Genomic DNA, 72089 nt, shown 5'->3' on the forward strand with positions numbered 1-72089 from the left:
TATGCCACTTTGAATGAACCAGGCTGCATACTTTGTTCTGGTACTTTGTGCCTAATTTTACCAAAAACATTAGAAGGCCTTTATAACGTACATTTGGAGTTTTCACTTGAAGGAAATGCATCCTAGCAAGAGGTCTGTATCTCCAGCCTCACCTGTGTTAGTGGAATTCAGCCTGTGCTAATTTGCACCAGACGAAGCAAATATTTTCTTTCAGTCCAGCCAGTTGTAGTGCTCATTTTAAGAAGTGCTGATGAAGATAGAACTGTCAATAAAGATTGTGGAACTTAATGAATCCTAGACAGGCTCCACTGATGAGGAGTTCCTGGACCTCGACATGCTTCGGAATTGCTATTGCAAACATTAGACGGTATCTACTTTCTCATGGCAAGTCCTGTATCTGGAGACAGGCAATGACACCACTTCTATCTCTACATCTCTGCTTCCACCTCTAATGGGGGAATAATGACAGCACGAACCAACATACACAGCCTTGAGGAAGACATGGGAGCAGGCCTAGATGAGAGCCTGGAGGAGAACTCTGATTAATGGGAAAAATTAAGACTGGACAGTACTGAGAACATCAGAGGCAACTTGGAAGAGATAAGTGGACCTAGTGACAAGTCAGAGAAAAATCAATTCAATTTTGTATAGGGATATTTTATTATGTTGATATTGCAGACAAAATATGTGTGGCAGAGGTCAGAATAGAGATTAAAACTTCTGACAACAGATGGCAAGAGAAAGAAAAGATAGAGCATGCAACTGTTATCTCATACCTGGAAGGGCAAAAGCAAAGCAAGTGGGGTGGAGATTACTTCTGCTGGTCTAGAATACCAGAAACCTTTAAAAATCTACAAAACAGGTCAGATGTAAATGGTGGCATGAGTTTTTTTATTACATAGGCACTTTACCTAGAATTAGTTATGTTCTTTCTGCTGTGATTCATTTTGCTTCGTGTTCGTGATACCCTCAAGCTCCCTGCTTCAATAAGTTTTGCTGTGATGTCTGCTTGATATCCTGAGAGGTAAGCAGGTCTCTTCTCATGCATTTTCTGTATGGTGGCTGCAAGAAAAAGTAATTACTAATTATTACTAGATGTTTCTTTTTAGAATATTTGTTATATTCAACTAATGATTTATAAACTGCAAATAATGACATGACTATAATATCAGTTGGTCATAAATACTAACTTTGATGTGAAAAGAAAGGAAAGACCCTAGCCAATCAGGGATGCATACTTTTCCAATACAGAAAATGAAGCAGAGAAGCCAGCTGTTCAGAATTTGGTGGATAACCTCAAACTAATACATATAGTAGTTTACTTTTATATCTTGTCTTTTATATTTGTATCATGCATATTGCACATGGTGCAACATTCAAACTAATTACCATGGCATCTCTCTAAATTGTCAGTAGGTCAGACATATAAAGACAATTTGCACATTTAGCTGCTTCTGTACATGGAGTGTGCTGAATGCCCCAGCTGCTTCTTGAGCTTCTGAGTTGCACAGCATGTTCTCTCTGAGTGAGTCCTTCACGCCTAGTTGTTACACTTTGCTGAGACAATGGACTGAGGTGAGACTACAAAATCATTACAGAAAATGCCTGATCTATAAACAAGGGGTTCTTAGCCCTTTTTCAGTGGGGTATCTATGGCACTAGGTGCTAAGATGACTGAAGTTATGGCTTTACCAAATAGAGGTAACAGGTCTCTGCTTCTTCTTTCCCAGTATTCCTCCTAGTTTCTCATGAATGTATGTCAGTTATTTTTCTGATGTGTTAAATCAATTATTAGCAAAGTAGTATGAATTTTCAGGAAGGAGAATAAGTATGTCCCAGAGAAAACAAATTGGCAGGGTCCAAACTTTATTCAGAGTTGCACTGACTCAAATTGAACTACAAGCTCCCAGCAGTAATCAGTATCAACAGGTTGAAAACCAAAGGCACAGCATCTGGTCTGATAAGTATGTTTCTTGTACCTCTTTTTTTCCCTCTAAAATTGACTTTTGAGAAATGTCTTTCACTTGGGACAAAGGAAAGTAAAGGTCTGAAAACACAATACAGATACACTTGAATTTTAAGAGTGAGTCATAACAGTTACAGCATTTCCCCCCCCCCTTTTTGAAGAGAGAATGAGAGAATAAAAGAAAGAGAGAGCATGACAGAAGGAAAAGAAAAAAGAGAAAGAAAGAAAGAGAGAAAGAAAAACAAGAAAGATGGTTGAGAACAGAAATGCAGCTAAATATGGAAAAGAAAGTCAAGGCAAAAGAGACTTCAGGAATAATTTATAGTAGTTTAAATCCCTATTTCTTTTGCCAGGTAAAGAAATCCTGATCCTGTTACATGATCCTAATGTAGTTCAAAATGCTTCAGTGAATCATTGCCATTACCAATATGGGCAGAAGTTTACTATATCAGCTTCCCAGACACTGAACACAGTGTTGGCAGAACTGATAGAATATGAGCCCAGTGAGTCAGATAGGCTGTTCTTTTTTTATCTGCAAGACGCACAGCAGCAGTTCCAGCCGTGTTGCCTTTGGAGCCGCTGCCGAAGGCTGGGCAGCTGGTGGGGAAGAATCTGATTGCTGATCAATGGCACAGTAAGCTTATATGGTAAGTGGAAGAAGTCCCAGCAGGTAATAAGACTTAGTGGATGTCCTCTAGGTCATGTAGATTGAGTTCAGAAATCTAGCGAAAAAATCCAAACAGCTAAAACGGCAGCTGTCATTATAGCACTATATAGTTGCAGATATAATTATCTCAGTTAATGAACTTTGTTTTGAAACTATCTTTCTCAGTTTCACAGTGATTCCCAGAGTTTCCTCACTAGAGTGTTCTACCTGTGACATTTTCTTTTACTGAGAGAATTTCAGATTTGATTCTTTTTGCTTGCTTGCCTCTAGCATACCCTACTTTCAGAGACAACTGTTTAAACAAAGCATTGTTTGTTCCATGGAAGCAAATACCATATGCCTGTTCTTTACATGATGGAAGTATGTTTTGTTCTGCAGCAGGAAAGATTTTTTTGATTTTTTTTTTTCTGTATCTCTGCTAATGAAATAGGTAGTATTGAAGATGTCTGTGACAGGAAGAAGCAGGGAATACTCTCTGTGCTCAGGAGAAACATGCCACTGTGAAAGTGATGTAGAGATGCTCTGAAGCTGCCATGTGTGCTGTGGAGTTGTTATATGATTGCCTTCTGCCAAATGGCATGGTTGGATGAAATAACAGCCAGAGGCTCATGTTGCCCTTCAAGAGGCAACAGACTTTGTTTTCCCTGAATTTTCTGTTCTTCTCTGCTTTCAGTGTTCAATCCTTTGAATCATTTGTAAACTCCAAATATCAAAACCAAATACTCACTGAGAAAGTCTGGCTATGCTGCATCCATATCTATCTAGCAAATTACAACTGTTTCTTCCATATGGACACATCACTGTGTGCTTGCCTTGTCCTTAGGAATCTGCTGCTGGCCACAGTTAACAAGAGGATGCTAGGGAGCTGGGGCTTTGCTCTGACCTAGCGTATCTACCTTTTTTAATGAGCAAACCTATTTACCAGAATCCTCCCCTTCTCTGCTACTACACTGCAAAATGCAACAATCTTCTTTGGGCCACCTTCTAGTCATCTAGTCACCACCCCATCTAGTATGGGGTACTGAGGCTCTAGATGCTAGCAAAAAACACTCAAAACCACTGGTCCCTAGTTTCAGTTTCTGTTTTCATCTGTGATGTGTTAACATCAAACCTATGGGACTTGTCTGTCTGAGAGTTTGCCACAGGGATTTTTTTTTAAACTGTACTTTTGTTCACCCCGTTGACCTGGATCACCTTGATTAAGTTGCCCTTCAGGGGTCTTCAGGCCCAACGGCTGGATTCTGTGGAAGATTTAGGCAGTCTCTGACATAACTGTCGATATAGCTCAGCCAAGGCAGTTTAATATACCCACACAGTAATTGCTTTTTCAACACAGCCACAACGATATTGGCCCATCACATTTCTGATGAACAACCAGATTTGTATCAACCCATTGCAGCGAGATCTGGGTCCCATAGTGTCTTAATACCCAGTGCTGAAATTGTAACTGAACAACAAATAACTGAAGTAACTGAATAACTGAATTGTAACTGAATTACAAGTAACTGAAGTAAATGAAATTGTTTTTCACCTTGTCCAGTGCGACTTTGAGCATTTATCTTCACAGAAATGTGGATAAAAGGAAGACTAGATAGCCAATTAACACAGATAGATAGCGCTTCTGTTTACCTACCAGAACTATTTGTACAAAGCCATGGGAATCTGACCTGTTGCATCTTTGCTTCTGAAGGTGAAATACTGAAGAATGCTAACAAGTTGTTAATAAACATCTTGTTAATTTTTGTTTATGACCACCTGCTCAGGCTGGTCGTATTTGCAGGTAGGATCTACTATGACAGAAACAGATTAAAAATATGGCATAAGACTTGAGAGTGTTATACTGCAAGGATAACCAGCAGATAGGCCAGCAACAGACTAATGGGAAATACATTGCAAACTCCAGCAGGAGTTTCTTGCCTAGTGTGAATAAGTTACTGAAAGAACAGCTTAACCTTGACAGAATGATTTAACTTTTAAAGAGTGGTTGCTTGACTCTTATCTAATGGTAGATGTTAGGGCTCTGAGTGCACTAATTGCCCTGGCCAGTCTGTAACCAGGCAGTGACTCCTGGTAACCCTCCTTTTCCCTCTAGGGCATCCCTCAGGTGCTCTCAGGGTCCTGACAGTAGATTGAACCACATTTGAAGGACAAGGCCTGTCTAAGTGATCATTTATGAATGATATTAAGTATTTGTTAACCATCAAGCTTTTTCAGGAACCTTCCTAAGCGTAAACAGGCATCTTTCTCTCCATCTTTCTCTCTCTCTGTTTTTGTCTATAAATATGTACACACACAGACACACACGAAACATCCCAGATTAATTTCAGAAATGCCCACATGTCACTGATTGTTCTGGAGGGCAGTATCAATGCAAAGTTGATACCATGGATGTTATTACATTTGCACCCTTAGATCACCGGAAAAGTGCTCTAACCTGCTAATTCAAGAATGGGAACTAAGACATTTTAGACAGCTTGTTATCAAGACACCATATATTCATAGCAGATTAGTTAATCAGCATTTTATCAAAAACAAGGACTGAAGATTTGCCTTATGGATTAATTGCACCTGGGAGTCTGTGGAAATGCTTCTGAGCCACACTGAGCAGTTCTGTCAAAAGGCCTCAGGAGTGGAAAGATGAGTGCAGAGAGGGTAGGAAAGACAGAAGACACAGAACCTGTCTCTTAGATATGCCAGGGGCTCTTTCTCCTTTCTGTACATAAAGAAAGCAGCTGATGTGATATGTTCTGCAAATAGACACAAATACATGCACATACAGCTAGGAACATGTTGTACACGGATGTGAGTCAGTACTTGGCAGGTGTCTAGTTGTAGTCATATTTCCCAGACAAAAATTACATTTTCAAAAGAGGAATTAGAGAGACAAAAGAAGGACTACTTTCCACAGGCCCAGAGTATTAACAGTTACGTTAATCTCCCTCTTCTTCCCACATAATTAACCTTACATCACTTCAGGTGCTGTCTGCATAAAACATCCAGGAAAGTTATGGTGAATTGTATGGTGTATTGGATGGGTGCAGATAGAGCTGCATAACTGTTTTTGTCCTCCAAGCTGGCCAGCCAGTTCTGGACTGAAAGCTGTACAAACATAATCATGTAGCATGCTGTTCAAACTAGCATATCCTGTGAAATGGTTGCAAGAAGATCCCATTATCAGTTTAGTTTGCCAGAGAGAATGGCATGTGCACCATTTGTTTTATTATTGGTCGTTGGCCAGAGAAGCATTTCCATGGCAAGATATCACCTTGAGAACTATGAACACCAGCAAGTCTGCTACTCCTATGGCAAACAGCATTCAGCTTCCTCCTACTGCCACGGACCACGTTTCAGGCTCACAGCGCAATTTCTAATTTCAACACCAACAGCCAGATGTGGCCAGAACCACAGAGCTATAGGCACTATATGTTTCTGTACACTCTGATTCAATATAATGGCTTCAGATTTCAAATTTTACTTATTCTATGATAATTGGTCTTCGTACAGATATCTGCAAACTGTCTTTTCAAAAACAGCAATACATAAGAAAATGTCTGCCTTTGGTAGAAATCTATCTATCTATCAATCTATCGATCTATTGATCTTTTTATCTAGCTATCTAGATAGCTATGTTAGCTATTGAAAGGCAGAATGCCAAGAATCAAAGTAAACTGATTTTAAGCATAGAAGCATAGTTGAATCTTTGTGTTCAAATCTTCTCACTCAAGGGCACACTCTTGTGTTGCCCTCTGGCCCCAGTAATACACGAGATTTCCTCTCCAAGTAAGGAGGGTGCGGTGTTACCTGAAAGATGGGGTTTAACCAGACAGTTAATCCTACAGAGGGAAATAGGAACATAAAGCCCACCCACTATAACTTGCTTATGGTATCACAATAACATTTCTGTTTCCATTGCAGGTCAAAATATTTTAATATTTTAATATTTTTTGCTAATATGTTACCAGATTTTCTGTGGGAAGTCTTTGCTTACTTTCTTTCTCTCCAACCCCAACTGTGTCTTAAAACTTTTGTCTGTTTGCACTTGTTTAATGCAGTATAAGGGCAGGCAGTGCAAAAGCATCAAGTAGTCCTGTACAGAGTTGAATCTTGGCAGAAACACGGATGTATATCTGGGGCAGTGTGAGATATAGGAACAGTGTTAGGCTGTGACTCTTCACAGAACTTTTTTTAAGCTCCTAGCTGCAGTTTGACCAGGATGTCATAATTTTTTCTGGTAACAATATGCTTTAGCATGCACACAGCAGTTTTGAAGGAAGTCAGATACCACCATGGAAACAGTGGGACGCAACACTTTCCAAGTCACAGAAGTGCCCTAATTTGAGGTGGCATGATAAGCCAGAACAGGAGAATGTTTTAATTCATTTTAATAGGAAGAAGAGGAGTCTCCTAAGGGACAAAGTGCAGCAGCTAAAAGATTATATATGAAAAAAACTCAGAAATTATTTTGTTGGGAAAAGCGAGAGATAAGTAATCTGTTTTCATACTTGAAGACCAAAACAAATGAAATTTTGATATCCTCAGCTTCCTTTTCCTGAGAAATTACCGGAAATACTTAAGGCACATGGCATTATGGTTCTTGGTTGTCTCCCAAGACTGAAAGCTTCCAGGTTACCCAGCAGCTGTTAAAGCTAATGCTACTCTTGGCAGCGAACATAACTGTCAAAATTTGGTCTCGACTGTGGTGAATGGGAGTCTTCTGGTTGATCAAAATGCATTGCTCAGTGGAAGAAGTCCAGTGTGGTAGGCAGGCAGGCAGTGTCTGGCCCCTCTTGTTGCTTGCTTGCTTTTGGTCTTTTTGAGGACATGGAAGCTACTCAAAGCAGATATTCTGAGGACATGCAAGCTGCTCTGAGTGGATATGTACTGCACTGTCTGAAATAGTTTCCTTGTTACTGGGCCCCAGATGAAAAAAGACATGATATAAAAAGCGCATTATAAAAAGAAAAAAATATTGTTCTGTTCCTGTGGTGAATGGGCATGAAGGGGCTCAAAGTGCTGTGCTGTTGCTTTTGTGGACCTCTGAGTAGAGATCACTGTTTATAAAAACAAACAAATAAACAAAGAGATAATTAAAGCCTTTCAAGTCAGGCATTTCTGAACTTCAGGATTTTGGATTCCAGCTTCTTCTGAATGATGGGTGTAGTGTCCAGTTCTGATTTTTAGCAACATCTTATACTTTTCTGGGCACTTAGGGTGGGTTTCATCCTGCCTTACTTAGTCATCAAGAAGTTAGTTAATCTAATAGTACAGTTGCCCATTTTGTTGGACATCTGGTTTCAGATGCCCTTGAAGAACTTCCTAATCATCTGGCTTTTGGAAAACTTGTTTTCCACATTTTCTGCTAAAGAGGGAACATTATACAATAAGGAATTCAACACTCACTGGTCCAGGAAGATGGAGAGAGGGAGCATGAGATGATGGGCTAGCTGGCTGCAGGACTGTTTCCGTGTTTTATCCAATGTTTGTGTAAAGTGCATGCACCCTTCTTTGAGCATTGATCAGAAGCTGGAGGAAAGCAGGTACCAAGGTTCAATCTGTCCATTTGACCAGCTCTAGGCAGCTGCAAGTGTTGGAGTGCAGCTGGATCAGTATTTGAGTCTTAGGTGCTCAGCTCTGTTCTGGTGTGGTACAAAGGGATCTGGAGATCTAAGCTTTTGGACACAGGTCTAAAAATTAAATATTGCAGTGCACATCCTTCGAGAACTTAACTCTGCTCTTGGATCTAGGGTCTAATTTGACCCATACACTCTGTGTGTGTCCTGTGTTTTAGTCTGGCCCTACATCTATTCTTCTTAATCCCAGCCCTGCCACTCCTGCTCCATTAATGGATTATTTTTACTTTGACCTGTGACCTTTAGCAAGCAAGTATTTTTGGCTGGGTTGAGTTCTGTATCAAAACACATGTTTTCTTTTGGAAAAAAAATAAAACAACAGGAGGGAATCTGTAATTCTTTCTAATGTCTCTTCCCCTTAAACAATCACTTGAAGGGTTAAATGTCTACAGTACCAAGCTGAAAGAGTTCTGTTAATGGGACTTTGACACAGAATAAACACTTCTGCACAGTGTTCCTGTACTGGAAACTGTTCCTCATTAATAATGTTTATTCTAAATTGAGCATAAAGTTATAAACAGAGAGCATACCACTAAGTGTCTATTAATACAGGATCAGACTCTACAACACTTGCTAAGTCCAAAAAGTGCTTACTTGCACCAGCAAGTTCTGTTTAAGGTGATGGTGCTTTAATACCTTCTTGGCTGCATAATCTGGCCAACATTTTGTAACATTTTTTATAGCATTGGTAAGATGATAAAAACACTTTATGGAAAAAATTTTAAGCTCTTCAAGAAGGTGATAGCTGATGTCATAAATAGCATTCTTTCCATGTCCTTATAGTGGTGTTGGGTGGGCTCTTCTCTTAGACATTCATTCATGTACTAAAACTGCCCTTAGCAGTGATTAGCAAAATCTTCATTTACTCTAAAAAGTGGTTAGTGTGGACTGCATGGATAACGTACGGATGGTGTTCTTTTTTCAGTCTTTTAACCATTGTAAGAAATCTGGTTACAGCAGTGATACGTGTTGTGTTAATATCAAATAGGGTCTTGAGTATTATGTGTAAAATTATGTAAATATATGGGCCCTGAGTACTTCTTACAGAAGACCTCGCACCCTTTATTTCAACTCACTCTCTGTTGAACTGAAGGCTCTCAGTGTCTCTGCTAGGATCAGGCATGAAGCTCAGTCACACCCCTACAAAGCCGTGCTGCTGTCCGGCTCCCACAGCAATGTTCTGACAACCATCCCAAGTGTGTTTGTCATCTGTTTTGCTCCCATATATTCTTCAGTCAGTGCTGCTCTTTAAATCTTCCTTGGTGCATTGTGTTAGTAGACAACAGAAAAATACTCTGCACGTCGTCTTGACAAACTAAACAAACCATGCTAATTTACCTTCCAGGTAGATTTTTTGATGCTCCTGATCTTTTCAGAAGTCCTTCTGTATTTCATCTTCACTGAACATATGTGAGTGTAACTAATTAAGTGACTGTGCTTGTGCACAATAAACCAGATGGACTCTTACCTGTGCACACTGCAAAAAAGGCTTTAAGGAAATTTCTGCTGCTCTTATCCTCATTACATTAGCCCTAGAGATTTTTTTAAAATGCTTTGATAAGAACCTCTGGTTCCACTTCTTGTCTGCCTGCTTGAAGCCATCATCGTAGGGTTATTGTTTTCCATTGCCTGTATGCTTGGGGACCCCAGCTCCTCTCACTACAATTGGGATTCATCTCATTTAACTGTTGCTATCTGAAAGTTGGCTTCTAGTTCAAGCTATCTGTCTAGGGTAACTCCCTAATCAGTGGACGGCAATTCAGCTCATTGATCTTAATATGGGAAGATTTATATCTTGACATAATGGTTTCTCTCTTTTAACTACAGAAGAAATTAGGGTAATTGAATTGACTGGTTACCTTAACTTTGGGATGGTCATGTGAGATGAGTACTGCTCCAGATCTGAACAATACTTGAGTATGACAGATGAAATGGGGCAAAAAAGGTTTGAAGAAGGATACAATATTGCCTGTAGCCTGTTCCACTGATAGCCCAAAGCATACCTAATGCTGTCTGTACTGCACAATATATTAGCAATAAAGTGCTCTCAGTGCTAAAAGAAGAGGGGAGGAGGCAAAGAGAGTCATGAAAATTTAAGTGAAGAATTAAACAGAGATATATGGGACTTACTATTAGTGGTTCAAATTTGTTTATCAAGACTTTTCAAATGAAATCATCCAGAGATTTATAGTGGAGACTGCAATTCTGTCCTAAAGAAGGAAAAAATGTTAGCCGCCTTTGAATGTTAAACACTGTTCAAAGTTCATGATCTACCATGATTTCCTAATCTTATCAGGAGAACCTGAAAGAAAATATCTGAGACTGGGTGGCATCAGACAAAAAGATAAACAGGGGCTAACATAATTATGAAATTCAGCATGTGAAAAGATACTAGGCAGACAGTCACAATTGCAAGAACAAATACACAAGAGGGCAGAACTCTTACTGCCAACAATTACAGCAGTATTACATATCACTTTTGTTCTCACTTATGCTAACATTATCCTGGTATAATTCAGTTAATCTTTCTGGAATTAGTCCTGATTTTCAGTGATGTGAAAGCAGAATCATCCAACATGTGTCTCTTGCTTTACTCCTCTTCAGAACTAAGAGCTGAGGAAAGCGGAAACTGTTTGTGACTGGTGATACTATATGCTATAGAATATTGACTTGAGAGACAGGAGTTGAATACTTTTGTACATATTCTTTTGTTACGTAAGAAATTATTTTGGAATGTAATCAAAACATTGGTCCTGGATCTTATTGCACTTAACAGTGGTGTTAGAGTTGTCTGCAAGCCAGCTGAGCAGAAATAGTAAAACACTAGTCAAAGTTCAAAACCAGGTCTTTTACTTCTGACAGGAAAATCCAGCAAATATATTCTCCAAATCTTGACTTTCTCTAGTGCTGACTTTGGGGAGTTAACATGTTATTCAAGATACATTAAAATATTTTAACTGAGTAAATAATGCATTTTCATGCACTTATTAGTTCAAATTTCTTGTTTAAAATAATTTTTATAATGTAAGAATGAAAGTTTATAAGTGTAAAGCCTGTTTTTACTTTTTCATTTGTTTGTTTTAGGGCTGATGAATAGGTCAGCTCTAAGACTACTACAGTCATTACTATTGCTACTACAACTGCAGCTATGCAATGAAGAAACATCTTGAGAACAGGCAACTGTATCCCTCTCAACAGTAAGAAGAAATCTTAAGACTTGAAAGCCTTCCGATCTCAAATTCCAGAGGTATCGTCCTGCCAGTATTAGCAGCCTTCCTCAGTGGTATGTGAGGCTGATATAGGAAAACAATGTCAGGAGTCCAGGGATATTGTTTTTCTTCCTTCTGAGAACTAGGGCAAAAGCACAACTGGGCTATTTGCTGGTATGCTGAGCCATTATTGTTCTCCGAGTCTCATTAAAACAAAATAAAACAAAACAAATAACCCTGCCTTTGTCTCAGGTCATTCTAGAACATTTGCCCTCCTCTGTTATGTATCCAGGCAGGAAATGTTTTTCTTCTTTTAAAATGAGCAATGCAAGGATATTGTGGAGAATACATGTAGTGCAATATGCTATCAGCACCCTCCAGTTTTTTATAATGGCCATTTTCAGTCCAAACTGGGACACTAAGTTATCTTCGATTCTCACTGTGCTGGCAAAGTCTTCTGTGTACAACAACCCCCCCCCCCCCCCCCCCCCCCCCCCAGCTCCTGATAAGTTTCAGAGGATTACTTTTCTCAGCCTTATCTCACAGTTTCATTCAGCTACTGAAAAGAAATGCAGAGTTTTACAGCAGACTTGTCTCTGTTCTGCATATTTGTCTGTGATAACTCTAAGATTTTGCCTTCCCACATACTTCACTTCTCTCTTGAGATGATAAGAAAGAGGACTTTCTCTCTTTTGCCTTGTGAATGGATGTGGCCTATGTCCAAGGTCACTTCAAAACAACAACCCACAATTGCAGTCATGCTTAAGGGCCTCTTCTATAAAAATGCATTGCTTAGCTGGAGGCAGCAAACTGGGCAGGGATTATGGCATGTCAGAGATGCACAGGAATGTGAGGCTACTTCATAAGCACGATTTCCAATCTCAGCATACCCCTCCAAAACAATTTTGTGTTATGAAATTAACACAGATTTTTTTATGCAGAATATTTTAAGTTCTGAAGCCAGCCATGGTGCCACTTACGTGAGGAGGGTTTCTGTTTTAGTTCGGTCATGTGACTGAAAGCACTGCAACGGGAAACTTCCTCTTTGGACACGAAAGAGTAGAGAGACAGCAGCAGTGGAAGAGTCTTCACACTTCCTCCATCTTTCTTCTGGAGAAAGTAATCTTCAGGGTATTCAAGGCTCAATAGTCTTGGTTAGTTGGTTATTTTATTCCCCAGCTTGTGATAGTTCTCCTCTGTGCGTACTTTGCATAATTCCACAACAAATAGTATTTTTAACTGCACCCTGAATGGGAAGCAAATCTCATTTTCGAACTGTTGGTGCCAGCTGGAGAGCACAGGGCTTGTTTTCTTTCTAAAACTTAGACTTTCTTTTTAGCCTAGCAGCTACCTCCCACTTCCTCTCCAAAATTATATTTGATGCTTGGTAGTGACACAGAATATACTACCTTCTGGTGATATTACTGAGGAGAATAAAAAAGTCAGGAGGATGGTCGGAATGATAGTCACAAAGTTAGGAAACCTAAATTAAAATCTCTTTGACAGCCTCCCTGCATTATCTTGCCATTAGCTGGAGAGCCACAGAAGGCTGCATTCTCCTTGATTTCTGTGCTGCAGTTTTATATCTGTCAAACGTGAATAACAGACTTTCTATCATCACCTAAGTTTATATAATTCCAAATTGTAAAGTGCTAGCTATTTGTAGTAATGGGGACCACATTGCTATTTAAGCTGAAGAATTCTGAAAGGAAGTGTTAAGACAGGTGGCAAAAAGACTTGCTTTCACTTACTTGTTTATTCTCATCATGAGGAAGCTTATTTTAAGTGCAAGAACAAGTGCTATGGAGCTGCAGAAAAAGATTCCTTTGTTAGAAACAGATTCTTGGAGTCTCGGTGGGAGAAACTACTCCTAGCATTTCTAAGTTTTGCAGAAGAGGAAGTAAAAAAGAACATTTGAAATAATGATTCTCCTGAAAAATTAGGGTTTCCTGTTCCATAATCCAAGACTTGTATTGTTTCTAAGGAAGCAGAGGCCTACAGTCTCATAAAAAGAATTAAAAAACACTAGATAGCACAGACAAATACAGTAACTATTTGCACTTTATATTCACTTCTTGACATGCCTCCAGAAGTGTATTTTTGCCTCAAAGAATTCCAGAGGGATGATTTTCTGATTTTTTAATTTGTTTTGTGAGATGTAGCATCCACAGGCACAAGGTACAATTTAGAAATACAGGAGGTAAAGAAAGAGTTAATTTGATTTAAATAATTCTTGTAGTTTGTTCTTGTTATGAAATCAGTCAAGTACAATCAGCAAACCAATAAATATAACTCCTGATCCTGTGCCCACACTGGTAGAAATGGAAATTATTACCTCTAGCTTGAGTTAAAACAGTGGGCTTTTGCAAACAGCTAAACATAACCCAAGCACTGTGATCACAGGACTTTTCTGAGAGAAGTAGTATAAGGACTGATTTGCAATTACATAATGCAAGTGTCCTGCTACTATACAAAATGATTCCCTGTGCACTAGGAACTGCAGATAAGTGGTAGAGAGATCAGCAGGACCTAGTGTCAATAGCGGAACAGAACTGACCTAGAGTTTCCCACAGCTTGACCCAAACTAGGCGACACCTACTAGCAGCAGATGTAATATTTCAACTGGAGAAGTTATTCTTCAGTTTCTCACATTAGGAAATTAATGCTCAGTTTTGCTCGTGCAAAGTGACCTTAAATTCTTCTGCAGAGGTGACTACGTTTTAGTGACAGACAGCTCTTTCCTACCCACTGATGTCACCTGCAAAGTTTCTGCCGAGCAGCTACAGTGATAAAACTTATGAGAACAGAGTTATTTTAATTAATGCTTTTCTTCTCAAACCTTAATGTTGCTAACTTTAAGAAGTTGTTAGAATGCTGGCATTAAGAGGAGACGATGCTTAGGGGTTTTAATGAATTCCTCCCCATAGAAATGTTGGGAGGAACATATTTTTAGCTTCCAAGAAACAGAGGGCATTAATCTAAGATGACATACTTAATTACCCCAATAAGGCTTTCCTCAGTGAGAGGCAATAAAAATAAGAGCATGTGATTATTTCTGTATTTCTGAATAAAAATGTTGATGCTATTAGCTAAGAAATATTTCAGTGATAGTTTGAAACAAATGTCTCCAATACCCATTTAATGTAGATTTTAAAGGTTCATTATTCTTGGCTAATTGCATGCCAGTTGATCATTAAAAACAGATTTGCTGAGGCTTAGGAAGTATGCATCCTTTACATGAATGTTAATCCTCAATAAACATGCTTTTAAAAAATCAGTTGGCTGACTTTATATGTAAAGCAGCAAATTCAAGTCACAGAACCTTTGTAAGATGCTTACTTTAAAGTACCACCATTGTTTCCCTATTTATCCTACATTGTCTTTACTAATTAAAAGAAAAAAAAAAGATTATTACATGCACATAAGACACTTCTTATAATTTGGCTCTCACCAGACCTCCTCTTTTTTATCTCTGCAGAAGTTCATTTCTAATAGATCACCTCAGTTTAATACTGAAAGTGCTTAAATAGGATGTTGTCAGAAAAGCAGTTTGTCAGAACAAGGAAGCGCACCTCTTAAGAATCATTTCTGTCCCTGAGCCTAGTGACAATAGGTTCAGGCCTAAAGGGTTAAGAACGATCTCTCCAAAGACTGGAAGTAAGTTAAAATCTGTGCAGTGTCATATTACTGGGTAAACTTTGTGGTCCGGACTCATTCAAAGAGTTATAAAGAGATCTTGTACCTTCATTACAAAGACATGAAGCCATTCAAATTTGGTGTGCCAAAACAGGAAGTCTTGCTTCAAATTCTCCTAAACTTTGAAGCCAAAAGGAGGTTAAAAATCTAGGTATAAATTTTGTAGCTCAGTTGATTTCTTCCATTATGTAAGTCATGAGTGAAAACTGTTTTTAGGTAAAAACCCTGCAAAAACAGGTGACTTTACCTTAAAATTTGGCAAAATTCTCTATTCTATCTTGATTTAATTTAGAGTTCTTGCCTTTATTTGAACATGAAATTCAAATCAATCAAGATTTTATTTCAATAAAAAAACAGCCCAGGAAAAGACACCAGGACGAAGAACAAATCTCACCCAGTTCTAATTCCGGTCACTTTTTGAGACAGATCATATCAAGTTTTTCCTTCTATTACTGGACCAATGTATTACTCATGCAGTGCAGGTCATTTTTATCTCAATTCTTTATGCTTTTTCTGAAATAGTGATATATTTAGGTTGAGCTATGCATTCCTCTATATACTTATTATTTTATGCATATTTATATACTGACGCCTTCCAACGTCATTTAAAAAATAAGACATATGGTTATTCTTTCTGGGAAGACTAAAGCTTTAAATCTGTTCTCTAATCAGCTCACTTGAATAGGAGTTTTAATGAGGTTCAAGGGAGAGGAGATTGTTGCTATATGGTATGGTAGAGACCATTGCTTGTCTTCTCTTGGCTTTTCTGTGTCACCTGCACAATTATTCAAGAAGGAAGTAGTTACTTTATAGATGCACACACATCTAAGATGTACCCCCCTTTATCCCTGTAGGAGGAGAATGCCCCATACTTCTGCACACCATCTGAGAGTACCTCAACTCTGCTCTGTAGACCTGTGTGCCAGAGGAAGGGGTGCCACTTGCCTGGCCTCTCTGCAAATTGGCCAAGCATGACTGGGTAAAATTCAGTTAAGTATACTACTTGTAAAGCCTCTTAGCATATTGTGGAAAAATGCCTAAAGGGTAACTCTAGAGCAAAGCTTTCTGAGAGTCCCAGATTTTACTACAGAGGAATTACAGAACCTGGAGCTGGTGCAGGGCCAGGGGATGAAATCCTGGCTTTGTGAAGGACAGCAGAAATTTTGTGGGTGATGTTGCCAGGTCAGGTCAGGTCAGGTCTGGTCCAGGGGCTCCAGATAAATAGGCCTCATTTCCAAAAAATCTCTGGGTATCAATGGCTCTTAAATGAAAAACATTTTATCTTTTCTGGGGAAAGGAAAGACCTCTTCCCAGCTGAATGATCTGCAGAAAATGGGGCTAGAGAATAATTCACCTTTCCCCTAGGCAATCTGCTTTGATCTGTTCCTCTGTGGTTACAATGCAGGACATGCAAATGAAGTTACAGTGTTTGCGAACAGGTACAGAATTTGCCTATCAATCAGCTTTACTAAAAGGGATCACAGGCTTACCCAGCAGTAAACTGTCTTGCTTTGTTTTACTTTTTTTCTCTTTCTTTTCCTCCCAGAATAACTCAGACCTGAGATTCTCCAAACCATGGTTACTTCACAGAACTTTTTTCTATTCAGGCCTATGAGCAAACCAACAGGTGGAGAGCAAGCCTCTGGGTGAAATGCTAACGGTCAGGCTGCTGACCCAGTTTACACAGCTGGCAGATGCATGTTTCCTCTTAGGATGTACTTGCTATAGAGAAGATTTGGATTCCCTGGCTGGTGCATGTGTGCAGCTGCTCCCAAGAAACGCAGAAATAGACCTTTCCCATAGCAAGTTGTCCTATTAGTCCCAAGTCCAAGAATGACCCTTTCTTCCCATTGCAGCAGGTAAGACTGGGTGGCCCTTGGCATCTTGGAAAGGGACATTTGGTTATGAACAGGGCTCATGTGATGATAGTAATGATTGGGTGATTAGTACAAGGAAATACCAGGCACATGGCCTGTTCTATAGGGGGTTGTCAAGCTAGACATGGTAGTTGGAGCTCAACAAAATGCATAATAACTTGGAGGCTTTCTAATAGCATTAGAAGTTTTAGGTTCTGGAGTAAGGTAATCAAATCTTATGCTTCAGGGCATACAGTGGTCACCACAGGAATCAGGAAGGCATTTTCCCCCAGAAGAGCTTTACGCTCTTGCCTGGGTGGTTTCCTTCCTTCCGCAGAGCAACGATTAATGGAGGCTGTCGGAGGCAGGACGCTGAGCTGCGTGGGCCTGTGGAGCGACCCACACATCTCTGTGTCCCCATGTAGCTGTTTAAGGAGCTAAGAACTTTGAATCCAATAGCAATGAATGCATTATGACAGGAAAGCTACGGCAAAATGCCTTCAAAGTGAAACCCTGGATGAGCTTTCAGTCTTTATTAGGTAGGTGCAGTGCTCATTGAATTCAGGAGGAATTCACCCCTGGAACAGAGAACAACACTTGGCAAACTGCTTTTATTGAGGGAAAATGATTAATGCCTTGCATCAAATGCTCATAACCTGGTGTGGTACTTGTGCACAGTGTTTTTCCTCTTCTTAGGTAGGATGCTAGTGACTGCATCACAGCAAAGGAGAGTTCACAGCACTGAGTTTTTGCTCTTCAGCTCCTAACACATGGTTATGACAGCCAACTCCTCCGTATGCGCAGCTGATAAAATTTGCACCCTGTTTTAGCTGCTTTCTGCTTTTCTTCTACTTTTTTTGTTTCTGTGGCTTTTTCTCTTCCTCTTTCTGTTTTCCCTTTCCTTCTCTTCTGCCCAGCTGAGGGAAATAGTTTGTCAATTGTTATTGAGATATTTTCTTTGATCTGGCTACTTTAAAATATTTTAATCCAATGCAGAATATGTTGCTGCCATTTCTTCATTACCAGAATGAGATTTTTTTCCTCACAGGGACGTTTCTATGCACATATATATGTACTTAACAGAAATATGAGCAAAGGCAAATTGCTCCAGCAGGGGAGCTTTCACCATCAGCTCAGGCCAAGGCTCCTTGCTTTTTTCTGCCTGAAACACAATGTTTAAGTTTATTTTTCTCATGACATCACAGTCAATGTCTTTTTGACTCCTCACTCAGTATTTTTCATCAAAGATACCCCGGATTTGTTTTCATTCATTTTCACAACCTTATAAAAAGTGTGATGGTGTGACAGAGGAGGAATTTTGAAGAGCTACATTTTGAACACTAGACTATGAAAAAGTAATTGTCTCTTTAGTCATGTTGTGTGTTTAATCGCCAAAGCGAATTGAATTTATGCAAAATGAAAGCTAGTCCTCTATATGAGAGAAGTAGTAAAATGAATCTGTCATTTCTTTTTTATTAATTAGTTAAAGGGGAAAAAAAATCTGTCCTCTGTCCAGTGGGGAAAAGCAGAAGTAGTAAATAAGTAGGTCCAAATGTGTTGTACGCCATGCACACATATATCTTAAAGCCCATAACAGTGTTATCTTTGTCATACCACACGGAAATATCAGAACATGGCCATATAGTTCACAGAAAATACTACCATCAGAGAAAAGTCTCCAGCTTTCATTCTTTTGGGGATTATCCTTTCTCCTTGAACACAGAGTATCACTGCTTGTTAGGATCTATCCAGACACGTAGGAGCACATAAATTCTCAAACCTGTGTGGTTTTGAGGATAAGCAGCAAATAAGGGGTGAGGCAGAGGAACATGGAATGTCAGTCTGTTTTGCATGATGGTCCCTATTACCTATTTCCCCAAAGTGGACTGAGAATGATTTGTTTCAGTGTCCCACACGCATTGGGCTCTGCTAGTTGTGGATGATAAAGGAGCTACATTTTTAGTGCAAATTCCAATTGAGAAGCTGTTTCAGTTTTTAAATATCATGATCTTGTTCTTTCCTGGGGCTTGATGCAATTTGCAAACTCAGAAGAAGTCTGAAGGAGATGAGGACTATAGATTTAAAGAAATAGTGAGCGTAGAGAGAGAGAAGAATATGATCAGAACTTTTTGTTAGTGGTTTTGCTTTTTGTGGACCAAAATGTTGTAACATTGGAAAGCTGTGGAGGCAGAGGTTGTGATGAGTGCAGTAATAGATATGCAGAACACAATTGCAAAAGCCTACGAAAGGGTGTTTCATCTGCTCCTCTGCTTCAGCAGAAGACCACCATACTTTCAGTGAGAGAGAGTAAAGGCAGTCTTGACTATCAGCCACTCAGTCAGTCAGACGCAGCTCACCCAGGCAGAGAAACAGGGGTTGCACAACCTGGAGACTTGTCAATCGGTTGAAAGGTAAGAAGAAGAACAGAACAGCTGGGCAGGGAGGGGTGGACAGGAGAGAGATGTGAAAAGGTGAGTCTGTTCCACGTAGAGAAATTAACAAGCCAGCTTTGTTTCCATTGCAACATCACTTACAAAACATGAGCCCAATCCCTAATGAGCTTAACTTTAAAAATAAGAGAGAGCCTTTCTTTCCTTGGAGTACTTGTTATGTGCTCAGAATGTGCTGTTCTCTTTCCAAAAGCTTTTCATCTTAAAGTGCATTTTTGCCAATCAGTCTGAGACAAGAGCTCTGTGAAACAGCATGGCAAAGGAACAAGACTGCATGCCATTCAACTTTAATAAGTCATGGGAGAAGATATTGTTTAGCCTTGCAGAGTTTATATTCTCAGATTTATAACTGTAAGCAATTAAAAGGAAGCAAGCCATTATGGGCCTGCCTATGTCCAGCTCTTCTGGGGCCTAGTGCCTTATATCTGGCATGGCTCAAGGGTCTGTGCTCTGACAAAATTTTTCATTTTAGCATAGTCAAGATAGGGTGAGGTGTAGCCACAGAATGCAGATACAGATATATCTAGGATGCAGATATATCTTTGCTTTAGTCTCACAGCCATTTTTGAAAGGGAAGTGGCTAACTGTGTTGGCTGCTCCTTGCTAGCAACATAGGAGGCTCTGCAGGCAGTGGGGAGAGTTCACAGAGTCTCCAGGCTACTTAGGGGAAAAGGAGAGCACTGTTAATCTTCCTTCCCCTCCTGGCACAGCATGGTTTCGGGTCTATTGCCTCACAATGACTCCAATATTTTGCAGGCTTGTGTAAAGCTTTGGAATTCATGAGAATTCAAAAAGACCGTGAAGATCTGGGGTGGGGAGTGGTTGCATGAGCAGAGCTGCTGGCAGAGCTGAGGCCCACTCTGCCTTTGGGGTACAGGTGTGACTGGTGGCTGGGAGTTGGCTGGGGAGAACTGCGAAGATTACAGACCTCCCTAGGAATCTGGATTGGCTTCTAAAATGCACCAGGCATGATTCTGGAACCCTAATCCACACATGTACCCATGGCACAAGGAGAGATAGGATGGAGGTTTGGGGCCCTAAGTTTTGGTATCTTAAATTACAGAGAAAGGCTTCTATGGCAACGTTCTCTGAAAGGTTTCCAATACCCTGTGCAGAGCTGGAGACAGAAGCCAAGAGCTAAAAAGCAGAGTATAATGTCTATCAGAGAGGGTGGATGAGCAGGGATTCAGGGTCATGGGAACGGGAGATTCTTCTGTTGGGGGGGGGCATATACATAAAGATTTTGTGTGAATGTTAAAGAAACCGAACTTCTGGCACTGAAAACAAGAAGGCTGTGGATGAGGTTTTTAAACTGAAGAGTGTTAAAGCAGGCTCGTGGGTGTGGAAGAGCTCATGGTTCAAGAGAATGCTGCTGTTATTGATGAGGTGCATGAATCCTGTATCTAAGTGCAAGGTAGATCATAATATTGATAGTCACATAAGAAGTGAAAAACTGTCAGTTAGACTGCCAATAACCAAATGAGTGATATGCATGCTTCCAAAGAAGTGCAAGGAGTCTAGTAAATAAGATGGGAAAACCATAGTTTGTAGCCCTTCAATATTGACACTAGGTATAGCAGGGTCTTGGTAGAAGAAAGATCAGCACAGTGCACAATAATACAGAATATGTCTGAAAATAAAGTAATTTGTTCTCTCACTGGAGTAATACTGTAGGTTAATGAGAACCTAGCATCAAGCCAAACTGACAAATTAGCTGCCTCAATGAGTAACACCAACTTTGTGCAGGCTAAAATTCCAGGCCTCAACAAGAAGAAACATATATCATCAGGTCTCTATCTCCATCTGCCTGACAAAGTTAATAACAAGGACTTCCATATTCTAGGGAGACAGAAATGCAGTGGAAGTAAGAAGGTGAGGAAGTTCAAGTAAAACAGGGACCAGTATGACATGGTGTTTTGCCCACACATTGAATGCTGCATGCCATTCTCATCCTGTAACCTAAAAATGGACATACCAGAACTGCAAAGGATTCGGAGAAGGGCAACAGGGGTGACTAAAGATACAGAATGCCTTCTGCCTGAGGAAAATTAAAGTAAACTAAGATTTTTCAGCCTGGGAAAGAGAAGACTCAGGCTGAAGCAGTCTGTACTACCTCCATGTGGAAGTCTATAAACTCATGAGTAGCCCAGAGAAAGTGGGTAGTGGATTTAAATGTCTTTTCCAACAGAAAAAATACAGGACAAGTATGTCCCAGGTTATTAAAAAAGACAATGAAACTCCATGCACGCATGCATGCATGATGACAGCAGGAGTAACCAGGGTGAGGTTGGGTTTTGCTACCTGATAAATTGTAACATTGACCCATACTCCAGGAAATGAAGCAGTCATTGGTTTTGGGTATGGAATTTTTAGAAGTTTTTTTGTACTTAGCCACCAAAGGCAGTGGTTGTGTGCATGGGTCTGGCTCTAAGAGATGATCCTTACAAGGGGTTTTTAAGAAGCTTAACCAAAACATAAGAAATAAGGCAAAAAAACAGGAAGCAATGGGAATGTATATGAATGTCTTTGTTATGTAGCCTAAATTCTAATTATGGTCTCCAGAAAAAAGCAAACTGATCAACAAACAGAACAGAATCAACAGAACAGCTGGACATACTGATGAGAGGAAATATCACATATGACTCGATTGTTATATCTGCTGCATAGTGATTTAGGCCTTCACAAAGGTTTGTGCTATCTTTGTCTGTTACTGAGCTCTCCATATGGTTATACATGTAACTATAGGCACAAGAGCTGTGCACTCAAGTGCATATGAATATTCATCGTCATATTCTTTGCTTTATCTTAAAGAGATAAAAGTTAAAGTGAAAATATGTCATCTAAGAAGGGTTGTTTTGGTTTATTCTGACCAGAAAAGCCAGGGACTCATAGGCTTTCCTTCTCATAATGAGCACTCAATAAGTAGACAGTTACACAGACAACTTCTTTTCCCCAGTATTTTAAATAGTAATGTGATAGAAGGACAACACATTCTATATGTTATACACAGATTTTACTAGAATTCAGGTACAAATGGATCCAGTATAAACTCTGAAAATTCAAGAGCTGTTCTGCAGCTGAACATATGTTCTGGCACAGTGGAAAAAGTGCCGACAAAAATGCCAGGTGTCTAGAACTGTTTAAATAGAGCAGACCACAAATTTTCCAGTTGCTGATACACAGTCCAGCCAGCCAATTAGTGGGGTTCAGGTACTAGCGAATTATTTAGGCTCAGAACCACAGACCTTAAACTGTCAGTATCAGAGCAGAGGATGTTCACTCCCTGGATGGGGACTATTTGTGCAGTCATTTAAAGAGGGTAGTTATTACTCCTGTGGAGGCATGTTCATTTCCTTTGATAAATTTGGAATGATAACTAGGAACTGTGAAAAAACTACTTAAAATTCAAGGGTGACTGCTTAGAAGAAATACAGGCCTAAATTAAAAATGGAGAATACAGTGTTAAAAGAAAGAAAAGCTGACGGTGATTCACGAGGAGAAACAAGTTGCACCAAAAAGGAAAAGCAGGTAGTGTCATCATGAGAGAAAAAAGGATAATATCTGTTGAATGTCAGCTACTCTTCTTCAGGAAAGAGATAAAATAAATGACAGAATGAAGGGAAGAATTATCAGATAAAATGAAGACTCTGTTAGTTGGGGTGGTGGAGACTTTTAAAACAGCATATCCATCCTTGACCAACTAGGCTGCTGCACTACCTTTGGCCAAGACCAGCAGACATTGATAGTTATTACTTTTGTTAATCAGACCAGAAAAAGGGCTAGGCCTTTGTAACAGAGAATCCCCCACAGAGCTTATACTTTTGGCTGCCAGAACCTTCTTGGGGAATATCCTTCCTCCAGCACCACTTCAAGCTCTGTCTCCCTGCTGCCTCCTATTAAGCAGTCCATGGTCTGGGGGACAGAGGAATATTCAGGGCTATGAGCAAGTCTTATGCAGCAACAAAAAGGATGCAGAGAATACTTCAGCCTACTTCAGGTCTCTTAAAAGCTGTTCACGGTCTTTCTTCTTGCTCAGAGTGTTTCAGAAGGTCTCTCTTTAATGTCTTCTAATGGTAAGGATGCCAATATCTCAATCACAATAGCACATTATGTTGTAAATAGTTTTACTGAAGGTAATGGAACCTTTAATACTCTACATAAATAATTAAAACTGGCTAACTGGCAGGAATAGTCTATGTCTGTTCTAATAAGCTCTTTTGGCCTGCAAAACAGAGTAGTTACATGCAAAGTCCCTTCTGGGAATGATCCTGGGAATGTTTGAACCCCAAACCATGCCCCGGAATTGTTTGGGAGTGCTGGCTGGCATGGACCAAAAGCCTGCCCAGGAGCACTCTAACGGGAAACTGTATAGACAATTGCATTCCAGTGCTGGAAGAGTCCCTGGGCACCGTCCAATTTACTAGCATAGACATAGCCTCATTGTCTAAAGTGGTGGACCCCAGAGGGCTTCCTAACTCCTAGATCTGGATATATGCTCCGTTGCATCCCAACCTCACTCTGAAGTGAGATAAAAAGCAATCTCATGCCTTGACTGCTGTGAGAAGGAGATTTGCATACCCAAGGGAGAAGGGTGACAATACAGATGACTGAAGAACCAGAACTCTGTGACACACATCTCTTGGTCCACATCCAACCTAACAGGATAAGGCATTTCCTGACTTGATGAGAGCATTAGAATATGGCCTAAATAATAAAGCCTGTGACAGTGGGGCTCATTATGCATCTATTTTGCTTCTGACCCTTCTCTATGGAAAATGGCTATGTTTGAACTTGAATTCCTTCCAGAGCACTATCTAGGCATGAACTGTTCTGTAATTAAACCAAACTATTTGAGCCCACAGGAATAACTGAATGCAATTTATCTGAGAGGAATCATGTGCATGACCCCTATGTAAGCCTGGAAAGACTTTATCAGCATGTCAGAATAATTTCACAGCTAAAGTAGAGAGGCCTGGAATAAACTCCACAATCTACATGAAGTGCTGTGTGTTGCTAAGAGTGTTGCTATATTACTTGCATTATACTTGCTTAAAAATACTCTGCACTGAGACAAAGAAAATCGTATTGCTAATTTCACATTGGGCAAATATATCAGAATTATGTCTTGAGACCACCAACATGACTCCTGCTCAGACTGACAGTTGCACAGTTCATCAGAACTGCCGGAATGGTGGTAAGTGGGTCCCAGTGTTCTCCTATTGCATCCATGATGTGTTTCACATTGCTAGAAACTTTAATGGTGTTAAAAGAGGTCAGAAGGGGTTTTGAAGCTTAGAACATCTGTTCTTGAAGACCCACTTCAGGGGTCATGACCCCACTTCCAATTATACTGCCAAGCTTGTGAATGAAAGTGAGGTTGTGACCCTCGTTTAGAAACTAGTAGCTTAAAATAAGCTTTGGGAAGAAGGAATAAAATACATTTACAAAGCAGTGTATACTTGGAATGCATGTCAAGTGTAGGGTACTTTCCAAAGAGACAAGACTAGGGTGAGGTCATGCAAACATGCAATGCAATGCATTTCTATTTAGGTCATTCTTTTTCTCCATAAAAGGAGAAGAGCTAAACAATCTCAAGATAGAGCGACTCATAAAAGCTGGAAAGGTTCTGTGCTATTAGATGATTTAGATCCCTGTGCTGCATTTGATTTGTCAAAGTGCCCAAGTTACACACTTAGAATAACAATTTTCCATTGAAAACTGGGATTTCAACTGTCGGAAATCAGAATGGAGTGTGCGCTATAGAAACTGAAGATATTAGTCAGTCATAGGTTAACTATGTAACACTGACAAGACAAGTCTTGAAAAAGGCACACATTGTCCTAAGATTTATCAGACATGATGTTTCTAACAGAGACTGGAGACTAGTCCAAAGCATCACTGGTGATTTTATCCCTGGCACCAACTACAATTTCTTCAGTAAACTGAATTCAAACCATAATAGGTGCAGAGAGGATGACTGAAAAGTCTTGGGGATGAGAATCCCTGCTTTACCAAAAAGGAGACTGAATAGGATTGGCTTGTATAGCTGAGCACAATGAAAGTCTATAGGTAAAGAATTGCACTCCTTGATACATTGATGGGTGAAGGGAAGCAGGGGGAGAAATGGTTTGAGCTGAAATACAGCGTTGCACAGGAAAAATAAATAGGTTTTTAATTTGACTGTGATTCCCTCTGAGTTAGAAACTGAAAGAACTGGCAGTACAGGGAAATTCTAGCAGAGGTATTTTGAGTTCGAGGCGAGAAACTTACCTGGTTTTAAGACATAGCTTGCTGAAAGGGATAATATAGGAATGTGTATGAGTATCAGGGGACAGGGATCAATAATATAGAAGTTAATTAGGTAGGTGAAGTTCCTACCTTACAGACAGTTGTTTTTAGGGAGGAAGAGTATCTGATTGCACTTCTGTCAGTAGGATACACTGGGTGTGGTATATCCCCCAAAGCTGTCCCTAGTCTGACACTGAAACACTTCCAGAGAGCTAAGCTGGAATTAGGTTTGCTGCTATACAACAGATTTGTCCCAAATAGTGTTGTTTTCCAGGTATGAAGCCAAAATTTTGCATTGCTCAGTGTCATATTATCACTCATAGTTATATGCAATTCATCTCTCTCTGTGTTGTTTACAACTCTTAAATGTGGGTAGACAGTTATAATAGCATTCTTATATCATTAAGCAGTGTCTTCCAGTCCTGTTTGCCCAATTCATTTTATGTGAAACAAATGTGAATTTTGTCATTTCTTAACTATTTTAATTTGTGTATTGTGTTTTTTTCATGATGAATTAAGCTGTTTTTTACTGAAAAGTTTACCTAGATTTCCAAGTAAATATTTATTCCCTTGCCTCCCACTAGAGTCAAGATGGGAGCTTTATCAGACTTGCAACAGGGTATAAACAGTGACAAACCCTGCATCCCACTTAATGCAATTTACTGACTTTTCAAACCAGATCTACTCTACAGAAAGGAAACTCTGTGCATATTAAATTCTTTGTAGGGAACACAGACCTGTTATTCATGCAATCCAATTGTGAATAGAGATGCAATAGAAAGCAGACAACACTCTTAACTCCAGGACAACCAAGAATAGTAATGTAGTTTAGATCCTGACTGGAGTCTGAACACTGGGCCTCAAGTCCATCATCTTTTTTTTCTAACGATTAAGGGAGGCTCTTCAAAAAATATGAATAGATCTCTGAGGTGCACCCTGTCATCTGTCTTACTTCCTATGCTCTCATAGTTCCCTTCTTTGTCTGGGCTTTGCTCCATGCTGTTGTTTTCCACAAGTTATCCACCATGTCTCAGTCCTTTAGATTCACTGTATTTCATAGTTCTCTCCAGTTGTCTTAACCTTCATATTTTATGGAAGGTAATCATTACAGTTACATTTCAGTCTCTATCTTTCTAACATTTCTCTATCACTTTACACTTTTCTGGGCTTTTATTGGCATCCTTTACTCTTTGAGGCTGATTCCATATTAAATAGTGCCAATATTATTCCATGCATTTCACTGTGCAATTGCACTGTACAAAAATGGAACTTTCACCTCGCTGTGCTTTTTACCATTTTCCTCTGTTTCTTTTATCCAGCACAAAGCAATGGACCATGGAGAGTGATGAGACTATCACAAAGACTTCCAAAGCTGAATTCTCCCCTTTCCTACTGCCAGAAAGGTGCCAGCTACACACCTTCTCATCATACCTGGAGGAACTGAGAAGGTTTAACCAAAGAAGGGGACAGAAGACATCAGACAGGTCAAATTTCAGGTCTTGAAGAAGATTTGAGCTTATTCCTAAACAGCTTATTCATTATGCTAGAGAAGGGGGAATCTGTCCATCAGACTGGCTAGTCAGGTTGCTTAGTGCACTGTCACATACATCCTGTCATGAGGACAGCATAAGAATTATATAAAGTAGGAAATCAGGTGTTTGATTCTCATATATGCTCATGGATTTACTAAGCAAAATGAGGCAGGCTTGCAGCACCACATGGCAACTGAAGCGAGAATAAGAAAGCAAAGCTTTTAGAACATGTTAATAACCAAATACTCTCTGTTTGCTGATGTATATTAACATCTGCATGCCATTTCTCTCTGTCCTGACAGGTGAGGTATACTGGGCATAAACAGCAGGGTTTCGGTAGCCAGAGGCTGCAGGGTGCCCTGTGGGGGGGGAGGCCAGGAGCTGTCCTGTGCTGGTCACACTGCTTCCAGCCAGCTCCAACACTGACGTAAACACCCTGTCACCTGCCAAAATCGCAGCCCGTCGGGGGAGTCCCCAGCACCCTGGCTCGGGCATATTTAAGAAAGAATAGCAGCTGCTGGGGACAGGAAACACTCGGACAGAAACTTGGAAGGAAGTGCTCCACGCCAGAGGAGATGCATCTCTGAGGGACTGGGGCCATGGGTGACCCACTCTGGGATAGGAACTTCCATGAAGGGACTGTCACCCATGGGCAATACATGCCGGGCAGAGACACTCCTGAAGGGTTGTGGCCTGTGGGCCACCCATGCCACACTAAGACACCTAAAGTGGCAGAAGAATCACAGAAGGCACCTCTGGAAATTGTCTGGTCTAACCCCCCCTGTTCACAGGATCCAAACAAGAAAGTTTAATGCTGGCTCATGTCCAACTTACTGTCCACTGGGACTCCCAGCTCTTTTTGTGCAAAGTTGTTCTCCAGCTGGTTGGTCCACTGCCTGTACTGGTGCATAGGATTGCTCCTGCCCCAGTGCAGGACTTCACACTTCCCTTTGTTGAACTACATGAGGTTCCTCTCTGCTCATTTCTCCAGCCTGTCGAGGTCCCTCTGACTCGCAGCACAACTATCTGGGCTACCAAACACTTGTCCAAGTTTTGCATCATCTGCAAACTTGTGTACTCTGTCCTATCATCCAGATCATTAATGATGATGTTAAACAGTACTGGCCACAGTATTGACACCTGAGAGACACCACTAGTGACTGGCCTCCACCTGGACTTCATTCCACTGGTAACAACCCTCTGAGCCTGGCAGTTCAGCCAGTTTTCTGTCCACCTCACTGTACATTTATCTAGCCCATGCTTCATCAGTTTGTCTATGAGGATGTTACTGGAAACATCATTGAAAGCCTTACTAAAGTCAAGGTGAACAACAGCCACTCCTCTCTCCTCATCTACCAAGACAATTGGCTCATTGCGTAAGGCTATCAGATTGGTTAAACATGATTTCCCCTTCATAAATCAATACTCTCTGCTCCCAATTACCTTCTTGCCCTTCACATGTTTGGGAATGGTTTCTGGGATTATTTGCTCTATCAACTTCCCATGGGTCAAGGCGAGGCTGACCAGTCTGTAGTTCCCCAGACCCTCCTTCTCGCCCTTCTTGAAGATAGAAATTACATTTGTTTTCTTCCAGTTCTCAGGAACCTCCTCTCATCACTATGACCTTTCAAAGATAATTAAGGGTGGCCTTGCAATGACACTGGCCAGCTCCCTGAACCCTCATGGGTGTATCCCATCAAGTCCCATGGACTTGTGTATGTCCAGTTTATCTGAATGTTCGCTCACCTCATCCTCCCCTGCAGAGGGTAAGTTTTCATTGTTCCAGACTTTTCCACTGGTTTCAGGGACTTGAGATTGCTGAAGTCTTACCAGTAAAGACCAAAGCAAGGAAGGCATTGAGTACCTCGGCCTTTTTGATATGCTTTGTCACCAGGTCCCATGCCCTATTCAGCAGCAGACCCATATTTTCCGTAGTCTTCCTTTTGCTGCTGATATATTTGTAGAAGCCTTCCTTGCTGCTTTTCATATCCCTCAACAGTTTCAGCTCCAGGTGGACTTTGGCTTTCCTAACCCCATCCCTGCAGGCTTGAACCATGTCTCTGTATTCCTTCTGGGTCACCTGTCCCTACTTCCACGTCTTGTACGCTTCCTTTTTATGTTTGAGTTTAATCAGGCACTCCTCACACCCATGCAGGTCTCCTGTTGCCTTTGCTTGGTTTCCTGTTTGTTGGGATGGACCATTCTTGTGCTTCGAGGAGGCGATCCTTGAAAATCAGTATAAAGCAGAAGCAGGAGAAGAAAACCAGTAAGGAGCACAATTCACCAGAAAGAAACCAATGCACACAGAGTGGCAGACAGAAGCAGTTATGCACAGAACCCAACTCCTAGGCTGCTCATTACCTCACTGGACAAATTGGGATGGACTGAGTGTAACCTGTGGCAAAAATAAGGGAAGTGTTTGACTTAAGGTGAGCCTGGGGAAATGGGAGCAAAGGTATTTATATAAGTGTTTGTTTAATTATATTCTCTTTTTTTTTTCTCAATGCCTGAATCAACGATCAGAATTTTCTGTTAATTGTCATTAAATTAAAGTAAATTAAAATTCCCCACATCTAGACTGTTTTGCTTGCAACACTAACAGGTACTGAAGTCATACTTTCATTTCGCCGTACCATGGACACCCTTTGGCTTATTTTACTTTGACATGTGAAGACCTTAAAATACCTTAAAATTCTTGGAAATTACAGGTAAAGTTGCATTAAGACTATATTATTTGAGTGTTCTACATACATGGGGAAAACCAGTTGAGTTGTCAAGCCTACAGCTTTGTTTATACTAATATACTGCTGAGTCAAAGTTAATTGACTTTGCTAGTTTGGGTTCAGTGTTGCACTTATATAATCACACAGCTTCCAAACTACATCTGCTTTGTATCTGTTTTGTAGCCTTGGAGCAGACACACAACTGACTGAAACCATCTCTGTAAATACTTTCTACTGGGTATGTCTCTACCATGTTTTGAGCATGAACTGCTTCACGTTCTCCTCGTCAGGAAGTAAAATTATGAGAAGTCTCTCATCCTGACTTCGGAGGAGCCTCAGAACACGCTGCAAAGGATGTTTAGCCACACACTGTTCATGGAGGCCCAGACACACAGCTACAGACAGTATGAAGGTGCTGCCTCCACATTTTTGTTTGTTCTTGTAGACTCATTACATGGTTGACATCATTGTGCAGACATAGCCATGGAGGATCCTTTCAGGAAAGTCTCCATTATTATGTGCTAGGGGTTAAATAGATGAGATTTGAAAGTAATCTGAATTGTTCTTGTAAAAGCACAGACTCCTAGCTCTGAAAAGCAAGTGTCCTACGTTGAAGTCAGGTGTGGGAGCTTTGGAACAAAGAAATTCTAGCATAGGCCTAGAATCCTTGTTTCATTAACCAGTATTTTAAAAAATGCAAATTATTAGCTACAGAGCAAAGACTTAGTAACATGAGATATGAGTCTTTCTTCTAATATTATTTCCAAATATTTTCAAAGAGATGCACAGCAAGCAGAAGAACTCAGAAAGGGCATGGCTGATCAAAGAATCCCTTCATTATGTGGCCAAGGACAGATGTGTGCATAGACACCCCTTTTTTTGGATATATTTAAAAAATATTCTGTCAGACCTTCTGAATAAAGAACAAGCTATCGTGCACATCAGCATGTTATACTGTCACGGAGGATTACCTACTTATCATCTTAAACGTTAAAATGTCAGTGGGAACTGGAGTGATGACACTGAATAGGAGTGTCACTATTGGATAGAGGAATGTAGTAGTAATTTGGTTTTTAATAGCAGAGAACTCAAAACCTTAGATCAGTTTGGGTAAGTCTAGGTGCTTATCCAAAGCTAGGTTTGTAACATGGGCTGCATGTCTTGCTGGAAAAGGTTATGTTCAGATGTGCACCCAATGCAAGCCTCCTGTAGCTCTTATTCAGCCTGAGGACCCTGCTCCCTTAGCATCTGCATGTGAGTCACTCTTAAGAGGGCAGTGATTACTATGAAAGAAGATTTCAGTAAAGAGGATGCTGCAGATGCTACTTCTTGGCAGGGCTATTCTATGCAGTTTTTCCTTGAATGTCAACTTTTTCTTTTTCCTCCTGGAGCAAAGTAAGTCAGTAACTCAGGAACACCCCTTCTCCTTTCAGCTGTGTCTCTTGACTTTTTGGCCTGTTTTCTCCTCAGGTGCAGGGGAGGATGAGAACTTGCTGATGTTGGTCTTGAGAATTTAAAAATGTGAAGAAAGGGAAATTAGACCCTGTTTTGGTTTAAATTGAAATGGAGATCAAAGTCCAGCACTTTAAAGTATAAAGGGTGTGTATGCATTTTGAAAGCAGCTCTCTAAGTTTGATGTAAATCAGTCTGCTTATGTTCTACCATACCCAGCCCAAATTCCTGTCTGAAGTTACATTTATTTGACTAAAAAAGTCTCTGTTGGTATTAAAAAAAATCAAATTTTCACATTCTAGCACAGTTATTAGTAAAATCAACGATAACTCTGCTTCTGAAAAGCAAAGGTCTGCTAGCTGTCACACTAACACAAAGATACTTTATCCTTTGTTACTGTCTGAACTTTTAAGTGGCCCCTGTTTTCTTTTACTTACTGACACAGGGCAGCAGTGAAAAGAGATTTGCTGTGGAAGGTCATGTGCCTTGGAGAGGTACTACATGCTCTCTGAGAACAAGAGGTGGGAATGAAGTGTTAATGGGCTTTCTTCATGCTGAGGCTACTGCACTGTCCCATTGCTCCTACCAGAGTAGGATCTTCTGAATGAAACTTCAGATGTAGAGGGAAGAAAATTTCTTGCGTCTTTCTCACTTGTACATGGGGCAATTATCTCTGGTCAAAGGATCCCCTTTCATTTGGTATCCTTTTCCTCTGAAATCTCACTGAATCTGAAATCAGAGCAGTCTTTTGCAGTCACTATTGATTTCCAGAAAGATTTCTGGAGTGTTCATGGAGGAAAAGAGATCTCCAATACTACTTTTTTCTATTGTCTCAAGGGAATGGTTGGTTATAGCAAGGGCTTCAGGGAGCACTGAAAGCCAAAGAGTAATCTAGAAAATACTGTACCAAGGGCCTGTTTTATAAACGCTGGGAAACCGTGAGTATTACTTCATCCTGGATGCTCCAGCTATAAAGAATAAGCTGTTGCAGTAACTTTTCTTCTGGAAAGCTTTCTCTTGTGAGGAAATATCTGCCAAACTCCTGTAAAGACATGGACTGACCTGTGTATTCTCAAAGTTTATAATCTTGGGGGGTGCAAGTCTTTCAAATACTTTGGCATTTACCTTTCCAAAACAAGCTGAAAAATATCACTCTAAAAATAGCTGTCTTTTGGCTCTATGCACGTTTTAGGTAAGACATTCCTAAAGCTTAAAATAATGAATATAAAAGAATATTTCCTCCTGCAGAACCAAGCTTCAAAGCTGAAAAGCATGATCATTAGCTATTCATTTTTGATTAATCTTTACTCTCCTGAAGATTAAACCCTGACCACATTTTTATTTATATATAATGGCTTTATTTTTGTTTTCTTTCTTTTAATTTTCTATATGATAAAGATTCTATGAATAAAACTTTTATCTGGAAAGCCTAAATAAAGCAGGATGAATTTGAGTTAGATGCTTATTATAGGGAGAAATGAAAGGCCAGGGGAAACCCAGAGAGAAAATATTCAGATTCATTTATCTACCTCTCCTCAAAAGTAAAAGTTCCTGGGGTGTCCATCTCTTACAGCTGCAGCTGAACTGGTGAGAGAAGTCTGATGCTTTGCTTTATTGGAAGTACCCACTGAAATATTTCCTACTGCACAAGTGTTCAGTTTGAATGTTCAGCTTGGCCAAAATATTTTCGCGTGGGGACATTCTGTCATATTTGTTTTCATGGCATCAGTCTGTGAAGATGTGCTTGTGATGCTCCAGTGTGCTGTGCATGTTTTACATATTATGAACTAAGGTACAAAGAAGTAAAATGATTTGTTAATTGAACAAGCCTGGGAATAAAACTGAGGGCCAAAATCTACAAAAGCACTTAAGACTCCCTCTACTTTTACTCTTTTACTCTGTTTTTACTCCTAAGTAACTACTTTTTAGACACCAGAACTCACCCTGAAATTGATGGGAGGATAGGAACCTAAATATCTATGTGGATTTTGGCCTGTATCTTGTTGATCCCAATCCAGTGCCTTCCTCTGCCTTGTCTTAATAGCTTCTCTTTCACTAATCATCTCCATGTTTCCTGAAATCCTGATTTCAAGCCATTTCAAGATTCATTTTATGATACAAGAAGGAAGGAAGGTGATTATTTCTGGGCTCAGGTTACTGACATCATGTGTTAGTAATCTGGTGTCCAACATGTCTTGCAGTTTCTGTGCTAGGTCGATCAGTATGCTGGCTTTAAAGGTGCCCTTGGACTGGTCCTTATGTGAACTTGACTCTTTCTCAGAGCATGTAGCATGACTGCACAGTTTTGGTAAGCTTGGAAAGTTCCTTTAAAGGCTTGCAAAAGGGAAAGGCCTCATTTCAGCACGTTTTTACCAGTGACATAATCTCCTCTTAATATTTTTATATATAAAGCGTCATGTCATTTACCAGGTCAAGGAACTCATTCCCAAAGAATGTATGCCTCTGAGTCTAGAAGAGAGGCTTTAAAAAAAAATCGTTGTTGCAGTTCAGGCAGCTTTCCTGGGTGTTTCATTCTTTAGCTGGTCGACATTCTTTCCCAGTGAGTGAGAACACGATAAGGCGCTAGTGTCTATTTATAACTGGTAGCGAGAGATACTTACTTACTGATGCAGTACTTAGCGAAGGAAAAAAGGAAAGAAGAAAGCCCAGCCCTTAACCGCTTACCCTGAATTCTGGAGTTTGTTACTCCTCTGTGCTGGCATCCTTACTGCTTTTTGGAGGGCATCACGTGTGACTTGGCCTTGGACAGCAAAATAAAGCAACATGTTCAGGACCATGCAAAATGAGTCACTGTGAAACCATGTGTGTTTTCCATCTCCTCGTAGTTTTCATGTTTGATTTTTGTTTCTCTGGGAATGACTATTTATATGACGGTAGTACTTAGAGGTCCTAATCCAAGCTAAAGCCTACAATGTTTGGCTGTGTGCAAATATGGGGTGAGAGACAGGCTCTGCCCTTGAAAGTTACTGATCAAAGTGAACCTGACAACTATATGACAGCAGGACACAGGTGTGATGTGACTTTCCCCAAATCAGGCAGCACGTCAACCACTTGCGAGATTGTAGAGTCATTTTCTTTTAATCTTCTGCCACCAAAAAGTTAAGAATGATGTAGGAGGTAAAACAAACCTCAGCAGGGGAGAATTCAGCTTCAGAGTACTCAGCGATAGCTCGCTACTATCCTTGGTTCATCACCTTGTACTGGATTAGAAAAGGAGGGGTCTTGAACCTGTTTGGTACATTCATTTTCAATATCCTAACCACAGCAGTATGAAGATGGCAACTTTCTAGCCTTGCTGACTTTCTGACTCTACTCTTTAAACATTACATCAAATATATATGGCATCAAAATTCAATCTTTATCAGCTGAGCAGTCTCTGTACTAGCCTTTATCTAGGACAGCTTTCCCTTTAGCGTCCTGTTCAACTGTGACCGTGCTTGAGATCTGACAATGAATGTACTTTTTGCCAGCCTAGTAATCAAAGATGCCTGTTTTCTAACCTGATAAAGAATGTCTGGGGAATTTTATTCTTTTTCTGAGAGATGGGAAAAGCTGATTATTAGGAGTAGGAATATTAGGAACAGAGAGCACAGATTTACCATATTCCCAAGGACCTTTGATACTTTTGTTTCCATGAGGTCTGTATCCATACTGTTTAACTAGTGAGCGTAGATAAAAGCAAGGCACCACCTCTTCTTGGATGTCATTTCATGATATGTCTGGTGTGCTGATATCTCCTATGTAAAAGTTCTGAAGAGCATAATCTGGATAAAATCAATCCTGTTCTAAAGGCATTAGTGTACACTTCAGAGAATCATTAGAGAATCACTTTAAAATGTATAGCCTATATCAGTGACCGAAGCCTTTATTAAAGAATTTAGTAAGATAATCTTATAATTCCCCACAAAGTTAGTCAACCTCTACTTGTTTCTATAACTAGTTTTCATCTTGGGTTTTATTTTGTAAAAGCCAATCCTGGCATGCCTCTGCCTACTGTGTAGGCTGTCAAGTGGAATTGAACCGAAATTAGAGCTTGTAAAGGGGCTACTCTTCCTTACATGGTAACATTTTTCTCATTTCTGACAAAATGTTCTTCATTAAAGAATAAAAACTACAGAAAAAAAATCTTAAGTTGGATTTGGGATATGAATGTTTTGGTAAAGATTTGGAAATTTTAATCTTTCTGGTTGAAAAAAAATCAGATGGGAAAAAAAGTTGGCAAAGATGCATTCTAAATATAGTTAGAATACTCAGTCTGAATAGAAAAAGACCCAGAGCAACATAAATACATGTTTGATTAGTTTAGAAAAGGTCCACTATAAACTCTGTCAAGAGGCATGGTGCAAAGTAAAATATACTTAAATAGATTGGTTTAAAAAAATGTAGCCCCATCTTAGGTTAAGCTTTCTGCTTGTCAGCTCTACAGGGCTGTCTCTTTATGGAGGGACCAATAAGCCCAGCAGTCTCCTAATAGGTAAAGTGAAATCCCTGAATCTTGAAAAATACATAGCTAGACTGTATAAAACAGAAGCAAATGTCTAGGAAGAAAATGTCCTGTTGGGAATAATTCTGCTTTTGCTGGACACATCCTGAATTATCCAATTAGTCTTTCCCAACACTAGCTTTGAATCTGCATACAGAAATTTCAGTGTTCTATAATCTTTTACAGTTAATTGCACATCAATAAATTTTATTAGCATTTCATATTCACTGAACCAAGTTCATCCAATGGCAGAAAATAAAGATAATTCAATCAATCTTGAAAAGAGGACACAGTATAGGTTGCCTTTCCAGAAAGCTGATAGTTAAGCTTTCAAAGTTAAGGTGGAAGATGGTGAGGGAATCAACTGAATGAAATAGGTGAATATTTAAAGCTATTTATTTATATTTAAATATTATTTTGAAACAAAAGTTGAGCTACGGATTATTGCATTGGGATATTTGCATCTGAATAAAACTAGGAAAATCTTTCTGAATATAAAAATGTGGGAACATTATTGTCATATGTAACATTTATTTATTATCATTCTGAAATCTAGGCTGAGTTATGAACAACACTGTTCTCGAGATTCAAACATGTGACTGACAAAAAGTAAAATTTCTTGAATGCCTGAACCAATTGTAATGGAAAACAGAGCTACAAAAACCCTGCGTAGTACTTCTATTAATAATAAATTTTTGAGGTAATAGCTTAATCGTGCCTAGGAATCATAGTCAACACACTGTGGGGAATGCTATTTGGACAGATCAAAAGAGGTCATGCTTCCACAAATTTATACTTTTTTTGAAACAAGCTGACAAAGGCTGGATACCAGCATAAGACTAGTTACAGGTACATTCGACATTCCTGGCAGTCTCAACCCTCCAGTAGCCTAATTTTTGTCAAGATTTTCTCAGGCATCTTGTCAAAAGAGAGATTTCAATAGGGATTTAAAGGAAACCAGTGGAATGGCTTTGCATATGAGAGCACATTTGAGAATTCAAAATGTGGAATAATGTGACTGTAAAACCAGCTGATCAAAGATGGAACACAGCTATCCATATAGGTGAAATATTAGAGGAGATGGAAACTAGTTAGTGAGGAGTTTGAAGATAGAGATGTGTCGGAGAAAAAGGAAACAATTTAAAGGTGAAAGGGAAAAGGTGACAGTAGTCAACGTGATGGATTAGAAAAATGATTATTGCAGTAACTTTCAGAATGACTGGGAGAAGAGTAACTGTATTAATAAAAGAAATAGAGATATAAGGTGATGTAAGGCATGGCTGAGCAAGGCATCCTTCTGCTAGAGCAGCTTTTCATATCCTTCTTCTGTGGAAGTGAGACTTGCTGCTGAGGTACTGCCATGTGGAACATGTGGCCCACAGAATCTGGCCCTCAGATGGAGGCTTTTCTGACTGATAGGAACACCCCTCTAACTTGCTAAATGTAATACAAACTTGGTTCTTTTGTTGTACCTCTGTGGATGGAGAACACTGGAAAATTACTCATCTGTGCTCCATTTTCCCTCAGGGCAGGGGATCAGTGGCCAGGAAAGCAGGTGGTGACACTGGCGTGGGGGACAGACGAGCTCTCTCTGCAGCGTCTGAAGTGGCCAGAGACTCCCTGACTTGTGGGAGTTCTTCAGCAGTGAATCTCTGGCTGGCGTACATTCACTTTGAGTAACGCAAAATGAACTGAACAAACCAGAGGAATTTTCCCCAAGATGCTATAATTGTGAACGAACTGTCCAGAACAAAAATGTTTAGAAGACACAAACCTCACAATGCTCCCTGACCTTTGATTTTCTTTTTCCCATACTGAATCCATTAATTTAGATATTTTGAACCATGACTTAAGGAAGGCCTTTAACTCTGTGGGTACTGACCGCTACCAGTTCGTACAGTCATGGGTGGGGTTTTCAAAAATATTCTAAGGTGGCCTGTGGGAGAATCCCATTGTCTAACTCAGCTGGTACAGAATGGAATTTTTCTTTTCCACACTTACATTAATGAAGCAAGCTAGGCTGCAACAGATAGTAATGGATGTCACCACAGTTTGAAAAGCACATGTTTAAATAAAAATATAATGTGGCCTTTTTATGAATTGTGAAACTAGACAGCCTGCAACCATCTGGCACTCCACCTTCTGAAAGAACATCTGTAATGACGATGTTGTTCTTTCTGTAAGAGTACCACCCTCTAACTGTGAGTGTCATAGAAAGTCTCTTTTCAAGCTTAGATTTATTCAACTTTCAAAGTGTATGTGAAAAAAACAAAAGCTATTTCCAGTGCAAACCAAAATATTCACAGCTACTGCATCCTTAAATCACACCCTATGCCTGCCTGTATCAGCATGGGCAATAAATGCTGTATGTTTCAGCCCCAGCCCCAGATATAGCCCCAGCCCCAGCTCCAGCAAGCTTAAATACATTGTGGGCACTAGGCAAGAAATTATCTGGAGACTGAAATCAATTTACAGTGAAGCTGCATGCCAATTAGACCTTCTCTGAGCTGGTTTCAGTGGTCTGGTAGAGGATCAATACTTTAGGTATCAGAACTACATCTTTTGAGTGACAACTTGAGATTCAGAATCTGGCTGCCTTGGATAACATGTGATTTGAGCATCTCCCCAAGCTCCTGAAATTAATTGCAGTGTCTTAGATGGACTCTGGTAATAGGCAGTGCCAACCTTAAAAATATTGATGGCAACTGTTAGTTTTTCTGTACAGGGCAACCAAAACCAACAATTTCATTGAAGCTGAACCATAGTAGAAAACAATCAGAAACTCTTTCATGAAAACAGTCTTCATACAGGGACAGAATATCACCTCTTATCAGCCTTTCCCTGTAATAATAAATAACAGGAATATGGAAGGTGCTGAACCAGTATGTTTGGTTGTGTAAGAAGCATTTAATTTTCCATTTGCAATTGTAGCACTTGTTACTATGGGGCAGAACTACCTGTAGTCCGTGGAGAGAGTCATACATGAGGCTCTGCAAGTCCAGCTCAAATTCTGACCTCAGATCAACTTAGCAAAATCTGACAGTATGCCCTTAACTCTCATTTTTGCTATTCTGCAGACTGACAGAGCTGGCGATAGGTAGTTTCTGCCTCAAAGATATTCATTTCCAGCTTCTAAGGGTATTTCAGTTCAGTGCTGGAATGTGACAGAGCTGGCTGGGAAACCTTACACAAGGACAGCATTTTTACTCAGTAAGAAGTTAAGCATGTACCTATTCTAAAGTGTATATTCTAACCATTGATAGAAATGGGACAAAGGCACGTATTTAGTATTCTGAATAAAGACACTTTGAAAGGGTAGTCAAGGTCACTGCATAGACCAGCATCCTTGATTTAAAACTGGCTAATATTTTTCTCAATCCATTAAGCTAAGTGCTAATATCTGTCATGATCAGAGTTAGGCAGAGAAACAGTCAATAAAAAATCTGTTCTACTGAAGTCTGGCAGGCTATGAGGATGGAAAAGCCCCATGGGACATTGGCTACTTGGAAAACATTGTGGCAGAAACCAAACAGGCTCCTTACGACTCATCCTACTCTCCTGCCTGCTTGGTTTCTTGTGCATCAGTGCCTTTCCTGCTGGTAATTCAATTTCACAGAGAATTTTTAACCAGCTTCCTCCAGTGTAGACACGGATTTTGAAATGGCAAAGCCCTCTGTGGAACAGAACTACTGTTCCTCATCCAACCATACTTTTTGATTACTTACATTTCTGTAACTTACATGAGTGAGGTTACACAGAAATTTAAGTAATTTTCTAATGTGGACTCCTAACTAGAGGTGAGGTGAGCTAGAAAGTTGGTGTGAAATTGATTCCTTTAGAATTAAATGAGCACATATACATTTTAAATGATTGTTCAACTTAGAAATACCTTGTGGATTATTGAAATGTACTCAAAAAAGACTATAGACGTTGGATATAAACTAGATTGAATTTTATTTGAGTGAGTTTACTTGACTGATAAATTATCTTTGGGCATGTATAACATATATTTCTTCTTCCGGGGTTTTTCCAAAGAAAGGCTATGTTTCAGCTGCACAGTGAAATCTGCTCTCAGAAAGTATTCAACTGTGCTACTCTATGGGGCTCAGATAAAGCACTCACTTTTTTGGTCCTTTTCCAGACTGCATTAAATCTTCAGGGGACCATTCTTAACCTTAATTTCTGCAGATTTTTGAAAGATTTGTTCTAAGTGCCCAACAGAATAGCTAGCAGTAGTTATTGTTTACAATTTAAATATATTTTTCAAAACTCCTGAAACTTTTCCTTCATAGTATGTCATGATCAGAGTTTTTTGCTAAGTGTAAAAGTGAATCCAGCATTTCTGCCCATATTTTAATTGATCCAAAGAAAGTTATTTTCTTCTTAAAAAATAACTTCCTTTCTTTCTCTCTGACAATACCTTTCCCACTTCTCCCTAAAGGAAATTGCAGTGTTACCAGAAGTGTCACCAGAAATGAAGTGTGAGGAAACAGTAGTGCACTAGTCAAAGAATTCTGCACTTTCACTCTCAGGATATAAAACATCTCTGTTTAGTACAGCTTTGTGTTTGATTGTAGGCCATTTTCTCACTGAGAAGTTGACCCAGACATATTTTCACATCTTCATCATTATTTTCCTGAGGCTTTTGTCCTACTGTACCTATTTTCTTGATGAAGATGGTTAGATTTTCCTTTTGTGTTCCTCTATGAAATCCTGTATGAAATAATACATATCTCTAAAAACTTGTAGCTGTCATGGGCAGATCACATGCTATGCCTTTATGGTTGTTGGTCTGTCAGTGGAAGGCAAAGCTCTAGGCTGGTATTGCCACAGACATTTTATATTGTCAAACCAAAGCTTCAGTTTGGCACAGGAAGACAGGCCAAAGAGGTGGTGGCTGTCAAACAACCAAAGGTAATACAACTGTACTCCATTTTGAAATATTAGCACGGAGAAAAATATTTTCCTCTCCTGAATGGATATTCTATATTTAAGCACTTTTATTCCCATTTTTCCTGCTTAGAAGACCTTGCCTGAATAGCAACTCAACAGCACAAACCTATATGAAGAGACTGTATTTCATTCTGGCTTTAAATCAGACTTTTTCTGCAAAAGTTTATTTTCATGTCTGAAAAGGGTTTCCTATTGTTTTTGACAAGGCTGGGAACTAGATCTAGCTAGCTTGGCCCATCAGGCTTATATTATGGCTTGATTATTTTATTTTGGGTGTTTTTAACATTTATTCATTTTATAAAAGTAAAGATATCAGGATAGTGCAAGGAAACAGGAGACTCTACACATCTAGAGAGTGGTAGTTAACTACAGAATTTATACTCTCTGTCATTCCTCTGTTATATCTTTTGATTTGGGGATCTGGTGGCCAGATCCTCCTACTTATGCAATAGCATTTAGAATTTCCTTTGCACTTCCAATCGTACAGTGTTTTCCTGTGTCTAAGACAGCCATTTCTGGAAAGACATAAAACAGGCCCCTGTTTATCTCCAGGATCTCAGCTTTCATTTAAAACAAACAAACTGAAGGACAGATAAAAAAGCAAAAGTGATTTGGATTGCAGTGCCTGATTTTTAAACATCCAGGTTCCCTGTGGACTGCATGGCAGGAGTTGTCACCCAGGGTTGAGGACAAGGAGCATCCATCCTGTGCAGGGACCTCCCTGCCCAGCATCATCAATAAGCAGCCAGCAGGTTGCCAGAAGTGACCTACTGTGTGCTGTGTCATTTTTTCAAAAGAAGAGGGTTGTTCCCAATGCATTTGGTGTCAATCCAGTACTGCATGAGGTGTGTTCTTAGCGAGGCCCTTGAGTCAGGGCTCCTGGGAGACTAAGGCAGGCCTGCTCGCTGCATCCTCATCGCACCTGTGTGTGAGTTGGGCACCATTTTCACAGGACCGGAGGGTAATTCAGGCTGGAAGTGACTTTTGTTATGCAAGGAAGCAAATTTCAACACACAGAAAATGTTAATGTCATGAAACAATGCATATACAGAATTCAGTTTATGCCAGGGTTGATTGATATTCAGATGGAGCTTTTCAGGACTGCGGATCTAGGCTTTGGTACCAAAAGCAGGCAAAGGCCTTACTTTGGCCCAAGTGAATTTCTTACATTGAGGATACCGGGGTCCATCAGCAGCAGAACTTTAGAAACCTCGCTGAAGTCTCTCTCTGTCAGTCTGTCACACTGGTGACATGCAACGGCAGCAGAAGTAGCTACAAACTTTGGACAAACTTCTAACACGTTTTCTAACGTATAACAACCAAATATTATCATCTCATTGGTATTATCTTAATGATATATAACCTATACTGTTCTTAGTTTGTATGACATAGTTTTCTTAAAGCTCTCTTTCGTTAGGTGGGTGCACATTGTACACACACACACACACACACACACGCACTACAGATAGAGAATGAAACATCGGTTCTGTAACATGAATTGTCTCACTAACTTGTACAATGATAGCTCTAGTTCTTTCTTCTAATACTTCACATGACAATTTGTTAAAAATTTTAATGCTCAGAAGACTACATAGGTGGCAACTGCTTTCAAAAATCTGGAAAATCTTGAAATAGGAGACAGGTATTTCTCCTAAGCAGCAGACATGAAGAGCTCTAAAAGCACAGATCACAGGTAGGAAAGGCGTGTTTCAGAAGACTGGTCATATTTGGGATGTATTTTGCCTGACTTACTTAAGCAAAGAAAGTTAATGATTCCCATCAATAACCATCAAAACCAGACCACTCTCACAAAAAGTCAGAAGCAAACTTAGAGCTTTGGTATGTGGCTCTCTCCTTTGAAATTCTGTGTGTTTGATCTGACTGATACTATCATTACAGGCATGGTCTTTATTCCAAATAATGCATCATTTAATCAAAATGAAATGTTTATGTATCCACCATATTTTACACAGTAAACGCAATACACAGAGGGATATTCTGCAAAAACATCACTGCATTGTAATTGGCCAGTCTTTTCCAGGGCAACTGGAAAATGCATGACAGCACACAGCTAAACATAATGCCACCTTCTGAGCAAAGGGCAGCATTCCCTGGAAAGTGTTCTTGTGTTTTTATTCTATGGAAGTAAAATTTTCCCCAAAGAGATCCTAAGCGTGTTTTCCAGTCTCTGTATATTCACAACATCTCACAGAGGATTTGAGATTTGGGTGCATTAAAACCCATCTACTATAAGCACGTTAGCAAGGATAAAGAACCAGAGCTTTATTAAACAAACCAGAGCGGAGGTCCAGCAGAACCCTGTCATTATCAGTGGGTAATGCCTTTTTGCAGCAAAGTGCCATTAATATTTTTAGTGACTGTTTTTTTAAGGGAAGCAAGGATTAACCATGGATGATATTTTCCTCCAATCATAACAAAATATTAGAAGAGTCACAGTCACAACACTTTCTCTGATAACCTGTCCTTCCCTTTCTCTATGGGAAAAATAAGCCCCGAGGTCCATTTTGTGTCATCGCTTTGGGGTTTAGCATGTTATGATTCAGAGTGGGTGGCAATTCTCTCCTGACCTCAAAATAAGAAAGAAAATGGAATGTCAGCATTGCAGATAAATAAATCTCCAGGCTCCCTCTGGCTCTGAGAGAAGAACTGAAAGATGAACTGTATATTTATGTGGCTTTTCTGCTCTGCATTCAGCAGACAGATATTGGCACTCGCACGAAAGAAGCCAGTGACAGGCCTGGAAGCAATCTAACTGTGGTTGACTGTCAGTTCTCTCTTCAGGGGAGTCCTGCCTGTTTATGGCACCTAGGTAAAACTGTTTAGGCATACCCACATTCATTCCCATTTGCAAGTATATTCAAAGTCTGATTCATCACCTAAATTCCTCTCATAGCTAGATCTTCAAAAGTTTTTGGTCCAAAAGTTAGCACTTAAAAACAAACAAAAAAGAAGTGTCTAGAGGAGTGAACAGAACAGCCACCTTCTAATTATCAAGGCTATTGGAGGAAGGGTGAATAACACAGAAAAATATCATTACTGGGTGCAAGTTATACTCCAAGAACATACATGGTAGATTTACTACTTTTCTGTAGAGAGACAGGAGGTAGAGAAGGCCTTAGAATAAGTGTTTTGTGTCAGGTACTCCATGCGTAGCTGGCCAAGAGATATCCATGCAATAAATGCTAACTTTTATTGTGATGCCAGCAAAGCCATTTACAAATTTTTTACCTCTGTGACTTCCTGAGTTCAGTACTGACCTCTGTAATGCCAGAGTACAGCAGGAATCATCTAAATGAAGTCAGTGAAGCCAACACATTTGATAGCACAGAACAGGGACTCTGAACATACCAGTATTTCCCACTAGGAAAACCAGAGTAGCACCAGCTATCTCTGAAATCTTCTGTCTTTTCCTGTAATCACAATGCTAAGGTCTGCCTAGGCACTTGAGCGCACAACTCTGAATTTTAAACAGAGGAGAACTGTTTCAACTGGGGGCTTTTAGATTTTTATTTGATCTACCAGAGCTTGAATCTGTTGACCTTGAGGCCATATTGCAGAATTGCTATGTTATTATTTTAGGCTCTCTCAGGGCTGATGGGTTGGGTTGTGGGTGGAAGGGTGGGGCCAAGCCATGGCTTTGGTTCAACATTAAATATTTTTCTATGTTTTAAATCAAATTAGACTAAAGTCATGGACAGACATGTTATGCCATGAAATTAAACAAATTAATTTGTTTCTTGCTATATTTTGGAGAGATAAATATATATCTGTGAAGAGAGACAGTGAGAGAGATATGTATGGACAGATGCATAGATAAATAGACTGAAACTCTCAATCTAAATTTCAATAATAATGATTTAAGAACAAATAAGCAGGAAAAAATACATATAGCTATTTCCACAGGAGTATTTGTTGTTAGGAATGCAAAAACAGAAGGGAGAAAAGCCACAGGAGTGGCAGCCTCTTCGATTTATCTGTTTCTTTTCATTTTGGAAAAAGCTCTTGACAGACCTCATTTAGCATTGCTCTGCTAAACCATCAGAAAGCCTATGGAAGGGAATAGCATTAAGAAAGGCTGCACAAGGACCCTGATGTAGGCAAACATTAAAACACCCTGAATTGCTTTGTTGATGTATTTGAGGCATCAGTTAGAGCCCATTTTCTTTGATCTTGTGCAAGTACTGGTTGTTTTTGGTCTCACGGTAAGAAGCTAGTTGATCTGGTAAATCTTTTTTTTTTTTTTTTTTTTAAGAGAGAAGTCTAATCTATTCTTTATTACTACGTTGTCTGATTTACTTACTTGACTTCATTTTCTTTAGATTTGGGTTACCACTGTAGCAATTTCTGCCAACTTTTCCAAAAAAAAGAATGTGGAGTGTGATGTGTGAAGGGAATCTGCAGATCTGGTTACGTATTTATAAAAGCATCCTCCCAGGCTGCAGTTCTTCCTAAAGCCGCCTTGAATTTGATGTTATGATGATAAAATCCTTGTACTCTATCTATGCTCTCTATATTGCAGCTCAGTGGCATTTCAAATGCCACAAAAGAATTCACCAATTTGGGTTAGAAAAATTCATATAATGTGCCATAAGAGGAGAAACATGCTTTACTCTTGTCTTTTATTGAGTGAACACTGCTCAGGTGCTTGTCAGGATGTGGGAAAACTAGGTTCAATTCCCATATCTGCTTGAAGAAATTTTCACTCCCATTTCCTAGCTTTCAGGAAAAAAAAAATTACTGATACTAAATGGCTGTTGTGAAGATTAGCTTAAGAGGCGCTCCATTTTCCCCTTGGACAATACTCTGTATTGCTGAAATAATGCAGCAGTGACTGGAGCATGCGATGACTGTGATGGAGGTGGCTCAAGTAGCGGCTCCGTGCTGCAGCCACCAAAGCAAGCACCTGCTCCTGCAGGTGGTGTCCTCGAAGCCGTGCTGAAACAGGGCGTCTATCGAGCAACTCTGCAAACTCGAGAGGTGAGAGCAGACCCTTCACCTACAAGCCCCCACCCAAGCAAAAAAATAAATCTTTTTTTAATGCCTGGTTTATGCTGGCTGTAGTTTTTGGCCAGCTCGGACTCAAACCTCTGGGAGTCTGGTGGCTGTCCATGTACACAGGAAAAGCCTGTATTTGTGAAAGAAATATATTTTCCTAGAAATATGTTCTTCTAGTGGAGACTAGCTCAGTGAAAAAGATGACAGGCCTAATGCCTACAATCTGCACCTTCCTCCAGTGTAGACTCCTCTGTATATCTGGGTCACATAGTAGAAATTTAAAGATTAAAGAAGACCAAGGGAAAATGTTTAAGATTACTAGTACCTGATTTTGAAAAAAACTTATGAAAATCATGAAATATGAATGTTATTTTAGATTTAATTTTTCCTGTAAGAACTGATTCCATTCAACATACTTAGGATATTTTAAAATTAAAATGTCTGATCTGCAGACTCTTTATGCTCACAAGTAGTCTTCATATATGGGTATAGTCCACTGAAGTCATGTAGAAAAACATATGTGAGATTAGGCTTTTATCTAGATCATCAAAGCACTTAAGTATTTATGTATAATGTGCAGTATATGCTGACTGCCATCAAGATGATCAAGGGCATTTCTGAACTGAGAATTTATGTTTTTTATTTTATCCCGGATAATTCAACAGTGGTTAAACATGTAGTGTTATGGTAATAAGAAACCAATTTTTAATATGTCACATAAAATTAGCCGTACTAAGTGTGCATCTAACCAAAATTGTTTTGCTAGATTAGTTCAGAGGCACTAAGAGCTCTTTACGGCCAAGGTCATTTCTTGTTACTCAGACTGGAAAAGTTTCATTCCCCCTCCTGTCTTATTGCAATCAATTTTTGTCCAGACTGGACAAAACAGACTGTCCAGGAAAAATGCAAGGTCAAAGACAAACAACTGCAGTATGAGGCAGCTGTAATTATCTCCTTTATTAGTATTACTCAACAGAACAAAAGTTATTTCCTTTCCTGATAATACATACTTCAGTGAGATAGTAAGTTATTTTTCTCTTATCTTGGTGAAAATTTTATTTAACTTACACTAACTGCAAAACAATGGTTTTTTAACCTTCTTGTTCTTATGCAAAGGTTGTAAAGAATTTATAGGACTTTTATCTCCTGCAGAAATCAAATCAAGATTGTACTGATGTTCTAAAATACAAAAGATTTTGTATCAGGGAGAAAAGCTACGGGATGGTTCAAAAACTCTCTGGAATTCTGTGTATATTCCATTAGGATCTGCAGGAGATTGATAACTGTACAGCTACATATGATTGCCCACATTTCTTTGTATTAGTATACATTATTTTAATGTATGTTGTAGGAACCTTTGTGCTCCACCTTCGGCCATGCCATGCATTTAAAAAACTTTACTCTAAAAGGTTCTTAATGACTGTTTAAATTGAAACACATGCACATGTCCATGGATGTTGCTGTTGATATGTGAAACCTACTGCAGCTGGTCTGTGGCCTAATCTTATGTGCTGTTGAATATTTCTCTAATTAATACTGCGCGTCCTCCATCTCTTCATCCAGTTACCAGAGAGGGAATTTAGACAACACTTAACAAGACTGGATACTCTGAAAACAAACCATTGATCTTTTCTTGAATAAAGCTAATAACTTTTTCTTTTAAGTTGTTGTTATCATTTCTAGAAATTGGACTGCAAAATGCCAAAGTATGTAAAGCATAGGTATTATTATAACAACTCAACATTGACTCCAAGAGGATTTAAATTAAAGTGCTTGCAAGACACTGCCAACTTTAACTGTGTAATTGTGAAAAAGGGATTTAACTAACATGGCAGACTGGCAAGACTGGAACTATGTTGGGAAGCAAGAAATGAATGTTATTGTAAGTTTCTTTCCAACATAACACATGAGAAATATGTTAATGACCACTGCAATAAAACTACTCCCTCCTACATATAATACTACCATTTATAATGCATTTGGATTTTAAAGTAACTTCCTCTTGTTTAGTTTAAATAAGCATGTCTCCTTAGCCACAAATGTCACCTAATTAAAATCTGTCACTCAGCTTAGCATCTCAATGAAAGATTGAAGTAGGAAGGGGAATATGTAGCAGCTGAAAAGAAAAGGGAAAAAATGCAAGGAATGCCAAGGGCCCTCCAGAAATATCAGATAAGAACAGTCACTGAAAAATGAGCTCATTAAAAGGAGGAATAAAAACATATAGAAGTGATGTGTTTAAAATTGCATATAAGCCTGGACTTTTTAGTCTCTGCAGATTTGACAGGGTATCTATCATCAGGTGAGTTTTGGTTTTTATCAGCAAGGGAAAAGAGGATACAACAAACATCTTTTAACTAGCTTAAAACTACCCCAAAACTTCAGGTAAGAAGGTCTCTTAATATTGTTCTCCATTCACAAAATAGTGTGGGAAAGTTCAGGTTTTAGAAAGGAAAATATCATATCCCTTCACACAAGTGGAACTGAAGGAGAAGGACTTTTGAAAACATTCAGCAGTTGTCTAAGTGTTGCTGAAGTTTAGTTGAATAGAAGCAGGTTTAGGGGAGTGCTGAGGACTCTTTGTAAATCACATTTTACCTAGGCTTCTCTACTGTGAATGCATTGAAGACCAAACCCACAAACTGATGAAATCCCAATGGAGCATGAATTAGATAGTCACAATGATTTTAGAGGCTTTAAAAGGGCATTAAGTGATGTTTCCTATAGTTGAAATAGGATCTCCCTGTGTCATTCTTCAGTCTCTTGGGGCAAATGAAGATTATACACCTAAGCCTTTCTAAAACTTGGGTATATGAAACAACACAAAATATAAGGTGGTCTGCAACTCTTCCTCAAGGCTAGGTCAGCAGGTTTAATGGGGTGTTTGTCTGAACATGGAGCAGTCTCATGGCAAGGCATTATCAGAAGCAGGACCATACTGGAGAGAGCAGACTTCTCTCCAGTCAGACAGGATGGATACACTTCTGGATGATTTAACTTTTCTATTCCAAATACCCAACTCTAGGGGACTCAGTTAGAGTTGCAATGACAGTGATGCACCAGGAATGGAAGCAGTTTATGACTCTCCCTTATAGATGAAATGAGCTATCAGCCTTTTTGCTGATTAAGCAGTGCTGAGACCCAGGATGAACTAAAACCTGGGAGCTTTGCAGTCTAAAAGTTGGCTAAAGCTGGTTGCTCTATGATATCTTCCCCCTAAATGTCACCCTCCTCCTGTGAGCTATGTTCCCAGCCTCTATATTCAGCTGCCCTCCCTTTGCCAGAAACAGCTCCTTATCTCACTGCCAGCAAGGAGCCCATGCCTTAGCCTAGGAGCGACTCAAAGCCTGTGAAAGGCAAGGGAGGCCTTGCCTTGCTCTTAATGCCAGTTTGTGTCACTTCTTGGGAACCTGTGAGGGAGGATGAGAATCTTACTTACTGTTAAAAAGCTCGTGTTTGATTTGGACACATATTGAATGGCCTCAGCATGTTTTCTGGATTGGTTAATAGCATCCCAGCTGAGCTCACTTTCATCACAGCTTCTCCTCTGACCTCATTCTACTTCCTGAAGTTTTTATTAGACAATCCCTTTCAAAGTTGTTCATGATTTTGGGAGGTCCCTATGAACCTGATGATGAAGAGGTTTTCTCATCAAAGAGGACCACTCTTGACCTTTATACTGCATCTCCCAATACTGCGACTGTTACTTGTGTGTTTGGTCCTTTTGAAAACCATGTGGGTAAACTGTGCTGAGTTAGGCCTTTATATGCTATTTGATTGTAAAAGGATGCTTCCAAGATATAAACTTTTGCTTATCCCCTAGCATACTAAAAAGATAAGTGTATGAAGTTGCAAATAGAGATTCAGTAACAGAACACAGAATATACCTTGCATATAGGCTCCATAACTTACTAACTAGTCAAGGAAGTACAAGAGAAATTTTTAGTGTGGTTAGAAAGAATTCATGTTCAAAGAAGACATCATTGCCTCATTGAAATCAGTGGCAAAATTCCCATTCCATTTTGTGGATCCCAGATCTTACCCAAAGGCTCTTAAAGATAAACAGGGTTCAGAGGAGAGGAAAGAAGAAGAAAAGCAGATTAGACTCTGTTCCCATTTTTCCTCTTTGCGTATGCTATGAAGATATAGAAATAATTCATTTTCATACTGTGGAATGATATAATTTTCCATGGAATATCAAAACACATAAGGCTATTTCCCTTGTCAACCATATCTAGCTGGATGGGTAACATCAATGAATCAGGTGAGATTTCCAGAATAAGTTTCTGTACGTATGTTTAGGTGATGGAACTACACCAATTTTTGGCTCATTAGTATAACTTTTCAATAACTTCTGTTTCTCTGCACCCTGCCTGCTCCAGGCTTCCAAGTTTGTGATTACTAGTGTATGCCTGGATTGTGCTAACACCCTTACATGTTATCCACCTGCAGCAGAATGTCACGGAGCTCACATCGCCAACACCTGGTAAGATGACAGAAGCAGTGTGCTTTACAGCACATTTAAACAGCGGAAAACACAGAGTACTTCTTATTAGAGGATTTAAAAACCGCTATACCTCAGTAAGCAGACTGTGAATACTGTGTAAATAACTTGGTCTATGGTTCCCCTCAGCTCACTTAGCTCTGGATTTGCATGCAAGACAATAGTATTAACCTGTTACTTAAAATAGAAGTGGATGACTGTGCAGACATACAAACAAACACTGAAGGCCAAATATACTGTCTGGCCTCATTGGCACTCCTCAGGGTGCAGAAGCTCAGAGCACTTATTTTGTATTTACTGCTTGAACACAGCCATTACTGGCTCTTTCCATTCCTGAATGATAAGTGCAGGCATGTAATTCATCTGGCATACGAAAGTCCCTGGCGTTTCTGGTAGCCTTGCAGTTTGGATTCAAGAATCTTATCTGGCCATAAATGACTGATGACTTCATGGTTCCTGAATTAGAGTCTTTGGGGGAATTAGTTCCTCTCTCCCCTTTCTTTGTCTAAAACAACTAATTCCTAAAAGTGATTTCCTGATACAACAGCATTATCACTGTGCACATGATAGATACCTTTCAATATCAACATTATTAGAATATATAGGCGTAAATGAAAAAGGCCCAAATACTTGCAAATCACAAGTTTCTGATAAGATGTCTGGCCCAACACAAACGAATCAGGCTAATGTAGCAGCTCTGTAAGTGAGAAGCACATTGAAGGTGGGTCTAGTGACAAATTCCCCAGCTTTATCCTCCCCCTGTTCTCTTTGCAGAGCTCCCTTGAAGGAGACTGTCCTGGAAGCCCCCTGGGAGACATACATCACCTCTGCATGTCATTCATGCTTTTCTCCTGAGCACTAGTGTGGTGGCTGCCCCTGCCAACAAATGGAAGCATTTTGCTTCTGTGGAGGAGTAGGCATGATTTACACCTATATATGTAATAACTGGTTGGCAGATGAGAGAGTTTACAATATGCTAAAGAATTTATACTACTCACATAAATATAATTCACAATATGTCTGAGGAACTGTTGCACAGCTCAAATCTATATTTCAGCCTTTTCTAACATTTGGAAGCGTTTTCCCATTCAAAACAAAATAATACAAAAACAAAACCCCCAAAACTAGAAGTTCCTCACCTTCTGTATGGTGCACTGGATCATGCAGTATTTTCTTTTGAAGAGTGAGAAGTTGTTCACATACTAAAAGCAATACCTGCTTAAGAAGGCATAGGGTCTTTGAAACAGGCATTTAGAATCTTTTAAAACAGCTATTTCAGGCTTATTTTATTTTTAATCAGTTCTACTATATATATATAATAAAGTGGATCTAGTTGCATTCAGTGATAATATATATTTGTATTTAAAACTGTGTTTCTTCAGTGGGGAAAGAAATAGAAATAATTAGACATTTTGACTGCCCACTGCCTGCCGCTATTAACTGTCAGTCACAACTGACTTTCTAGCAGCCTTTGAGATATCCATTCACGCAAGAATCTGCATCAACAAAAGCAGGTAGAAAGACCTTAAATGCCAGCCCTTTAAATGCAATAGAAAGGTATACATACCTCTTCAAAACACAATTCATCTCCTGCTAGATTCCTGTATTACAGTGGGAGGAATTACCTTCTGGAAGTGCTGATTTGTTTCCAATCACTACAAGGGGCAGCTGGGGTTATTAGCTTAAATGTGCACAGCTGTCTTTTAAATATTTGAGTTCTGTAAATGGAAAATCACTGTAGTTTTTGGTGACATCTCCAGGAATAAGCTCATGAAGGAGACTTCAGATCTGTAAGCTCCTGACCCAACCCCATTATTCAGCAAATAGTTCTTTCCATCAATCCCTTTTACAAGACAGAGGCAGTGGATGAGGATTTTTATTAGCTCAATCCCAAGATACCTGAAGAACTGTATCACTGAGAAAGGAAAAAGGTAGCTTTCTAAATATGGACTCAAAATACTCTGAAAGCAAGAGGCCCCACAGAGCTGTAATCTTGGAGCACTAGCTCTCCCCTGGCCATGTCTTTTTGCTCTGTGGAATCTTCTCTCCACTTGCACAGAGGGGATGATATGTGGTGCCTGTGGTTTTATGATTTGTTGCCCACTGAATGCAGTGCATCTGTTCAGATGCCAGTGCTGTGAAGGTTCCTCTCCTTTTCCTCCCAGTCTTGCACAGCAGAACCAACCCAGCGCATCTGTGTATTGGCTGCAACTCATCCTAACTGACTCTGCAGGCTGGGTTACATCAACCTGAAAGGCTTCCTCTTTTTTATATTTTGTTTTATCTTCCAGGCTAATGAATTATATGGATCCTGAAATAGAAAATCTGACCTGAGAAATGTGGAATGTAATGTGGAGAAGAGCCTTTCTGTTTTTTGTTTAGCTGTAGTTCAGAATGGGAAAACAGCAAATGCTTGAGAGCCAGCCAGATGAAAATTACTTCAAGTACTATCTAGAGTGCAGTGGAGCTGAGGTGCTTTTAGCATACCATACTCGTTAGGCACTTTTAACTTCCAGTGCGTCTAAGTACTGTAGTCTAATAATTTTTTTCGTAGTGCTCTGAAAGAATCCGTAGTGTATTTTGACTCAATGAAGTTTCAGCACAGATGAATTTGGGGGTTTTGTTTTTAAGTCATTCATCACATTCACAGAGGAATGAAATACTACTGAGACATTGACTTAAATCTAAGAACAGAGGCATGCTTTTTATAGCCACACTTAAGTTTTGTAAGACTGTGCTTTCACAGGATTGCTTTCTTACAGTCAAATTGTTTAAACAGAAAAGCATTTGTTTGGCATTGCAAACCAAATGTATATCAGCAGCAATGCTTTTCTAGCTTGTTGATCATAGCGAATACTAAATCCGTGGATGAAAGGCACAAGTTATCTCAGTTTTGGCATGAATAGGAACAAGTTTTCTATATTTTGCCTGTGACTTCTTACAAGATAAAAATGTGAATGCATATGTGCTGGAAGACTTAAAAAATATGGTGCTTATCTATGAGATAAAAGAGTCTCATTCTATCTGTTCTTAGCTCGAAGTACCTGAGAACATCCACCTCACTGAGAGGAACTGTAACATATGTTCCCCCCCAACTATATATATTTTTAACCTGTAATATAACATTAAATTTTAAGATAATGCAGAAAAAAAAGAGCAAATTAGAAGGAATTCAAAGAAGACTAGTAAAAAAAATTAAAGCAAGGAAGGATTGACTTCTGAGGGTAAATTAAAATAATAAGTCCTTTATTCTGGAAATGATCCATATGAGTGGATTGTTCTTTCTGCACAGATTTATTAAAGCCAGAAAAACTCTAGGCAGGCATAGGAACCCACTCATAAATCTCATTTAAGACCAAAATGTAGTTGGGGGAATGTACATACTTTTATTACAATAACCACCTGTAAGGATTTTGAGGGTATAAATACCACAGAGACAAATTTGAGTATGACTGAATTAACAACATGAGCTACAAAGAAAAATAATAATATTATGAAAAATTTCCTAGTGATTATATCTAGTGAGAATTCTTTGGCTCTGGAATAATCTCCTGAGAAAACCATGGGAGCCCTCATTGTTTGATTCCTTCAAACAGAACTGAGAAAAAGCACTGGAAAAACATAGCTCAGAGAACAATCATTTACTAAGAGAGGAACAGAAAAATGAGCACTGTCTTAGATCATTTAATCTGTTCATGACTTTTATGATGCTGTGGTGCCATAGAGCTGCCTTAAAAAAAATGGCCTGTTACTGGAAGCCTAGTTCATTGCACATTAGGTGTCTAACTACTTGTACTTATTAAGAACACACTGAAAAATATCTAGAGGCTCTTTTCCTATGGAAAATAACAATGTCCTTCACATTTGGAGATTCTTTCCTTCACAGTTTACATAGAGAGTTTTTTTCAGGAAAGTAAGAGATTGTAGGATTTTCCATACTATGCAAATCTTCACTGATCGAGGAACCCTACACATGGCTTTTAAACACTATTCTGTTCAAACTACTAGGAAGTATCTCTGCAATATTTATAATCCTAGGATTCTTTACTTCTGAGTAGAAATATGCAAGAAGAAAATTCAAGGGAAGAGGGAATTCAAAATTTACCTCTTTGTTGGATGGAAGAGTGAGAAAACGAGACAGGGATCCCTTGGCAATGGGGGACGAGTCTCAATATTAGCATTCAAAGGCTAATCAACCAGTCACTTTCATGAGAGACAGCAAACAGCATACTTGTGTCATTGGCATCTGTGGCCAAATCTGGGGCAGGAACCCAGTCTGTTGACATCATGACATGGGCGTAGCCTTGTGGACTGAAAACAGACCACCTTCCATCTGTGCTAAAATATATGCTGAAAATAGGAATACGAGGGCATGGTGCCCTAGGGTCCTGAGTGAGGCCAAAGTCCAGAGAAAGCAGGGGGGTGCCAAGACCTCCCAGAGGTCTTTGGCAAGGGAGGAGTCCCACAGAAATGTGGAGGTTTGCACTGACCTCCCACAGCCCTGGCATGGGTCAGCCCCTCAAAATACAGGGGCTGAGGCTATGGACTCGCAGAAACCACTACCAGATAATCATCAGTCTAACAGGAGGGGAAGTTGCTGGCACAGTTACCAGCCTCCTTCCTTCTCCTCTTTTGCCATCATGGACCCTTCACTCTCCCTCTGGGACCGTTTGTTTTTCACTTTGTTTTGCACTGCTGGTGTGAGGTTAAAGTCAGAGCAGACTCTGAGACTTGCCAAGTCTTGGACTGGTGCCACATGGAATAATTCAGAAAAACAATAAACAATCACTTCTTCAATATTCACTTGTCTCAAGACAACTAACATACCTAACAAAGACAGATTAAATGAAATTCATGATGAAGGTTAGGACTAATGCTACTGTACAAGGTATTAAAGCACAGAAGATCAATATACATATCTCTAAGGGCAGGTTACTGGTGACGTGATTGCAGTTTTCAACCATCTATCTGAAGTAAAGAGTCATATTAGTATTTTGCTCCTTAATCTAGCAGAAAAAAAAGTATGATATGAGTTAATGGACAGATTCCAGCTGGAAATAAAATGCATATTATTATAGTGTATAATTAATCATTGAGACAACCTGTATATATATAGATACACACACATACATACATATATATGAATAATGTGGTAGTGAACACTCCAGCATCCTTTGAGTAAGGTGAGATCTCTTTTTTGAAAGGCTACTTTGGAGAATCTCAACCTTGTGAACAGAAGTAAGGAACCTAATGGAGAAATCTCTGTATGACATTTTATGACCTGATGTGTTCAGGTGATCATGATGCTCTTCTGACACCATGACGGGTGTGAATTACAACTCAGAGAGTAATTGCTAAAAGTAATGATCAACTAACAGCTGTTCGGTGGAGCAGGTTGGTCCCCTCAAGCTTGTCAAACTGTCGAAACTTTCAATTATGAAAGCAGGACAGCAAAATGGGCCCTCAGCAAAGGGGACAAGAATAGGGTGCATAAGGAGATGAAACTACCTTTATCTCTAGAATGGCACTCAAGATTTCTGATACATGTAACAGAGAGCTATGCTGATAATTTATTGGCTCTACAGTTTGTCTGATATAAAGAACAATAAATTGATTTTCATTAAGGACAAAGGATTTGATGGGAACTGATGGGAGTTACCACCTGTTTCAATAGAAAAAGAACCAGGCCCTGAAAGAATAGTGAACCTTTTATTGCTTGCAAAGAGCTCACTTCTGAAGTTACAGCACTTTCATCTGCATAGCCCAGGAAACTTTCTAAAATAGTTAAGTGGTGTCATCCACATTTGACAGCTGGTAATGGAATGACTGGAAATGCAGCACAGATACAAGAATTCTTTGTGTATTCCACCAATGAAGCCACCACACTATCCTGACAACACCTTTGTTTCTAATTTTATAGAATCAAGAGAAAGATTATTTTTACCAAAAGCAGCTTTTCTGAAATATTATATATGATGGTGTCTATAAAATAATGCTTTGACTCCCTTTTTCATAGCAATGTTGAAAAAAGCCATAGGCATCACACTGCAGCACAGATTCTTTATTTCTAAATTATTGTTATATGTATTTTACATATTATCTAAGCCTCAAACTGATACTTTCTGACACAGCACTTGACTCTGCAGACTTAAAATTCTGTAACGTACTTGCGTGCAAAACATATTTTCTCCATATATGTCCAAGATATTTACACATAAAAAATTAAGCTTCTTCCCTCCAGTCCATAATTTCATCACCTGCTTTGCAGACCCACTGCTCCTGCTACAAACTGCAGCTTTCCCAGTGCCCTACGAATACATAGGCAGAGATCTGTTCCCTTTTCATTGTGCTGGTTAGTGTGCTCTCAAGATAGCACAGCCAATGTCCATTCATATAAGATTAAACAAATGCAGTATATGATGGCAGCATACTGCAGAAAATAAAGACATAAATAAAAAGAAGGAAGGTGGTATATACCTGAAAGTTTGACAACAGAAAGTACCTTTAATTCAGGCCTTATGCTTTAGTTACAGGGTATTTGTAGATTTTAGCTTGATTCACTACAGAATGAAACTGTTAGCTCTCCAGCATCTGAACCTGTCTCTTATCCTCCTCCTGTAAGATTTCCACCTGTCTTGTGAGAAAAGGCAAGATGTGGCCTAGAAAACTGGTTCTGTCATTGCTTGTTCCATTTCTTATGCTGAAAGTATTTGTTTCTCTGATGCTTAGGAAACACACATTTTAACCGAACTTCCTTTCTTATAAAAGACCTCAGTGTACAAGTTATCCTTTCCCTCCTATTGCAAAACATGTTGACTTGTGATGATTAGAGTGGCTCATAAAAAGCAGCATAATATTTGCCCAACATTACATCTTTCCTCCTCTTCTCTCTCCTCCTGCCCCCTTTTCTACCCTTAAGAAAGAGAGTTCATCTTTTGTTTACTGTTCACAATTCATAACTTGGAAATCTGGCAATATTTCCAAGGTATCTTGGACCCTCAGATAGCATCAGTTCTTTTTTAACCATTAGCGAGGAACTGGTATGCTACGTACTGTCTCTGGTGTTGGAGACATTATATTCATGCTTTCTTACCCGTCCTGGCCATCTCCTGGATTTGAAATGGAGCTTGAGGTATAATGGACAAAAATCACTCTTCCAGAAAAAGCCTTTCCTTCTTGCACTATTTGCAGAGCTGCGATTAGCAGAGTCTTTCAAACAGAAGATCCCCTGTCACTAAGGGATATAGCAACGCCTTGGGATCCGCTAGTTTCCTGGGCCCCCAAATCTTTAACACACTGATCTTCCAAGGATAGCTCATCCTGGTGAGCAGAGGTTTGGAGAATATTTGCGACTTTGTCCAGGAGGTGAGGAGATTTTAGCGTCCTGTACGTACTAAGTTTCATTTCACTGTCTTCCAGAGGGGTCAGACAGTCTTACTTAGCTACTACAACTTGTAAGCTCTCATCCTGGTGACAGACATTTAGGGACCTATTCATATGCTTGAACAAGTCACCTAATGCCATTTCAGATGCCCTGTGGTACCTGAGACATTGCATGACTCATAGTCTTGGCCTGTGTAGCAATGCTCCCTGAAGTGCTCATGGTCCTCATTTAATGGCGGTTGGATAGGAAAACTTGGAACTCAACACAAGGATGGGCAAGGGGCTGGAGATCTCGGGAGCATGCTCAAGGGAATAAATCTACAAGACCACCAGAGGAAAAAGAGGAATCAAAATGATCTCATGGTGAAAAGCAAAAAAGATGCCTGAGATTCAGGTACCTGAACATAAGTGTCTAAAATGGCAGCAGGGAAACAAAGGCACTGCTGCAAGAAGTAGTCAAATATTCAGTACCCTGAAAATACTGTTTTGCCCCACAGCACAGCCAATCTGTCATGGGTCTTCTCTGCACCTTTATTTTTACTTGGCACTTCTATCTGTGACTGCATGTTGGGGTAAAGTAGGTTTCACCTCTGTCATGCATGGAAAAGCTGTTTATTTATTTAATTCTTAGGCTACAGCACTGTTAGCTTTGTTCTTTGCAAGCCAAAATACACCTCACCCCTGATGGACAAGGGGCATTCACTGACTTTGTGTCAAGTGGAAGAGCTCAGTGGGAGAGGGGAGGGGAGGGGAGGGGAGGGGAGGGGAGGGGATGGGAGGGGAGGGGAGGGGAAGGGAGGGGAGGGGAGGGGAAGGGAGGGGAGGGGAGGGGAGGGGAGGGGAGGGAGGGGAAGGGAGGGGAGGGGAGGGAAGGGAAGGGAAGGGAAGGGAAGGGAAGGGAAGGGAAGGGAAGGGACGGGACGGGAAGGGAAGGGAAGGGAAGGGAAGGGACATTCGGAAGCCAAGTTATTTAAGGAGACTTTCTCCCTCCTCTACTTCTGCTTCTCCCACCGAGGGCTCCATTTGGGAATGGGTGTACGTGTGGAAGTGCACAGGCACCTGCAACCAGCCCTCCCAGGAACAATGCCTGTGTGGGGCTACTGGAGCTGCCCGGATTTTCCAGCCCTAACTCTCACCTTCATAGCAGTTTGGGTAAATATAATGTTGTTTCTAATTAAATATATGCAACAGTATGCACCTTCTCACAGTACCTCTGAGCTGCCCACATGGCGGGCCACGTGCAGTGCCATCTAGCTCAGAAGAATAAACAAACCATTCAGGACCTTTGTTTGCCATGAGTCATGAGGGGGCTGCTCACTGGAGTATTAAGAAAGATAAACAAATGGCAAAACTCTAAAGACTATTTCTGGAAACCTTAACTGGAGGGAACAGCTAATCCATTGTTCAGAGTCTGCAGAGTATTACAAGGCTGGAGAGAGGAATGGAAGCAGGAAAGAACCGAAAAAACAAAAATCCGGGAGATCAAAAATGCAGAATGGTTGTAATTACCCATGTAAGCACAAGGGCTTTGTGGGAAGACAGGGATGAGTGACACAGGGGACTTGTGGGAGGGATTGAATTTTTGCACAGTCACAACAGGACTCAGTTAACCCTCTCTCTTGGAAGTACACAGGGAATATCATGCATTATTTTCCTGTTATTCCGAAGGGAAAAAATACTGGTGCTTAATAATTATTTGCTGACTGCAGTTAGCAGAAAGCCAATAACTCATTTCCTCATAGGCTCCAGCTGCACAGAAAGTTATACCTGAAAATGCAAAAGCCTTATTTTTTGTGGCCTGTTTGTGTGATTTTGTTAAAAAGGAACATCCCTTTCCTTTTCACTACCCCATTTTTTCTGCTATTTTAGTAGTCTCATTTACTACTGTTCATGAAAATGTCACATATGTATTCAGAAGCTTGTGACATTGCACAAGATGTTGCTCAGGAGTGTCCTCTTTTGACAGTAGCAGTGCAGCAACCTCAGTGTTTCCTGTAGACACACATAGTCTCTCTCCTGATCTTTCAGGACACCTCAGGGCAGTCCTGGAAAATCTCTGCATGGCAGCTCTGCACACTGTATGTTACAGAGAGAGACTGTAAATCTCTCTGCTTTTTCCTGTTATACAGAAGAATAAGATGGAGCCACAGAAGTTTAAAAAAATATTTGCAGGTGTTCAATGGAGAAATATGGCTGCCGAGGGCTTCTACATTTTCTTTTTTTTTAACTATGTTGGTTTTAAACTATCATTTACTGTGGCAAAACTTATCCATGAGAACCTTAACAACTTACTGGGCTAGTGCTGAGCTTCAGATGGCAGCTAGGACTGTTGTGAGTAGGGCAGTGCCTTCTAGTAGTTCTCTATGTAGGCAAGTCCTTCTGAGTTGGATTAGGATTGAAGCCAATAGGTAACATTAAATTGGATTACTATTGTTTCCTGTAAAGTACTTTGAATCAGCTAGAGTTTGACTGGATAAGTAGTCTCAGATAATGGTAGAAATCTGGCTTGCGTTTGGATTGAGGACTGGAAGGTGGGAGCCTGGAGTGAAAACTGGCTCTATTAAGGGGTGCAGTTACTAGATTAGTCTGTTGGACTCAGCCTTAATCCTATCTCCAAACCACCAGCTGTCTTGAGCCTGGGCACTATCCCCAACATGCTAACTGATTCCTAACCTAACCCTTGCTCAAAATGTGCTTATGCCCTCTAATCTAATTTTACTAAAAATTAACCTATAAATATAATCCTACTCTATTTAGCTGCCTACAGTTTACCAAAGTCGCCTGTGAGGCCCTAACATAAGCTCATTTATTGTGGTGTTACATTGCAGTCTTTACCCTAGCCTGAGGTGCCTGCTTTGCTAAATCCGAAACAGACCTTGAGACATCTGCTAGTCTGTGCTGCTCCTGATCTGAAGCTACGTACAATCTCTAACCCTGACTCAAAGCCACTTATTGACCTTCAACTAACCTGGCCCTGAGGCTGCCCTCTGACTGCACTGCTTAGCTCCAGACAGAGACTGCTTGCCAGCCCCAACCCTAACCTTGTCTGAAGTCATTCCCTTTAGCCTGCAACCATAGCATTATAATCTTACTCAATTTTGGCTAGCCTGAAGTCACCTATTGGCCCGAATCCTAACGCTTGGCTGAGTTCAGTCAGAGGCCTCACTTCCAGCCATGCCAGCTAGATGAAAGCCAGATATGGTCTATTGTCTCCAAACTTCTTACTTGCACATGTCTTCTTGATGGCCCCTTCTCTAGTCCCACTGTCAGGTTACTTCCCTCTTCCACCCTTAACACCAGCTTGTCTCAACCATTCCCGTAGCTCAATACTGCCTATTTCACCAAACCTTGACTACACTCTGTGTAGGATACATTTCTAGTCCTGTCTCAAAGCCATTCATTGGATGAAACCCTAAACTTAGTCTGGGACTATTTAGTACCTGCCTGGCTACTGCACTAGTTTAAAACCTACCCTCAGGCCTCTGTCTCCTTCTAGTTCATATCTAATTTAATGTATTCATGGGCAGTAAATATTTACTAAAAACTAAGCTTAACTGTCACCTGATGTCACCTACCATTTGCCTGAGGTATAACCGCAGGTCTCATACTGGTCAAAACCTAAGCTCTAAATGACTTACCAGTAGGTTCTCCACGGCTCTCTCCCTTTCACTAGCGTAGGATCACTAGACAAAGGCACATCATAAACCTACTGCTCAGCCACATACTACTTCTACAGAAACTCTACATTTGGGCCCCCAACCCCAGCCCAGGGTTGTTGCTGGACACAACTTTACTCCTAGCTCTTTTCTGTTTATTATTCTTCATCCTATCTGCAGCTTCATCTACTAACTCCAACAAAAAGTTGCTTACCAGCCAAGTCCAAACCCTACACACAGGTTCTTGGGCTGTCAAAATGTAATGTCCCTCTTCAACGTCTGTCTCTCTGTGGAGGTCAAGACTTCACCTGTTGCTCGATGTCAACTGTATTTCAATTTAATGTCATGAAAAGGACAGTAGAAAAAGCAGAATATTTCCTTATTCATAATGGAATTTACTTGTTGACATGGGAACCATTAGGAGAACCCTGCTATCCAAATAATACAGATCTGTTCCTGTTCTGAAACAGAATAGCCACAATTTCAAGATTTTCTCCCTATCTATGAAAAAGGTCTAGAATTAGTTTTGTCTGGTTTCCTAAGGAATATGGCTTATCATGTGACTGGCCTGACCTGTCTGTTTGTCAAAAAGTGAAGAAGCGGGATGAATTCCTCATGGAAGGAGAGGTAGGCAGAGTTCAGCCTTCATGGGGTTTGTTTGGCAGCACTACCCATTTGGTCAGAATAAGTATTAGATAAGAAAGCAGCATCTATGCATTTCTGGACTAACCATAGCTCATACTATCTCAAACTGGTATAGCTATCATAGCATACAGAAAAAGGGGAGTGAGAAGATAGTAGGGAATGGTGGTGAAGGGACAAAGGAAATGATTCCTTAGGAAGCTTGGTTCATTTGTTTTAAAGCTCACAGAGCAACTTTTGAGGAAAGAGTGAGGAGTTTTAGTACCTATAAGTCAGGACTCTTAAATAGCTATGACTCCAGAGGCTTGGACTCTCAGAAAAAATAACATGAAAAAGTTTTTGGAGTGGACAACACTGAGCAGTACTGCAAATTATTTGCGGCAAGAACTGGTTTTTATTTTATGCATCTTAGCACAATGCAGACTTCACCTGCTCAAGGCTTTTATGTGCAAATATTATTAATAATTTTATTTTGTATCAGAATAGTAATAATAACAGAAAGGAACAAGTAGCTCTTGCTCCACTTTCATGCTATGATTACCTAAAATCTTTGGAAACACACAGGAAGGAGCAGGTTATGTGGCTGTATTTGCAGCTGAGGCTCTGGCAGGAAGCATAAAAGGCGCAGGGCTCTGTTATTCTGCTTGTGTGAGTGGCGTCCCCTGGAAAAAACAGACAGACTTTGCTGTTTGCAGTTTGCAAAGAGCAGCCGAGGGAAGCAAAACAATCTTCTGAGGTGGCCAGCCAGGACTGGCCAGGGGCCTGGAGGGGAGGAAGCACTTAGCAAAACCTTTACAGAACAGGCAGAAATGTCAAGGCAACAGCGTCCCTTTTATTGACAAACACTGTTACCTTCAGCTGCTTCCTCTTTGCAAACAGGGCTTCAGGCAGGGCTTTGCTTTCTCTTCCAGTGACGGCAACATATTCTGCGTTTTCATTGGTCTGCTTGCGTCTGCCTTCCTTTCCTGTGGAAACAGAAGATATGGGCAGGAGAAAAGACATATTTGGTAATGTTTCTCTTCAAAGCTTCTTTTTCACAAGGCTGCCTCAGCTGCAAAATGTTAAGGGGAAAAAAAGATCTTGGAACTAATTCCAGACAGACCCTAATGCCTACAAATTTCTCTAAGTAAGCCAGATCCAGAAAGGCAAAACATGAAGGTTCATTATTTGACTGCTAAGGACACTCAAATAACCAGACACGCCAGTACTTAAAATCTTCATATTTCAGACAGCTCGTCTTTCACATCCTCCCTCATCCTGTGCTCCCACCCAGCTCACTTCTTACATTTCCCTTCATCCCCAGGAACTCCACTGCATTTAAAATTGTTTATAGAACATATGAAAATACAAAAATATTCTTTAAAATACTTATGGGGAAACAGTCTGTTCATCTAGTGGTCTGTTTGGTGGGACACTCATAGCTCCCCTAACTGCTTCAGCTAGCTAGTTGCTAGTTCTTTTTCTTCTTCTTCAGAAACTCCAGAAGAGCTCTTTCTACCTTGCTTTAAAAAGAATTGACTGAGGGGATGTTATGGAGTTGAGGATATTGAGCAGATGTCTCTGACTCATGTTTCTGCCAGAGCTGCTCTCAGGGCAGGATATGGAGTGGCTGTACTCAGTTTGAAGGTTTTCTGGGGAGCTACTTCTGCCCCAGATACTTTAGAGCATCACAGGAGTGCTTAACCAACAGTAGCATCCCAAGCCAGAGAGGGTCAACTTATGTTCCCTCCATTCAGTACACATCCAAGATACCCCAAAGACCTACGCAGGGCAAAACTGTTCACAGGTTTTAAATTTATTGATAAAACCACTGTTTTAGCTGTTGCCAAAGCAACTCACAAATTCAACCAAAACCTCTGTCTAGTTCTAGCAGGTAAAAGAGTGTACTTCAGCTACTCTCAAATGTATAGGAGTAAATGTGAAGGAGATACACTCCCAATCTATGCAATTCTTTTCAATATTACCTATCACAATTCAGCTGATCCTCACAGAATTTATGAAGTTAATCAGCAGTAATTTCTTATTCTAAGGCTTACTAAACATTCTGAAATTGCCTATTAGTGGATATTTGAATATAACGATCTTTTCCATTATTTCTTTTCTGTGAGGCTTGATTGATTTTCTATGAAATGCAAGCTGAATGTAGGAACTGATATTTGTTTTTGAAGTTGAATGCAGAATTACAAGGTTTTTTTCCCCCACATTTTTCTCAAATCATATTTCTCATTAATAGATTCTCAGTTATTATCCTCATTCTCCTCCAACATTTAGGAAACTTAAATGTGTCCTGTTACTATAAATTGCATTGAGTCTGATGAGTGACTCTATTACCATATAAAATCTTAAAGGAGTGGTTAGCATGCAGACACTTTGCATTTGTGTTTAATGATGTTGTTTATAATACTGAAATAATAGTTGTTTTCATAGCTTTTAATGCCAAAAGTGGTTATTCACACATCTAATCTAACCTCCCACATAATGTGGTCCCTAGAATTGGGTTGTTTGGCTAATAAATGGTGGACTTTTACAGCACAACCAATTAACTGCCCATCTGCAAAGTTACATAAAACATAGCTTTTCTCTTTCCTCCTCCAGTGGACTGAGAAAGAAACTGTAGTCTTGAAATTATTTTGTAAGAGTACTGTTTATAGTATGAGTAGAACAGACAGAAATACGAGAAAAGCTCTGGGACTGCCAAAATTATAATTTTTTGGAATAGCAGCCCTTGGGCTTTTAAGAAGTACTGCAGCAGAAATGTTATTTAAATGAGATAATTTCTGTCTCACTAGAAAATAAATATTCCCTGACATCAAAAATATTTTGCAGACCCCCTCCAGCCCTCCTTGCTAGGGACAGGCTGTGTGGCATTCCCTCTTCTTTCCAGCTGTGAAAGTTTCCTTTCTCTTGTGCAGATTCCAGATTGTAGAGGGCAGATGAAACTCTGAGATTGTTCCAAAGAACTGGCAGTTTATAACTGGGCCTAAATATTGCTTTATTTCTTACCCTTCTTAACTTCACCTTGTGGGACAAGCAGAGTGTATGCACTGAACTTGCAAAATGACATCCTATCTATGCCTAAGTCGGTCTGTAACTATTACACTAGGGGATGCTAATGGCAGCTCTGCACCCTACCCTGCTTCCCATGACTGCTGATTGCACAGCACTTGCTGTGTTGCATCCTCCTCCCTAGCCACCATATGTTTGGCAAAGGGTCTGCAAAGTTACTCCCACTGTATTCAGAGAGCAGTTTCTCCTTTCTTTCTAAGATAAGAAGACTGGACCAGCCCTGACTCTTCTATGCAGCTAAATCCCACAAAAACAAAGACACTTACAAAAAGGAAACAGTTTAATGAGAATAAATATCAACACCTCTCATTTTGTTACCTCATGTATCTTTGTGTTACGCTTTTTTCTCTTACTCTTTGCCTCTCACACTGCATACTGAGTGTTTCAGAGAACTGGATCCACTGATGTCAAGGTCATGTCTCAACATTTGCAGGGGTGACAAAAACTGAATGCACGTTATCAGTGTGTATTGGATATAGACTTCTTGGGCAAAAGATCTTATCTATTGTTATATGGATACTGTACCCTACTAAGTGCTGTATATGTCTGCAGAGGTATATAATCACTAAAAAATAATGTTAAAAGGCATTCATGATATAAGGGAACTGTAGCTGTTCTGATCATTCATAGGTAGAACCATATGAATTAGCTGTGAGCATATGCACAGAGCTCAGTGGCAGCAGACAGTGTCTATGAGAGCTGCAGATCTGCTATGTGGGATCTGTCCATGGAATAATGTAAGGATGTGAGGAAGCTGCCAACATGTCACAATGATTTTAAATCATAATGTTGCCAAAAAAGTGTCCCCCCACCTCCTACAGAGGCTTGTTCTTACCTCTGCACTATCTTCGTAATGTAATGCCAGAAATAGTAAGTAATGGCACAAGTAATTGCCAGACAGTGAACCAAAAAGGAGCTTTTCTGGATTAAAAGATAAGCCAGGAGAACATGGTTAATTTTAAACATTTACAGATTAGTGATTCTCTGATCTGGTTCACATATATCCGTGCACTAATGCCAGCATAGGAGGAGATCATACGAAAACCAGGGGTGAGGGACAAGTAGGATTTGATCTTTTGGTGGCAGGTTCAGGTTATAGTAGCAGGTCAGGCGACGTGATTATTCTCCTCCTTATAAGACTTGTAAGGCTGCACGTGGAGTACTGGGTCCAGTTTTGAGCACCCCAGTACAAGAAATACATAGACATAATGGAATAAATCCAGCGTAGGTCCTCCAAGCTGGACAGGGGGCTGAATCATAAGACATACAAGGAGAGGCTGAGGGAACTGCCCTTGGTCAGCCTTAACAAGAAAAGGCTCAGGGATGCCAGACTATTCCTGGAGGTGCACACTGACAGGGTGAGAAGCACAGGCTGGAACAGACAACCAAAATTACAATGTACATGGGATACTGTAATACAAGAAGCATTGCTTCAATTAATTGCCTCTAGGAAATGGGAAATGATGATGTCTGGAAACATATCTCTAATGTGCAGGAGACTCTGGGGCCTTCAGTCAGCAGTTAGTTCAGTTCAGGTGATCTGGGGATGTCTGAGGTCTATGGAAGACTGAGTCCTTGTGCCAGGCACCAGACAGCTTATACCTCCGCAGTATTCTTGGGTAGGTGCAAAGATAGGGTTGGCCGAGTTTGTGGTAGCCACAGGACATTAGGGCCATAAGCTCCAATCTGTAGTGGCTGACTGAAAAGGTTTGACTTTTGCCCATATTCTGTCTGAGTGAAAGGAGCAAACGCATTTTGTCCTGATCAGCATTAAAGATGTTTGATGCTTGCGGTGGTAGAGTGTGTTATTTCTAGTGACAGAAGAAGGGTTGTAGCCAGCATACTTCTTGCCTCACCCTCAGCCTTTCCCTCACACTTGCAAATCCAGGAAGTGGCCCTACCCCCACTCCACTCCTTTTGACTCTCCTCTTTCCTCCTGCTCCCCAGGATGGTCTGTTTAATATACACCCCCGTGACGGTCTGCAGGCCTGACCTGGATGTGTCTCTGCAGAAAGGATATCCCAGATCAGGTTGCATGCCAGAGAAAGAGTGAAGAGAGACTTCCTTGACCCTGAGTCCTGGGGAAGGGAGACTTCCCTGCCAGCACTGAGGATTGCTGAGCTGGTAGGACCATGCCCTTGGGGGGACTGTCACACACAGGCTCAAGCAAGGCCCTACCACAGGAAAAGATGGAAAGCCAACTTTGTGATGGATCCAACAGGGTGGGAGGAAGTCAGGACGTTCAAGGGAGTCCTGGGATAGGTGTCCTGCCTGAGACACCTGCATCCTCCCATGCAGCAGCGACACATCTGCAGCAGCCATGGGAGCTCTGGGGGAGCCTGCAGCATGCATAGGACCATGCTGCCCTTAGGACACTGCCACAAAGTGACTATTCCCATGCAGAGGACAGACTCTGCTCTGGACTGCATGCCTTCACTGAAGACCCATCAGCTCAGGTGGTGTCTTAAAAAGCATGAATGCTTAACTTATTTCCCCAATCTTGCTTCCATTAAAATTCAAACTTGCAACTTCCTACCCAGGAACCTACGAAATTTCAGACAGAGGGAGATGCTTCTGCAATATATGTATTGAGACATCTGCAGCTCAGGGATTTCCTCAGCCAGAACAGGTGTCTCTTACGGAAATGCAGAAGATCACCAAGGATTCAGGATGATCTTTTTTAAAAAATTAGTGAATATAGGATACGGTGTTTCCTTAGAAGCGATTCATGCATAGCACAGTGGAGCAATCCATGCATTCATTGAATTAAGAAACATTTGCAACCATCATTAAGGCACAAATTTACAGAGTCTTTACCTCACATATATTTCTGGAATTCCTGAGACTGTATTGGAAAGTGAGGGTCCTGGAAACAGGATAAGTTCCTGTGCCCAAGCGAGTGCTCTATTCAGGACTGCATGCCAGGAGGAGGTTAGGAGGCAGATTTTTCCCCACCTCTGAACCCCATGCCCTCCAAACAGAGGAAATCCAGGCATGCTGTCCAGATAAGAGTCAGTGGCCAGGCCCCAAATCCAGTTGATTGGGGAGCAGGGCAGTGGGGGGCTGTAGAGTAAACCTGCCCACCAGTCTAGTTATACAACGTTTTTATCCACAGTGCACATAGATGTAAGTAAGGCATCTCATCAAATGATGCATCCTAATAACATGGAATTTTGAAGTCGCTGGAAAATGGGTTAAATCATTGAATGATGGCTGCTCTGTGTTTAAAAAATATGTGTAGTGACAAATGTTTGTAATAATAATCCACTCAGGTCAAAACATCTGTCTGACTGATGCTATATCAGTATATTGCAAGTACATGAGTCTTGGGGTCTGTTTGAAAAGTTTAGATAATCTCCAGATAATTATGATAATTAGGGGACACCAGACAGTGTCTATGTAAATCAAACACAAGCAATTCTGTCATCTGCCACTTGTTTACATTTATGAGGAAGTTTTGAAAGCTTTACACATTTATTCCACAGTTTGGCAGCACTGGGCACAAAAGGTGAACTGAAAAAGTGAATGAAATGACTTTTATCAGACAAAGACAACCTCTGTCCCTTCCCTGCTGTCTGCTTGCTTCTGCCTCCTCACCCCCACTCCCTATAGAAATACAGAGCTGTTTTGTTCCACTTTTCCATTTTTTTCCTTCTTTCAGTTTGTTTCCTTTACCTCTTTGCATCTGTTTTTAAAATGCAAGTTACTAGTGAAGTTATTGCTCACTCCTGGGAGAGACAGATGGACTCTGGGAACTCGAGCCATGGCATCTTCCTTAGTGCAGGGCAACAGAAATAGCTCCCATCAAGTACACTGTTTAACTAAACACAGATGGTCTCTTCATGAGGGGACATGACTTCAGAAGATGGGCAATACCACACACATGCAAAAAGCAAGTAAAGCTGAGGCTGAAAATTCTCCTGTAGGCTGTAATTATATGGAAGACAGCCTTTCTATGAAAGCAAACCGTGTGCAGGCATCAGTCTCAAGGATACAGTGTAATTCCATGAATCATGCCTTTTGCACAGTTCTATTAAGCAAACTTGAGAAAAGCTGTAGAATTTGTTGCAGATCCTCTGGTGGTGTGGACAGGGATATTCCTTATATCTGAACTCCATCTTCAGATATAGCTGTGAAATTCAAGATGGCTTCATAATCTGGCATCATAATTGGCAATATTTCCATGTGGAAATCTCTTGTATCTCTCATGTATTGCCTACCGAGGGAGAGTGCATGGCATTTCATCAGGAGTATACATAGACTGTCTTCTACTAGTCACAAAGTCCCACTTCTGCAAACATACATTACAAATTCAAATATGCAGAGCAATAAAAAGTCATTGTTAGCTCCTTGGTTATATGGATGAACAGGACACTTGGAAGCAGATGCGCCTTATCTCTGTCTATTTCTGTACACCCAGCAGTCATTTTGCCAGTCATAATCTGCTAAGTGACCGAATCTATTGCATTTGTTATAAAAATGTATCACTAGTTTCCAGGTAATTTCTATCAAACATAAGGAATTCTCCTTCTCTGTTTGTGTAACTTTAACATTAATAACGGCTTTCCTTTGTGCTTTCTGTCATGTTAGCATGAATTTAAGATGCTAGGAACATTATTTAGATCTTATCAGCTGTTACTTACAAACCAAGTACTGCAGCATCGGTTCATGGTTAATTAACTACTAGTCTTAAGAAGGGTGTTTGGTGATAGAGAGCACAATAGACTCAAAAGACTTCATAGAATTAATTTATCTGTTTGATTACTATCAAAAAAAGCCATGAGGGGAAATCAGTTAGTAGCAACAGAACTGTATGTACAGAGGTAAATTATAGGCAGCAGAGGCACCTTAAAAAGTTTGAGCTCCCAGGCCCATTTTGTTACATTCACCAAAGTGTTACACTCCACAGTAAGAATTTTTGAAACAGCAGAAAATCTCCTTCTGTATGCAATTTTTGCTTCAGTGACTGGAAACATATCACAAAGTTTTGGTTTAGAGATTGTTGACAAAGAACTGGAATGATGCTGGCACATGCTATAGAGTATTGTTAGTAATTCAATTGTCTGCATAGTTTTAAAATATTGCAAAAGCACATGATCATGGTGGTACAATGCAGAACCTGATTTTGTACTTGTTTTTCCTTTTGGCAGAATCTAAATTTAATCAGTCCAATTTCCCATGGTGCTTGTGATCATTCAAAGAGGGAAATAATACCTAAATTTAATGGTCTTATATTTAAAGGGGGCAAACAGGGATCATACTTCTTTGGATTTTTCTCATATTCACAGATAATAAAATATGTATATCCTTTCCAAATTAGTTCAACTATTCATGTCTCATTTTTTTCTGTGAATTAAATAGGCTTCAGATATGCACAAACATGCTATGAAAGGTAATGTAAGTTGTATTGGGATCCTCAGGTGAAAGGCATTATAAAACCATAACGTATTCTTTCACAGTAGAACTTATTTATGTGGTTTCTTTTCCACCTGCCAGATTCAAGTGCTATGGTATGCAATAATTTATAAGAATAAAGTTTCTCCTACTTTATTGTATTGTTACAAAAACCTCAAACCTCAGCTCTCCAAAGGGTGAGTTAACAAGAACAACCAGAGAAAGTTTTTCTGGCATCTCCTAGACAGCCAAGTGTAGGCAAATACAATGATACGTATTTTCAGAACAAATTATAGCTGACACAGGGCACACACATCCTGAGGTAAAGGTGATTTTGTAGTGCAGTAGATAAGTCTTTAATATACACCTCTTGAGTGTGAATAAATGTTTTTTTCACAATGAGATAATCCCATTAAGCCATCTGAGCATGGAAAGAGAGTCTAAGTATCCTAATGAGATAATAGCAAAATTATTGCACAAAGTTATATCTTTGTTGTTTAGTTTAATATTGAAAATGATTGTCAGATCGAAAACCTCAGTGTTAATTTGGTTAGAGCGCTGAACTGTGGGCTCAGAGTAATGAGTAGAATATTAATAAACTTGGCTGCATTTATTACACATGGAAACCACATGTAAATGAAGGAGCCAAGACAGTTGCTTATACTCCCACTTACTCACAGCCTTTTTGCAACACATTATAATTTGTCAGTGTTTGAACTTTTGACCTTCAGTCAACATGAAAAGGTAGCAAAAGCCTTTGAAAAAAGATGATGTGAAGGGGCAGAAGAAGAGAGCCATGGAAGGAACATCCAAAGCTGGATTGCTACATGACCTCAGACAGTCCCAGCAAGGAGAACTGCGGACCTAGCAAGCGATGCAGAGATGGCAGGAATGACTGCTTCTGTATGTTAAAAAGCCAAGGAAGCAACAGATGAAATTCCTTGGAAAAAGAACATTTTGCCCAGCCACTTATCAATGATTTACATCATGTTTTTGTTTTCTACATAATGACTATCATGCTGGGTTTTTTTTAAGTACTTTAGTATTGCCTCTCCTCAGAATTTTTCATCCTAGATGTTATTTTAAGTGTAAATGACCAATAGGTTGATAAAGCCAAGCTGCAGCAAGGACTGACTCTGTGGGAGCCAGTGGTGGATGTTTTGGAAGCTGCAACTAGAAGTCAAAGTGCATTTTAGACACTTGACAAAGTATTATGTTGAATCAGTCAGTTCAGTACAGAACAATTAAAAACAGTCAACTCCCATGCAGACTTCATTGCAAGTTTAACCAGCTCAGAGCACAACATTACTGTAATGAGGCACTTTCTGTTTTTTCTGAGACCAGCGTGTGTACACCAGGGCTCAAAACCCTGACTGTCCTGTCTGTATGCACCATTTTTATTTTCTATGAAGCCTTTCAGACGTGCTGCAGGGAATATGCTGCTATTGTTCAAAGAGGTCTGAGAGGGGTGTCTATATGGTCCATATGAGGCAAGAACTAAG

At 40.0% G+C, this 72089-nt stretch overlaps 1 long non-coding RNA gene across 3 annotated transcripts; it reads left to right on the top strand.

Annotated features, from left to right (window-relative positions):
- Positions 1-2288: 2288 nt before the first annotated feature.
- Positions 2289-32795, top strand: LOC135327874 (uncharacterized). Of its 3 annotated transcripts, XR_010388371.1 has the most exons (4): positions 2289-2613; positions 27082-27258; positions 29450-29723; positions 30201-32795. It is a non-coding gene; the product is annotated as an uncharacterized LOC135327874 (long non-coding RNA). The 3 variants fall into 3 exon arrangements; XR_010388370.1 differs by lacking the exon at positions 30201-32795 and having other exon boundaries at positions 2296-2613; positions 29450-30007; XR_010388372.1 differs by lacking the exon at positions 30201-32795 and having other exon boundaries at positions 2298-2613; positions 27082-27246; positions 29450-30007.
- The last annotated feature ends 39294 nt before the right edge of the window (positions 32796-72089 follow it).

The sequence above is a fragment of the Dromaius novaehollandiae genome, chromosome 3, assembly GCF_036370855.1.
Source record: "Dromaius novaehollandiae isolate bDroNov1 chromosome 3, bDroNov1.hap1, whole genome shotgun sequence".
Taxonomy (NCBI): domain Eukaryota; kingdom Metazoa; phylum Chordata; class Aves; order Casuariiformes; family Dromaiidae; genus Dromaius; species Dromaius novaehollandiae.